We start from the raw sequence: 72,089 nt of genomic DNA, 5'->3' as shown, positions 1-72,089 counted from the left end.
AAAAACATATACTTGGAAAAGATTTATTATAGGAAAAATTGAAATACATTTAAAAACTTTCTGCATTGAGTTAGTAAAAACTTTTTAAAGAATTAGACTTTATGAAAAGAGTGAGGAAGTATCCATTTAATATAAAAGGTGGAAGTTAAAAAGCAAGCTGGGGAGATGAGAAAACTTTGCAGTTTTTAGTAGGAAATTAAAAATAGAATTAAAATATGCATTAAACACTAAAGAAGAGAATAAATATCATGCAAGATTAAATCAGTTATTAATAAACTTGGTAGATGTCCTGAAAATAGCATGTGATAGAAGAAGGATAATGATAGGGAGATTATTCTGGATAGATAAGACTTAATTTAGTATTGTATTTCTGAATGAGAAAACAAAACAAGTGCGCAGAATAAAAATGCACAATATGATAAGAGGAATACATTCTGAAATAAGGAATACCTGAATGTGATTTAAAATTTTTCCTTATTTACCAGGATAACTTAATGAAAAAATACCTTAGGCATATTATGGTTAAATTTTTATTTCAAAAATATTGAATAATTAGTCATGCACCCAAAAAATTTAGATGGAAGAATTTAGCTTTGTGTGTCTTTGTATCTCCAGTTCCTCTTATTGAACCTGCCCTGTTATCCCCATTTATAGATGGAGACACCACCACCATTGGAAAGATTATTTTCTTAAAGTCTTGCAACATCTGCTCCACAAATATTACCTTGGTAAAGCTGGAAGGATTTATAATGCTAAACAAATTATAGGCAAGGTTCTTGAAGATTCTGAGCATATTAATTCCTCCAACATTAGAGCTAGATTCCCGAAATATATGAAGGAAAGTCATCATAAAGACAAATAAATGGGTCTCTGAGTTCCACTGAAATGCCAGCCTGCTCCACCAAAGAGAGTGACTTTAAGAATCAATGGCAAGAAGGCTGAACTGCTGGAAACTATTCCTGATGAATTCGTGGCATACTTGGGGTAAAGACATAAGAACGTGGATTGTGAAATAGTGTGTTGAGTAGTACTCAAGGATTCACAATAAAAAGCCCTTCCCTTCTCACCTATAATTCTCTTACCCAGAGCAATGTTTTTAAGCATTTTGTTTCAGTTCTTTTGGCACATGCTCTTTTCCTTCTGAAAAATAGGCACATTCAACAATCTTTTTTATTATCTCTATTGGTTAAATTTATGTATATAATTATTTTGAAACCATTAAAATAATATCTTTTTATTCCCTTTTCCCCTCCTATAACAGTTCCATCATCATCAGTCAAGGGGTGGAAGTCAAATGGAATATGGAGAGTATGTTGTAGACGAAAGCATGCCAGACAAGAAGGGGAGTAAATGAAAGCCCTTTGTAGTCAGTGGACTGTGGGAAAGAGAAGAGGGAGAGAGGCAGTAGAAACACCTGTTTACATGAGTTCCCCTAGCTTCTGGCCCTGGGGATGGGGGGTGGAGACCTGTGTGGTTGAGGGAAAGCCAGAGAATGAGGTCTGCAGAAATGTATTTGTTCACAAACCCTGAAGGATACACGTGGAGGCTTTGTGTGGTTACAGAGAGAAAGAATGTAATTTATGGCTTTGTGATATTGAATCGATTCATAAGCTCCTCTAATCTCCTGGGGACAGGGATGTAGCTGAGATGGAAACCAGCTGGCCTGCTTCTGGGGCCACAGCAGGAAGGTTTGAGTGTGAAGAAAGGAAGGTGCTGAAGGGGGTCTTTGCTGAGATGTGAAGGAGGGGGCATCTAGCGAGAGCCAAGGCCCAGTTAGGTCAAAAAGGCAAGCTCATCAGGCCTGACAGAGCCAAGAGAACAAAACACAGTTCTTCGCTGCAGATATTAACAGGGGAAGTCAATGAGTGCTCAGATGAGTAGGGGACAGCACTGGGGAGGCCCAGTGACCTAGGAGCTGACACCACCTTCTCCTACGAGATTCCATATCAAGTTAGGCTTGGAGGGAAGGAAAGTAAATGAGAGGGAAGAAATAAACTGAATTATTTAAAAGAAAGAAGCTTAAATTAGCACTGAGTTTAACAGGAGCTTTGTTAGAAATATTAGATCAATTTTAGAAAAAACTAAAATTTTTATTTTTGATTTTGTACTTTGTACAAATTTTTTTTGATTTTGTACTTTGTATAAAATTTTGATTTTGTACTGCTGAGCAGTAGTGAGTCTATATTTCTACACAAATTATGTATTCTAACTTCTATTCGTTATTCAGTGTCTTTTATTTTCTCAATTTTGACCGTCATTTATTTTTTTGTCTTTCACTTTCCCTTTTCTCCACTTTCCATCTCCTAGCAGCTGTCCCTGTTTCTTTACATACATATTGCCAATTAAGTAAAAATTGCAGTATATTTTGTAACCATAATTGAGTCTTTTTAGCTTTTCCTAAACATTGATTCCAAAGGTAGAAAATGTGGGCGCCATCTTCTTGCTTTGATGTATGTACTGCTTGGACTATGTTGTTATTTTTGTTCAGACACCAAGTCATCTCTGACTCTTTGAAACCCCATGGACTGCGACACGCCAGGTATCCCTGTCCTTCATGATCTCCTGGAGTTTGTGTTTCATGCCCTTAATTGAAGGTCATTGTATTCCTTTATTGGTTTGAGTAGTTTCTTTTTTTTAAAATATAAATTTATTTATTTTAATTGGAGGCTAATTACTTTACACTATTGTATTGGTTTTGCCATACATCAACATGTATCCGCCAGGGGTGTACATGTGTTCCCCATCCTGAACACTCCTCCCACCTCCTTCCCTGTACCATCACTCTGGGTCATCCCAGTGCACCAGCCCCAAGCATCCTGTATCCTGCATCGAACCTGGACTGGCGATTCGTTTCTTACATGATATTATACATGTTTCAATGCCATTCTCCCAAATCATCCCACCCTCGCCCTCTTCCACAGAGTCCACAAGAGTGTTCTATACATCAGTGTCTCTTTTGCTGTCTCGCATACAGGGTTATTGTTACCATCTTTCTAAATTCCATATATATGCATTATTATACTGTATTGGTGCTTTTCTTTCTGGCTTACTTCACTCTGTATAATAGGCTCCAGTTTCATCCACCTCATTAGAACTGATTCAAATGTATTCTTTTTCATGGCTGAGTAATACTCCATTGTGTATATGTACCATAGCTTTCGTATCCATTCATCTGTTGATGGACATCTAGGTTGCTTCCATGTCCTGGCTATTCTAAACAGTAATGTGATGAACATTGGGGTACACGTGTCTCTTTCAATTCTGGTTTCCTTGGTATGTATGCCCAGCAGTGGGATTGCTGAGTCATAAGGCAGTTCTATTTCCAGTTTTTTAAGGAATCTCCACACTGTGCTCCATAGTGGCTGTACTAGTTTGCATTCCCACCAACAGTGTAAGAGGGTTCCCTTTTCTCCACACCCTCTCCAGCATTTATTGCTTGTAGAATTTTGGATCACAGCCATTCTGACTGGTGTGAGATGGTACTTCATTGTGGTTTTGATTTGCATTTCTCTGATAATGAGTGATGCTGAGCATCTTTTCTTGTGTTTGTTAGCCATCTGTATGTCTTCTTTGGAGAAATGACTGTTTAGTTCTTTGGCCCATTTTTTGATTGGGTCATTTATTTTTCTGGAGTTTATCTGCAGGAGTTGCTTGTATATTTTTGAGATTAGTTGTTTGTCAGTTGCTTCATTTGCTATTATTTTCTCCCATTCTGAAGTCTGCCTTTCACCTTGCTTATAGTTTCCTTTGTTATGCAGAAGCTTTTAATTTTAATTAGGTCCCATTTGTTTATTTTTGCTTTTATTTCCAATATTCTGGGAGGTGGGTCATAGAGGATCCTGATGTGATTTGTGTCAGAGAATATTTTGCCTATGTTCTCCTCTAGGAGTTTTATAGTTTCTGGTCTTACATTTAGATCTTTAATCCATTTTGAGTTTATTTTTGTGTATGATGTTAGAAAGTGTTCTAGTTTCATTCTTTTACAAGTGGTTGACCAGTTTTCCCAGCACCACTTGTTAAAGAGATCGTCTTTTCTTGCCTCCTTTGTCAAAGATAAGGTGTCCATAGGTGTGTGGATTTATCTCTGAGCTTTCTATTTTGTTCCATTGATCTATATTTCTGTCTTTGTGCCAGTACCATACTGTCTTGATGACTGTGGCTTTGTAGTAGAGCCTGAAGTCAGGCAGGTTGGTTCCTCCAGTTCCATTCTTCTTTCTCAATATTGCTTTGGTTATTCGAGGTTTTTTGTATTTCCATACAAATTGTGAAATCATTTGTTCTAGCTCTGTGAAAAATACCGTTGATAGCTTGATAGGGATTGCATTGAATCTATAGATTGCTTTGGGTAGTATACTCATTTTCATTATATTGATTCTTCCGATCCTTGAATATGGTATATTTCTCCATCTATTAGTGTCCTCTTTGATTTCTTTCATCAGTGTTTTATAGTTTTCTATATATAGGTCTTTAGTTTCTTTAGGTAGATATATTCCTAAGTATTTTATTCTTTTTGTTGCAATGGTGAATGGAATTGTTTCTTAATTTCTCTTTCTATTTTCTCATTATTAGTGTATAGGAATGCAAGGGATTTCTGAGTGTTGATTTTATATCCTGAAACTTTACTATATTCATTGATTAGCTCTAGTAATTTTCTGGTGGAGTCTTTAAGGTTTTCTATGTAGAGGATCGTGTCATCTGCAAACAGTGAGAGTTTTACTTCTTCTTTTCTGGTTTGGATTCCTTTTATTTCTTTCCTGCTCTGATTGCTATTGCCAAAACTTCCAGAACTATGTTGAATAGTAGCGGTGAAAGTGGGCACCCTTGTCTTGTTCCTGACTCTAGGGGAAATGCTTTCAATTTTTCATCATTGAGGATAATGTTTGCTGTGGGTTTGTCATATATAGCTTTTATTATGTTGAGGTATGTTCCTTCTTGGTGGCTCAGAGGTGAAAGCATCTGCCTCCAATGCAGGAGACCTGGGTTCAGTCCCTGGGTTGGGAACATCCCCTGGAGAAGGAAATGGCAACCCACTCCAGTACTCTTGCCTGGAGAATCCCATGGACAGAGGAGCCTGGTAGGCTACAGTCCACAGAGTCACAAAGAGTCAGACACGACTGAGCGACTTCACCTTACCTTACCTTACCTTACCTTATGTTCCTTCTATTCCTGCTTTTTGGAGGTTTTTTTTTTTTATCATAAATGGATATTGGATTTTGTCAAAGGCTTTGTCTGCATCTATTGAGATGATCATATGGCTTTTATTTTTCAATTTGTTAATGTGGTGTATTACATTGATTGATTTGTGGATATTGAAGAATCCTTGTATCCCTGGGATAAAGCCCACTTGGTCATTTTGTATGATCTTTTTAATGTGTTGTTGGATTCTGATTGCTAGAATTTTGTTAAGGATTTTTCATCTATGTTCATCCGTGATATTGGCCTGTAGTTTTCTTTTTTTGTGGCATCTTTTTCAGGTTTTGGTATTAGGGTGATGGTGGCCTCATAGAATGAGTTTGGAAGTTTACCTTCCTCTGCAATTTTCTGGAAGAGTTTGAGTAGAATAGGTGTTAGCTCTTCTCTAAATTTTTGGTAGAATTCAGATGTGAAGCCATCTGGTCCTTTTATTTGCTGGAAGATTTCTGATTACAGTTTCAATTTCTGTGCTTGTGATGGGTGTGTTAAGATTTTCTATTTCTTCCTGGTTCAGTTTTGGAAAGTTGTACTTTTCTAATTTGTCCATTTCTTCCAAGTTGTCCATTTTGTTGGCATATAATTGCTGATAGTGGTCTCTTATGAGCCTTTGTATTTCTGCGTTGTCTGTTGTGATCTCACCAATTTCATTTCTAATTTTATTGATTCGATTTTTCTCCCGTTGTTTCTTGATGAGTCTGGCTAATGGTTTATCAATTTTATTTATCCTTTCAGAGAACCAGCTTTTGGCTTTGTTGATTTTTTTCTATGGCCTCTTTTGTTTCTTTTCCATTTGTTTCTGCCCTAATTTTTAAGATTTCTTTCCTTCTACTAACCCTGGGGTTCTTCATTTCTTCCTTTTCTAGTTGCTTTAGGTGTAGAGTTAGGTTATTTATTTGACTTTTTTCTTGTTTCTTGAGGTAAGCCTGTATTGCTATGAACCTTCCCCTTAGCACTGCTTTTACAGTGTCCCACAGGTTTTGGGTTGTTGTATTTTCATTTTCGTTTGTTTCTATGCATATTTTTATTTCTTCTGTGATTTGTTGGCTATTCAACAGTGTGTTGTTCAGCCTCCATATGTTGGAATTTTTAATAGTTTTTCTCCTGTAATTGAGATCTAATCTTACTGCATTGTGGTCAGAAAAGATGCTTGGAATGATTTCTTTTTTTTTTTTTTGAATTTACCAAGGCTAGATTTATGGCCCAGGATGTCATCTGTCCTGGAGAAGGTTCCATGTGTGCTTGAGAAAAAGGTGAAATTCATTGTTTTGGGGTGAAATGTCCTATAGATATCAATTAGGTGTAACCGGTCTATTGTACCATTTAAAGTTTGTGTTTCCTTGTTAATTTTCTGTTTAGTTGAGCTATCCATAGGTGTGAGTGGGGTATTAAAGTCTCCCACAATTATTGTGTTATTGTTAATTTCCCCTTTCATACTAGTTAGCATTTGTCTTACCTATTGCAGTGCTCCTATGTTGGATGCATATATATTTATAATTGTTATATCTTCTCCTTGGATTGATCCCTTGATCATTGTGTAGTGTCCTTGTCTCTTTTCACAGCCTTTGTTTTAAAGTCTATTTTATCTGATATGAGTATTACTACTCCTGCTTTCTTTTGGTCTCTATTTGCATGGAATATTTTTTTCCAGCCCTTCACTTTCAGTCTGTATGTGTTCCCTGTTTTGAGGTGGGTCTGTTGTAGACAACATATATAGGGGTCTTGTTTTTGTATCCATTCAGCCAGTCTTTGTCTTTTGGTTGAGGGCATTCAACCCATTTACATTTAAGGTAATTATTGATAAGTATGATCCCATTCCCATTTACTTTATTATTTTGGGTTTGAGTTTATACACCCTTTTTGTGTTTCCTGTCTAGAGAAGATCCTTTAGCATTTGTTGGAGAGCTGGTGTGGTGGTGCTGAATTCTCTCAGCTTTTGCTTGTCTGTAAAACTTTTGATTTCTCCTTCATATTTAAATGAGATCCTTGCTGGGTACAGTAATCTGGGCTGTAGGATATTTTCTTTCATCACTTTAGATATGTCTTGCCATTCCCTCCGGGCCTGAAGAGTTTTTACTGAAAGATCAGCTGTTATCCTTATGGGAATCCCCTTGTGTGCTATTTGTTGTTTTTCCCTTGATGCTTTTAATATTTGTTGTTTGTGTTTGATCTTTGTTAATTTGATTAATATGTGTCTGGGGTGTTTCACCTTGGGATTATCCTATTTGGGACTCTCTGGGTTTCTTGGATTTGGGTGATTATTTCCTTCCCCATTTTAGGGAAGTTTTCAACTATTATCTCCTCAAGTATTTTCTCATGGTCTTCTTTTTGTTTTCTTTTTCTGGGACTCCTATGATTCGAGTGTTGGGACATTTAACATTGTCCCAGAGGTCTCTGAGATTGTCCTCATTTGTTTTAATTCATTTTTCTTTTTTTCCTCTCTGATTCATTTACGTCTACCATTCTATATTCTACGTCACTAATCTGATCTTCTGCCTCCATTATTCTACTATTTGTTCCCTCCAGAGTGTTTTTTATCTCATTTATTGCATTATTCATTATATATTAACTCTTTTTTATTTCTTCTAGGTCCTTGTTAAACCTTTCTTGCATCTTCTCAATCCTTGTCTCCAGGCTATTTATCTGTGATTCCATTTTGTTTTCAAGATTTTGGGTCATTTTCACTATCATTATTCGGAATTTTTTATCAGGTAGATTCCCTGTCTTGCCGGGGTCCAGCCCCCACAGGATCCAGGGGAACCTTCAGGAGAAATGGCGTCGGCGAGGAAAATGATTTAGAGAGAGAGAGATAAAGAAAAAATGTTGCAGATAAGAAAATAGAGGAGAAGAAGAAAGAAAGAGAGAAAGAAAGAAAGAAAGAAAGAAAGACACTGGGAGACCAAGCTCCTTCAGTGAGCGAGGCTTGTAACTTTATTTTCAAAAGGGACTTTTATACCTTGACTTTTACATAGAGGGAAATGAAGGATGCAAGGTCATGTAGAATCAGCCCAAACACAGCAGTTTTGCCCTTATTGAAACCAGGATTTTTTCTGCATACCTTTCCCACAAATGATGTGTACATTATCTTCTGGCCTTGGAGGCCTGTAGACATTTTATGAGCCTCTTTTGATAAAGGCTGCTCAACCAGAAAACTTATTTTCCCTCGAAGTGTTTTTTCTTTATATTTCCAATCTATGTCAGCCTCAGAAAATGCTAAACAGAGTTACATTTCTCATGGAGCAAAGGTGCAGTGAGTTACAAGAAAGAACCAATTAGCTCAAAGGTCTGATGTGGTTAATTTCAAGGCTACACTTGTTTTTCTTACATTCCAACTATGTTAACTAATGCACTCCCAGGTGCACAGTGGATAAGAGATATGGGAACTTAGCAGTAAGCATTGGCCCAATAATGAAATCCTACACCAGCACTAGTCTAATAACTTTTAACTCTTTGAAAGGCTCTATGTTTTAGGCTTCCCGTGCCTCTCACAGTTGGGAGGCTGTGAACAATCATATGCGTAGCTGCAAGAGTCTGGATAAACCTGCCAAGCAAGCTAGAATGCCAACAGAAGGGGTTTGAATTGAAATATTCCTTTCATGTCCAAGAGACTTATTAGCTAGAGCCGTAAGTTTGATTTTCTCCAGAGAAAGGTGGTCGGGGATAGCCCCCTGTTAATGTCAGAAGAGTTGGTGAAAGGCATAAAATAGTAAAACAGACAGATTCTGGTTTTGGGGTAGATGCTTGATCTGGTCCAGGGAGTCCCTTGAATTCTGATCCGCCTTTGCCCATCAGATCTTCTCCATATGACCTTTGTCATGGGTGGGATCTCCCGTGGTGGCTCCTGGCACTATCTCTTCCTCTTTTGTTTGGTTCGATGGGCATTTATCCTGTTCCTTTACCTGCTGGGTATTCTTCTGTCTCTGCATCTTGTTTATATTGCTGTGTTTTGGGTGGCCTTTCTATATTCTGGCAGTTTGTGGAGTTCTCTTTATTGTGGAGTTTCCTCACTGTGGGTGGGGTTGTACGGGTGGCTTGTGAAGGTTTCCTGGTTAGGGAAGCTTGTGTCAATGTTCTGGCCAGTGGAGCTGGATTCTTTTCTCTGGAGTGAAATGAAGTGTCCAGTAATGAGTTATGAGATGTCAGTGGGTTTGGAGTGACTTTGGCCTATATAGTTAAACTCAGGGCTGTGTTCCTGTGTTGCTGGAGAATTTGTGTATTATGTCTTGCTCTGGAACTTGTTGGCCTTGGGTTGGTGCTTGGTTTCAGTGTAGGTATGGAGGCATTTGATGAGCTCCTGTTGATTAATGTTCCCTGGAGTCAGGAGTTCTCTGCTGTTCTCAGGATTTGGATTTAAGCCTCCTGTTTTTGGTTTTCAGTCTTATTTTTGCAGTAGCCTCAAGACTTCTCCATCTATACAGCACCATTGATAAAACATCTAGGTTAAAGATGAAAAGTTTCTCCACAGTGAGGGACAGCCAGAGAGGTCAGAGAAGAGGGAGGAGGGAGTTAGAGGTGACCCGAATGAGATGAGGTGGAATCAAAAGAGGAGAGAGCAAGCTAGCCAGTAATCACTTCCTTATGTGCGCTCCACAGTCTGGACCACTCAGAGATGTTCACGGAGTTACACAGAGAAGAGAAGAGAGAGGAAGGAAACAGGTGGCCAGGAGGATAAAGGGGGGAATCAAAAGGAGAGAGACAGATCCAGCCCGTAATCAGTTCCCTAAGTGTTCTTCACTGTCTGGAACACACAAAGAGATTCAGAGTTGGGTTGAGAAGAGAAGGGGGAGGGAGGAGACAGAGGCCACCTGGTGGAGAAAAAGGAGAGTCCAAAGGGGGAGAGAGCAGTCAAGCCAGTAATCTCGCTCCCAAGTAAAAATGGGTACTGAAGATTGGGTTCTTAAAGGTACAAAATTGATAACAAATACCAAAAAGCAAAGATTAAAAATCTAGAGTAGAGGTTGGATTTTCAAAAATACAATATTAAAGAAAAGAAAGGAAAAAAATGTCACAAAATAGTCACAAAATAATAATAAAAAATATATATATGAAGTTTGCTTTAAAACTAGGGTCTTTTTTTGCAAAGTAATAGTAGGTTATAAAAATGAAAATTAAAGGAGTAATAGAGGACTTAAAATTTTTAAAAAGTTTTAAAAAAAGAGAATGATAGTAAAAATAGTAAAAATATATCTAGGACTTTCTCTGGTGTTGTTGTGGGCAATGTGGGGTCAGTTCATTTTTGGATAGTTCCTTGGTCTGGCTTATAATTCTCAAGATCTGTAGCCTGCTTCCTATGTAGTCGGTACTAACTACAGGGTTTTAATCTTTTGCACCTGTCACTTCCAAGGTGGTTCCCTCTGTTTTAGCTTCTTCTGTTTGCTGGTCTCTTCAGTGTCTGATTTCCGCCCTGACACAAGGGGGGCGGTGGTGGACACTTTTTTAGGCTCACTTGTTCAGTCGCATTGTGGGGAGGGAGGGATGCTCCTTTCGAAGACAATGGGCTGCTTTTCCGGGTACCTGATGTCCTCTGCCGGCATTCAGAAGTTGTTTTGTGGAATTTGCTCAGCGTTTAAATGTTCGTTTGATGAATTTATGGGGGAGTAAGTGGTCTCCTCGCCCTATTCCTTGGCCATCTTAGGACCACCTCCTGAGTAGTTTCTTTATCTCTGGACTCTGATTATCTTGTATTGCTTTTTGCTTTCCTGAAGTCTTACCTAGTTGCTCTTTAGACCTACTGAACACTTGAATGCTGAGACTTCCCTTTATTGAGTTCTTTGATTAGATACTTTGTATCTTATTATATGTTTATACTTCCACTTTTTTTCCCCTAGAGTAAATCCTTCAGTAAATTATGGAGAGAATATATGTTGGGGATAAATATTCTAATGCTTTGAATGTCTAATGATATCTCTATTTTACCAACAGATTTAATAATGATGTAGATAGATAAAATTGTGGACTAATGTGGTTTTTTTCTACATTTTTGAAGGCATTGGTTCATTATACTCTACCTATAGTATGTCAGTTGTAAACAGAGATACCAATAGGATTCTAATTAATTTGAACATAAAGCTTTTTTTCCCTCTCTTTCTGGGTGATTTTATTCTTTTTAAAGGTTGAGATGTAATTTATGTACAGCATTATATTATTTTCAGGTTATAACATGATTTGATATATTTACTGTAAAATGATCACCATGATAAATTTAGTTAACATCTATCACTACACATAGTTAAAACTTTTTTCTTGTGGTAAGGACTTTCAAGATCTACTCTCAGAAATTTTCAAATATACAATACAATATTATTAATTATAGTCACTATGCTATATGCTTTGAGGAGGGCATGGCAGCCCACCCCAGTATTCTTGCCTGGAGAATCCCCATGGACAGAAGAGCCTGGAGGGATATAGTCCATGCCATTGTAAAGAGTCAGACATGACTGAGTGATTAAGCACAGCATACACACAGCACATACAATGTGTTATATCCCCATAATTATTTGTTTTATAATTGGAAGTTTGTACATTCTGATCCCCTTACCCATTTCTTCTATCCACCTACTCCAAGGGATAATATTATTCTTGATGTACTTAAGTTTCATGTTTCTCTGTCTACCTTTGGGTCATCTTTCATTTGTCTTTCTTTTGAGAGCTAATCCCTTTTGATCTGAAAGCTTATTTCTTCTTGAACTGGGAAAGGTTTGCTTATTTTATTTTAAAAATAGCTTAATCTATCTTAATTTTCTGTTTTCTGTTTGTTGTATTTCCCAGATTTATCTTCCAAATTTCTTATTTTTGTCACATTTTTCATCACTTGATTTTGTTTTCACTTTCCTGAAGCTTTCCTAAAGCTTATATTTCAACTATTTATTTTTCATTGACCATGATTTATTTAACATATAATGCTAGAAGTATTCCCAAATTGAAAATGACTCACATGCTATCACCAGTGGGGTTAGTGCCATACAGTGCAATATAGTGGAATTCAAGACTTCTGGGAGAGACATCAGTAACCTCAGATACGCAGATGACACCACTCTTATGGCAGAGAGAAGAATGAAAGAGCCTCCTGATGAATGTGAAGGAGGAGAGTGAAAAAGCTGGTTTGAAACTCAACATTCAAAAAATGAAGATCATGGCATCCGGTCCCATCACTTCATGGCAAATAGATGGGGAAACAAAGCACACAGTGACAGACTTTATATCCTTGGGCTCCAAAATCACTGCAGATGGTGGCTGCAGCCATGAAATTAAAAGACACTTACTTGTTGGAAAAAAAGTTATGACCAACCTAGACAGCATATTAAAAAGCAGAGACATTACTTTGCTGACAAATGTCCATCTAGTCAAAGCTATGGCTTTTCCAGTAGTCATGTATGGATGTGAGAGTTGGACTGTAAAGAAAGCTGAGAGCCAAAGAATTGATGCTTTTGAACTTTAGCATTGAAGAAAACTCTTGAGAGTCCCTTGCACTGCAAGGAGATCCAACCAGTCCATTCTAAAGGAAATCAGTCCTAAATATTCATTGGAAGGACTGATGCTGAAGCTGAAACTCCAATACTTTGGCCACCTGGTTCGAAGAACTGACTCATTGGAAAAGACCCTGATGCTGGGAAAGATTGAAGGCAGGAGGAGAAGGGGAGGACAGAGGACGAGATTGTTGGGTGGCATCACCGACTTGACAGATTGAGTTTGAGCAAGCTCCAGGAGTTGGTTATGGACAGGGAAGCCTAGTGTGCTACAGTCCATGGGGTCACAAAGAGTCAGACACGACTGAGCCACTAACACAGCTTGCCATCTGCCTCTCTAAGGATTAAGTTATTTGCTGCAGATACTGATTTTCAACATCACCTGAGAAGAGTTCAGGGCAGAGAGCAGAGATGAAGCACTGTGCTCAGGAAAAACTGGCAAGACAATAATAATTCAGATAATTAGATATTAATATTTTCAGGAGTTGATTTTATGAGCCATATTCTTGTGTGTGCTGTGCTAAGTTGCTTCAGTCTTGTCCAACTCTTTGCGACCCTATGGACTATAGCCCACCAGGCTCCTCTGTCCACGGGATTCTCTTGGCAAGAATACTGGAATGGGTTGCCATGCCCTTCTCCAATTCTTGTACCTCCCCATATCTAGAAATGCACTAATATCCTTCATGGCAACGACTGTTCTTGTGACAAGCAAAAGCTTCATGAGACTAGTAGATGCTTTTGGAAAAATACGTGCTTGATTGCATGTATTCCCCCTCCACCAAAACCTCATATGTATTGACCTTCTCCACCTGCCACTTTGGAGCAGTTTCTCGGAGCTACCTGAGGTGTTGTTTCCCAGGCTGTGGTCTTCATTTTCCCCCAAATAACACTCAACTCTCAACTCTGACGTTGTTCCTTTTTTTTAAGTCAACAGGAGGAAAAGAAGACTAGGGGAAGCAAAAAGGTCTCTCGGTGCCCCAGTGCTTTCTTTCCATATGTGGCTGCTAATTACACAAATGTGTACAGTTTGTAAAAATTCATCAAGCTGCGTGCACTTTTCTTCACCTATGCTATACTTGAATGGAAAGTTTAAAAGGATAGTGATAAATTGGTAAAAATAATATTGGCAATGTATTTTACACAAAATGTTAATTCTTTACTATTTAAAGGAAGCTGTTCAAAATGAAAAAGAAGTGCCTATTTAAAATATAAAAAGAGCAAGAATTTTTTTTAAAAAATCACAAATGAATATATGCAAGCAACTAATAAATATGTTGAAAAGGTTAAAATTCATTGGTAAGTAAATGCAAAGTAAGATGGCTATGACTTGTACCTTAAATTGGTAAGAATAAACAGAAAAATGCTCCATGTTGGTGAAGGTTTGGGGACACGATCCTTCTGAAGTATTGCAGAGGGTATGAATACTGGTAGAGAACTGTCATGAGCTGGCCTTGACAACAAAAACTCGATTAAAGAGAATACTCCATAGCCTGATATTAAGGTCTAGGAGTTTATCCTTAAGAATTAATTATGAGTGTTTATAAATATTCCATATATCGGTTATTTATCAGAGCTTGATTTATCAGAGTTAAATTTTTTTTAACAACTAAGCCTATTAGAAAGGGGCTAGTCAATTTGTGTTAAAGTTTTTACAATAGAATTTTGTGCAGCCTTTAAACATGATGCTGTGGATGATTTAATTGCATTCAAAGATGTTAAGGATACATTATTAAGAAAAAAGTTCAAAAACTATATAAATTTGTTCTTGTATGCTTTTTCTTCCCTAAAGGGGAATGGAATGAAACTCATCAAAATACTGGGTTGTGTCTCTCATAGGTGAATTTAAAATCATTTTAGTTTTCTTAATTTGTTATATTTTCCTGATATTCAAATGTTTCTATTATCAACCAAAAAGCACTTGTCATTTTTATAAGATAAAAGATCTTCTAAAACTTCTTTACATGATAAATTATTTACATTTATAGAACTCTCATATTTGCTTTTCTATGACAGAGTGCCTTGATTATTTTCATTCATATAGTTTCTGGTGCTACTAAGCACATCATTTAAATTTTCATGTGCCACAGGGTTATTTTATTTGATTCAAATTAAAATAATTATAATTTTAGAAGGAATAAAAAATCAAGAAAAATCTGTCTCATGTGCAGGGAGGAAGCCAAATTATATAGTTCTAGCACAGTAGCAGTGAACAGACATTAATTTTGGGTGTCTGTGCCATTTAAGCAGGAACTATAAATACTCCTTTCAGTTCCTGCGTTAGGTACAGAGGCCAGATATAACACCGCAGGCTACAGAAAGACTTGACGAGGCTTTGGGCTCTGCATCTTTCTTTGGATAATTTAGGACTTAATCAATGGCATACATCAGGGCCTAAGAGGAATGGTATTCCTAACGAAAAGCTGAAGATTTAGTTATACAATCTTGGTAACAGTAGAAAGTGTGATTTTGAAAGTTAAATTTATAATTGCAAGTATGAGTTTCTTTAGACTTTATACAGCATCTACATTTCACCTAATTTTTTATTCATATGCAATAAAACCACTGATGTAAAACAGTCGTGCTATTGCATGAATGATGTTAAAAGTGTATTCTACAGGTGCATAAAAAACAGGACAGTCTCTTGTAAGGGTAAGAGAGAAAGTGCAAGAAGTAACACTGATATGAGCATTTCTTATAAGTGACCATATATTCCAAAATAGCAATTGCTAATGCTAAATTAAGTCAGCAAACTATGATATTTCCTCTAAGTTGTCATTTTTTCCTTCTAAATCTGATAAATACAGTAATTACATAAATATAGTCTACCCTAAAGTTAACCTGACTTTAAATTCAATCTACATTTTGTTGCCAGTATGAATTTTAGGCTGTGTAATGTTTTCTTTATTTGTATTACTTAAATAAGTTTTAATTTTCATTTCCCATTTTACCAGTTGATAGGAATTTAATCTTAGTTCAATGTTCACACACTCCCTGGCCTGGCTTCCAATTAAATTCCAGAGAACTCACAGAGTGCCAGGTCATAGGAGGGGAAGGACATCTGTTACTCAGTGTTCCCTGTACCTGACAGCAGCTGCTGGAGCATCGTCATTGCCATCTGGTCTTTAGTCACTGGTCTCTATAGCTAGCTGTGAAGTCATCCTTTGTCCTATGCACTGTGCCTTGCCAGTTTTCCAGTTACTTCCCAAACCTTTCTAAATTCCATTGCACTTTAGGAATCTGGGTCTCTCTAAGTTTCATCACTACTCTAGGATGTGTAGAATCATTCTGCTCCTGAGGTTTGGAAAACCTGTCTCCTATATCTCCACATCTTTGTTTGCAGTTACCACTAACAGGTTTCATAAGTACTCATGAAGATTTTAAATAATCTTCTAAATTTCTCTAATTAACCTTCTAAAAAAACCTAGTACAGTATTTCTAAAAACAGATTGTTTTTCCTTTTTGCCTTCTCTGAAAGTAAACATTTGGATCCTTTGATGTGTGAGGTATTTTGGTAGGTATTATATGATATAAAATCAGTATGGCATTTCTGAGCATGTAGATTGTTGGATATAAAGTTAGGGAAAGAATAACTGAATGTCTATAGTATTTTAGACATAGTTCATTGTATGTATTTTTTCCACCAAACTCATATAATAGATGTTATTATTTTTATTCTAAAGAAAATTCATGCCCTGAGAGGAGTCTTACAGCTGAAAGACACTGAGCCATAATTTCACACAAATGTATCTGATTCCAAAGTCAATGCTATTTCAAGTTAACAGCACATACATTAGTGTATATGACACCATTAAGAAGCAGATTCTTCCATCCTATCCCTAGAGATAGAGATGTAGACAGTCAAAGGGGGCCCTAGAATAACAAACAATCAACTAATTTGATGACCCAGTCTGTAGATCACAGTCTGAGCAATTGTATTAAAAGATATGTGCTCAGAAAGTAACAGTCTCACATGGGATCATCAGCCCATGCACAATTCTAATAAAGGTCAACTAAGCTAACTGTATAGTGCACTTTCAAAGGAAAAGTTCCCTTGACAAAGGAAAAGTTTGGTTGAAGTGTAAATCTGGAAGGTGTGTAAACTGGGTATTAAAAGTTGGCTTCGAGTTGACAGGAGGATGTGATTATTAAAGGATCATGAACATATGTACAGAGACAATAGCACATAAATGAAGTTCACATGGCTAGAGATTATAGCGCAGGGTAAGAAGCATAGGAGATGGTAACTTTTGCAGTTAGGCTCTGATTAGGTCACTCAGCCAAGATAGATCTGCGAAAAAATTGCACTGTTTTCAGTAATGTGAAACTTTTTTTAAAGGACAGTAGTGATGTCAATCAGATCTTGTTTTGCTGCTGCTGCAGCTGCTGCTGCTAAGTCGCTTCAGTCGTGTCTGACTGTGCGACCCCATAGATGGCAGCCCCATCCCTGGGATTCTCTAGGCAAGAATACTGGAGTGGGTTGCCATTTCCTTCTCCAATGCATGAAAGTGAAAAGTCAAAGTGAAGTCGCTCAGTCGTGTCTGACTCTTCGCAACCCCATGGATTGCAGCCAACCAGGCTCCTCCGTCCATGGGATTTTCCAGGCAAGAGTACTGGAGTGGGGTGCCATTGCCTTCTCCAGATCTTGTTTTAGATGATGATAATTAAGGAGTGAGAATAAATGAGGCTGGGGTTATAATTCACCTTAGGAAAAACTTGGTTTTAGACCAGTAAATATAGAAAAAGTGTCTGGGAGAGTGAATAATAGTGAGAGAAATGAAAGGAACAAATCTCAGAATGTTTTATGTTAAAATTGGCTGGATGTGTTAAATAACTGTAGTAGCTAAAGGAAATGTTAAGTATTTCTTTAACACTAAATCAAGGTGTCTGGAAGTGTGGCAGTGCCATGAACTCTGAAACATACCTGAAAGAAGGAACAGTTTTGAATGAAGCATGTGAGTCTGGGCTTTGATTTAATGTGTTTGAGATTCTAACAGAGTATCACTGTGGGGCTAGCATTGGAAGTTAGAAATACAGACTTGGAACACAGTGAGGAGATCAAAACTGATACTTGGAAGTATACTTCATGGTGAGTTTGTAAAACTGTGACTGTGGTTAATATTAAATTTGGTATATCAACTAATTTTTTTTGTCTCCTGAATTTGGGGAAATATGCTTTAATGAGATAACTAAAGAAAAATTAGCCAGTAAAGAGTGTAGAATTAGAGTCCCTCAGAAAGGCATGAGAAAAAATATGAAAAGAATACAGGATCACAAAATTACAAGAGAGGAGATATTAAAATGAGCAGAATGTTGCAGCATGGTCAGGATTTATGGGGTCATCTGATTTGACAAATAATCATTAAGCAGCCTTATGAAGGTTTAAAACTCAACATTCAAACAACTAAGATCATGGCACCTGGTCCCATCACTTCATGGCAAATAGATGGGAAAAGAGGAAACAGTAACAGACTTATTTTTGGGGGTCCAAAATCACTGCAGATGGTGATTGCAGCCATGAAATTAAAAGACGCTTGCTCCTTGGAAGAAAAGCTACGACAAACCCAGGGAGTATATTAAAAAGCAGAGACCTTACTATATGGCAAAGGTCCATATAGTCAAAGTGATGGTTCTTTCAGTAGTTACATATGGATGTGAGAGTTAGACCATAAAGGATGCTGAATGCTGAAGAATTGATGCTTTCAAACTATGGTGTTGGAGAAGACTTTTGAGAGTTCCTTGGACTGCAAGGAGATCCAACCAGTCAATCCTAAAGGGAATCAGTCCAGAATATTCATTGGAATCACTGATGATAAAGCTGAAGCTCCAATACTTTGGCTACCTGATGCGAAGAGCCAACTCATTGGAAAAGACCCTGATGCTGGAAAAGATTGAAGACAGGAGGATAAGGGGAAGACAGAGGGTGAGATGGTTGGATGGCATCACCGACTCAATAGACATGAGTTTGAGCAGGCTCCAGGAGATGGTGAAGGGCAGGGAGGCCTGGCGTGCTGCAGTCCATAGAGTTGCAAAAAGTTAGACACCACAGAGTGACTGAACGACTATGAAGCAGCTTTAATAATGAAAAATTTCAGCAAAGTGGACAAAAAATCCTGGTGTCAGTGGGTTGGTGAGTCTAGGTTAAGAAAGGAAATGTAGTCTGCAAATCAAGAAGACATCTTAAGGGAAGCAGGGCTGTGAGTCAGAGATAAGGAATAATAGTTTGAGGAAAACACAGAGTAAGGACAGGACGTGATTTATTTTAAGAACTGAATAAATTTATTATGTTTATAAACTGAGATGAAGATAATTAGTCAAGAAACATTGAATTAAAGGGATAAGAGAGGAAGCAGATGACTGGACAAATGAAGAAAGAATGAAATTAAGAGATTAAGTGAAGGGGAAAGGATAGAAGTTTTTGAATACAGATAATCACCTATGGGGTTTCCCTAGTGGCTCAGATGGTAAAGAATCCTCCTGCAATGCGGGAGACTGAGGTTTGATTCCTGGGTTGGGAAGATCACCGGAGCAGAGAATGGCTACCCACTCCAGTATTCTTGCCTGGAGAATTCCACAGACAGAGGAACCTGGCGGGCTACAGTTCATGGGTTGCAGAGTCCGACAGGACTGAGTGATTAACACTATACTATACCAATTAGCTGTAGAGTGCTCTGTATCAGGTCTTTTAATATCTCTTTAAAATTTTTGCAATAACTTTAAGATGTATATTTAAGATGTATAAAACCTATTTCACAGATGAAGAAACTGAGGTGACAGACAATTGGCTTAAGGATACCCAGTAAGCAAATAGCAAATCATTATTATTATTTTGCTTTTTTTGTTGTCTCTTTTGTGTCAGAAGATAAATAGCAAAGAATGGGGAATTAAACATTTGAGAAAAAAAGAAACTTGAAGGAATTAATTGCATACTTTTTAAATAAACAAGAAGGTGAAGTTATTTGATAATGTATTTGGCTGTATCTAAAGATGGGCAAAGGCTGAAACTAGTGGAAGGGGTTATTGAAGAGATAATATATTTGAGATAAGTAAAATAATAATTAACAATATTTATTATTCAGTGCAACTAGATTTCATGGTTTATAGTGCCTTCAGCTGGCACAATAATGTGAATTTCCTCCTGTTCTGCTTAATTATTTGAAATAGATATGGAGAAATAGCAGTACTAACACAGATTTGGGAACTGCTGAGGTATGTAAAGCAGAGATCAATTCTTGATGGCAAGGTTGACCATGGTCAGGAAGAAATGGTAAGAAATTGAGTGAGGTCAGGAGAGGAACTGGGAGATAGGACTAGACGAGAGGGACTGGACACACAGGAAAGGTCAAGCTTTGAAGGATACACACCTTGGAAGGTTTAATGTGGGCAGCTGAAATGGAGATCGTGGTCCTTAGGGTCAAGATGTTTTGAAACTTAGCGGCTCTGATGTCACAAATGTTATCAATGTGAGCATTCATATAAATTGTAGTAGAGTGAAGAGTGGACATTAATTATGAAATCCAGTTGCCAAAACTGAAGATTGTAGAGTACTGGATTGGTAAATAGATCTGTAGGTGATGGTCAGAGGAAGTATTGTGACCATATCTTGTAGATTATGAAACAGAGGAAATGGAAAGAGAATAGAGAATAAAAGGATGTCAGCTTGCTATTCTTACGAGAAGAAAATTTATATGACATATTAAGCAATTTAAGCAACTGGTAAATTAATTTATTCTTAAAATAATTGTGAAGGCAGCAATTTCTGATGAATTAAAGAACAGTTTATTTATAGAGTTACTTACGGCTAGATCCTAATATGTGAATCCAGGAGAATTAGATTAATATTGAGGCATTTAAATTACTTCCATTAATATAGATCATTGCAAAAATAACCTAGTGGAAATTTTGTGGACTTCAACTTATAAGTAAATTTAGTAAGAGTGGTGAAACTGAATAGACAGTAATGGTAAACAGTGTGAGTTAAATATTGGCTCTGTTACCTTGGATCCTACTGAATGACTTAAATTATCTAAGAGCTTTGATACTGAGTATGTTTAGGGTAAAAAGTGTGACAAAGAACTAAGCTTTTTCTACTATAAAAAAGGAAAGCAAATTGCAGTTTATTTGGAGTTCAGATCACTTCTCAAGTCTATAAGGTTACTCATTGAAGTCTTATAGTTCAGTTCTGCCCACCTCCCCCAAATAATATTTAAAGTCTGGAGTAATTTGAGTTAAAATGTTTTTCAGTTTCAAATTTTCAGTTGCAAGACTTTCTGTGGTATCTTTTTTTTTTTAAAGGAGGAAATCTCCACTTTTGATTTGTATACAATAGGTTCCATTAAAGTTTGAACAAGAAGTTTTAGAGAGAACTTATTGACAGTGTGCCTGCAATAAAAATAATTGCAAGTTTTAGGTATTGTATCTTCTATCAAAATGAGATCTATCTGGAAAGAGCTTAATGAACACCTCATCATGTAAGCTTCTTGCTTGAGCTGTGTAGCTTGCTTTGATGATACAGACTGATTACAATAAGAAAAACCATACCTTATTTAAGTGTCTTTTCCATCACACTGCAGTATTTTGGGTTTGTAGTTCAGTCATAACAAATATATGGCTGAATAAAAATTGAGATATAGCAGGCCTCAATCTAGGAGAATGCAGGGGAGAAAGTTTCACTTGTTTGTTCCTTGTTACTCTAGAAGGAATAATAGACAAGATATATTGTTGTTGAATTAGCAATTTGCTTTGGATTAAATATTCTACAATATAATACAGTATCCTTTTTTTCCTTTTTCTTTTGAAACAATTTCAGACTTATAGAAAGCTATGAATATTTTATGGAGTTTATATATGCCCTTCCCCCTGAGCTTCTTCTTGTTGTTTGGTCATTAAGTTGTGTCTGACTCTTTTGTGACACTATGGACCCAACCAGGCTTCTCTGTCCGTGGGATTTCCCAGGCAAGAAGAGTGGAGTGAGTTGCCATTTCCTTCTCCAGGAGATCTTCCCTCCCCAGGGAACAAACCTGGTTCTCCTGCATTGGCAGGCAGATTCTTTACCACTGAGCCAGCAGGGAAGCCTGAGCTTCCTCTAGTGTTAACCGTTTATACAACCGTAGAACGGTTATTGTTAAAATTAACATAATGCTATTATCTAAATTATAGACTTTATTCAAATTTAGTCTAAACTATAGATCTTATTCCAATTCACTATTTTTTTCTGCTAATATATTTGTTTCTGTACCAGAATCTGACCTAGAGTTTTACATTGCATTTAGCTTTTGTTTCCATATTCCTCTTCAGTATGTGACAGTTCCTCAATTTTTTCTTGTGTTTCACTCTTTGACTGTTCTGATGAGTACCTATCAGTTGTTTTGTAGAATGTCTCTGCATTTGACTTTTCTGATGTTTTCTTGTGTTAGGTAGTTAGCATAGGAAAAAGGAGTCCAGAATGGCAGTGAAAACAGAACAAAGGAAGTTCCAAGGACCGGAGTGAGGACCTCAGGTACTCTTGCCTAGCCCGATTTACATAGGGCAGGCCCAGGGGGAGGAAAAAATCCTATAAAAAGAGGAGCCAAAGAGTCGGGGGTCTCCCGATCTCTCTCCCTTGTGCACATGCACTTTCTCTCACTCTCTCCCGCCCTCTTCTCTGCGTGTCTTTTGGGTCGGCATGCCCTCATGCCTCGAGGATATATTTTCCTTTATTCTCTAAATAAAACTGAGCTGTAACACGGAGTTGTAACACTGGTCCGTCTGAGAGCTGTGACACTGGCCTGTCCGAGGGCTGTTATGCTGGTCCGTTGCTTCAAATTTTTGTTGTGATGAAACAGAGCCGAGGACAATGCACAACCCCCTACATCTACGGAGCCGTGACTCTGATCTAACCCGGCTGAAACAACCTCAGCGTGGCCCCAGCAAGGAGGAGGACAAGCACAGTAGGAGCCCAACTAAGTGAAAGCTCCCGTGGTGGAAGGTGAACGGGAAGAAAACCCAGCACAGGGTAAGTGACAGGAAGCCAGGTGTACTGGAAACCTGGACAGTGAAAAACGAACTCAGCAGAAAGCTCATGAGGCTCAGTCTCAGATTCCAGAAGACTTCTGGTTAAGGTAGGAGGCCCTCGCTCCTATGGCTGGAAGGACATATGCCTAGGAAAATGTTAATTCCTTTACAATCTCTCGTTTCTTGTCTCCTTGAACTCCCCTGCAAACAGGCAAGTGGCAGTGGGTGCAGTTGAGGGACTCTGGAGAGGCTACTCCTCAGTGTGTCCTGAAGACTGCACTATCTGCTGAGCCCCAGTAGCTGCTACCAAGGCTGGTGAGGGTTCTTCTGTCCTTAATCTTCTTTGTGCCAAGGATCAGGCCAATGAAAACCGTAAGCACAGATCAGGTATTTAGCAGATTTTCCAGCAGGTTATGAAGGGGATTCCTTGGCATGTTTTTCCCACTGCATTTTCCTCCCATCCTTCAGCTCATCTCTCCCAGGACTTGAGCCTGGCCAAAACCCATGCTGCCTGGCTTCAGGACCTAATGAAGCTCAGGTTCTTGATATCTCATTGCAAAAATTCAGTTGGAGACACAGTGATAGGTAAGAGGTGGATTTGTTCAGATTCGGAGAGAAGCACAGTCTGCAGGGTGTGGGTCATTGCAGAGGCCAAGTGCTTCGGCCGTGGAATATGGTGTGGCTAGTTTTTGTGATCTGGGTGAATTCATATGCTAATGAGTGGGAGGATCATCTCAACCATTGGGAAACCTCCCACTCCTCTGTCTCTTGACAGTGACTTGAAACTGTCCTGCCACCTCTGGGTGTGTCATTTAGCTTACAGATTGGGGGGGGGGGGTCAAGGTTTAGTTGAATCTGACCTTGGACCTATTTGATTTTAATCAGTTTATGTTATGCCCTTGGGCTCTGTCATTATTTCAAAAGTTGTGCCATGCCCCCTTCCCTCCTCCTTCATGCTCTTTTCCTGAGCCACATCTGGGCCACAATGTTGCCACTACAATCCTGGATGGTCAATCAGAAAATAGCTGGCCCTTGGCAGGGAAATGCTGTATAATATCCAATCCCTCCAGATATTCAGGCCTTCATCTTCCATGTTTCCTACAACATGTGCAACAGCAGCATCTCTCAGTGAACCTGCCAGGGCGGGCAACAGGCTCACAATGTCTGCTAGAAGTCCATCTGTTGGTGGCATCATTTCAAGGGCAGTTGGGCTTCCAGGGATAATGCTTGTCATTTTGGGAGTTAGCCCTGCAGGGTGTTTGGGCCCAAACCCTTAACACCCTTCTCCTAAAGTTACAAACATCAGTTCAGGTCAGTTGTGTCCAACTCTTTGTGACCCCATGAATTGCAGCACGCCAAGCCTCCCTGTCCATCACCAACTCCCAGAGTTCACTCAGACCCACGTCCATCGAGTCAGTGATGCCATCCAGCCATCTCATCCTCTGTCGTCCCCTTCTCCTCCTGCCCCCAATCCCTCCCAGTGTCAGAGTCTTTTCCAATGAGTCAACTCTTTGCATGAGGTGGCCAAAGTACTGGAGTTTCAGCTTTAGCATCATTCCTTCCAAAGAAATCCCAGGGCTGATCTCCTTCAGAATGGACTGGTTGGATCTCCTTGCAGTCCAAGGGACTCTCAAGAGTCTTTTCCAACACCACAGTTCAAAAGCATCAATTCTTCGGCACTCAGCCTTCTTCATAGTCCAACTCTCACATCCATACATGACTATTGGAAAAACCATAGCCTTGAGTAGACGGACCTTAGTCGGCAAAGTAATGTCTCTGCTTTTGAATATGCTACCTAGGTTGGTCATAACTTTTCTTCCAAGTAGTAAGCGTCTTTTAATTTCATAGCTGCAGTCATACCCCCAGACCAAATCTCCACTCCACTTTTAGGGGACATCTGGTCTGTTGCCTCTTATTAATTTATTGTTAAGCCACTTACTAACTCCTACAACCAGGACCCTGCCCTCTTATAGGCAACATTGCTCCACCCTGCATATTATTAAAATACTCTTAATGTCCCTAACAGGACCAGATAACCTGCTCCTTTGTCACTACTTCTGCTATTACCTAAATATGACAATGAAATGTTTACTATTGGAAATATCCTAAACTGCTCTTATGAAGGACTAAGAGAGGAAATTACTGATTTACATTCCCTCAGAGCAATAAGAGGACATGCCTCGATCTGCCCAGGGACCCAATTTTGGGGAGGCTGACCTGCCTCAGCCTGCCCAGGGATTTAATCTCCAGGAAGCTGTCATCCCTCAGCCTGCCTCAGGATCTGCACCCTGACTCGGGAATGCCCGGCTCTCAGGTTGCAACATTACTGGGTAGGATAAGCTTCACAAAGACTCACCCCTAAGGAAGTCCACCCATAAAATAGAAGGAGGCCTATCAGTGTGTGTGTGTGTGTTTCTTTTCCTCCCTGTCGTTACTGTCTTTCAGATGGGAAATAACCAATCCACTTCCTGACTGATGCCTTTGAGATGCATCCTTGGTAACTGGAAGATGTCTGATCCTCTAAGGAGAAGTCACTTGAAATTCTTTGGTGCCACTGCATGGCCACAGTATCCTCTGGGGGATGAGGAACACTGGCCTGAGGATGGGCGTTTAAATTACAATACCCTCCTGCAACTAGAATCATTCTGCAAAAAACAAGGGAAATGGACAGAGATCCCCTATGTCCAAATTTTCTTCTGACTAAGAGATAAGAAGAAACTCTGTCTTAAGTATGGGATTGTTGTATGCCTTAAAAGTGAGCCTACTAGGCAAGTGGTGTTAGGCACAGATAACCAAGAGAAGAAAGGTCCCCATGAAGGCCCACCTCCTGTAACTCCCGAGTTGCCTGGTGCCCCTTCCTTGTATCCAAACATGCCCCCATATCTGGCAGCACCCCCTCCACAAAAGCCAACTCGAGTATGTCCCTTAGTTGAAACTGGAGAAAAATTCGGACAAACCTGGGTCCATAAGCCCTTCTCCCACTTAGAACCAAGACAGATCAAATAAGACCTGGGAAGCTATATAGATAACCCAGGCAAATATATAGATACCGTCCGACACATTACGTTGGTCTTTGACTTGATATGGAAGGACGTCACGGTCATATTTAGTCAAACTTTACCTGACCCTGAGCATGCTGCGGTCTTAAAGGAAGCCTGAAGGTATGCTACGGGGCTTACCATATCAAATGATGAAATACCCAGTAGGGGAACCTGCTATCCCCTCTTCAGATCCTAATTGGAATTATAATGACCCTGAGCACATCTGGGAAATGGATCATTTTCTGATCTGTGTAAAGGCAGAACTAAAAGCAGCCCAGCAAAAAGTAACCAGGTCCCAGCAATAACTCAGGAACCCAGAGAAAACCCCATTACCTTTCTGGAAGGGCTAAAAGAGGCCCTCCAAAAGTTTACCAGTCTGCACTTAGACTGTGGTGAGGAAAAGGTGGTTTTAAAGGACAAATTCCTATCCCAGTGTGCATCAGACATCAGGATAAAGTTACGACATCTACAGCAGCAAGACCCTGCTGCCTCTTTAGATGAGATGGTCCAGACAGCCATGAATACCTTTTATAAAAGAGAACAGGAGAAGGAGGCCAAGGGCCAAGAAAGGGAGAAAGGGAAAGAGACAAGGCATCCCAGATGCTGGCCGCCCTCCAGGGAAGCCCTATGGCAAACCCTGAGTCCTTGAAGGATTAGGCAGGAGGCAAATGCCTAACCTGTGGACAGGCAGGGCATTGGGCCAGTGTCCAAACCATGACAAGTCTCCTGAAATGGCTTGCTACAAATGCCATCAGTGGGGACAATGGGCGGCACTCTGCCCTTGGGACTCAAGAACCTCAAGGTCAAGTGTCAAGCCTTCCCTCATGATGGTTCAGCAGGACTGAAGCTGCCTGCTCCAGCCAGCCTGCCTGTCACAGATAACCATCATGGGGCTGGAGCCAAGGGAGTAACTGGATGTGGCAGGTAAGTCCTAGAATTTCTTGGTTAACACAGGGGCTATCTACTCTGTCCTGACCTCCTACCCTGGAGACTTCTCCTCCCAAACCTGTACCATTTTAGCTGCTACAGGAAAAAATTACCAAAAGATTCACCCGAGCACTTCTTGTTGCTGGGGTGGACAAATACTTTCCCACCAGTTTCTTCTTGTCTCTGAGTGTCCTACTCCCTTATTGGGAAGAGATATACTCACTAAACTGGGGATCACCCTTGTGACGGAAAGCTTTTCAGCCCCTAGAGCCCTACAGCTTCTGGTTACTACTGAGGAACCCATTACATCCTCTCCAATAGGGAGGGATCAGAAACTATGGGAGGAGAAATTTACCCCCAGTGAAGAGGAACTAAAAAGCTTCATGATGAAAGTGAAAGAGGAGAGTGAAAAAGTTGGCTTAAAGCTCAACATTCAGAAAACAAAGATCATGGTATCCAGTCCCATCACTTTATGGGAAATAGATGGGGAAACAGTGGAAACAGTGTCAGACTTTATTTGGGGGGGGGGGGCGGGGGCTCCAAAATCACTGTAGATGGTGACTGCAGCCATGAAATTAAAAGACGCTTACTCCTTGGAAGGAAAGTTATGACCAACCTAGATAGCATATTCAAAAGCAGAGACATTACTTTGCCAACAAAGGTCCGTCTAGTCAAGGCTATGGTTTTTCCAGTAGTCATGTATGGATGTGAGAGTTGGACTGTGAAGAAGGCAGAGCGCCAAAGAATTGATGCTTTTGAACTGTGGTGTTGGAGAAGACTCTTGAGAGTCCCTTGGACTGCAAGGAGATCCAACCAGTCCATTCTGAAGGAGATCAGCCCTGGGATTTCTTTGGAAGGAATGATGCTAAAGCTGAAACTCCAGTACTTTGGCCACCTCATGAGAAGAGTTGACTCATTGGAAAAGACTTTGATGCTGGGAGGGATTGGGGGCAGGAGGAGAAGGGGACAACCAAGGATGAGATGGCTGGATGGCATCACGGACTCGATGGACGTGGGTCAGAGTGAACTCCGGGAGTTGGTGATGGACAGGGAGGCCTGGCGTGCTGTGATTCATGGGGTCGCAAAGAGTCAGACATAACTGAGTGACTGAACTGAACTGAACTGATGGGACCAGGGGACTCCTGGATGAGCCCACCAAGGTGAACTGGTTGTCATTGTTCTCTGAGATCCCACTCAGTTTCCAAACCAGAAACAACACCCGCTCAGGAAGGACTGCAGCCTCTAATAAATTAAACCTTTCCTGTGGGTTATATGTCCCCACCAATTCACTGTGGAACACCCCAATTCTCCTTGTGAAGAGAAAGGATGAACCTGGTGAATGGTTCAAGATCTCTGGATCATAAATGAAGCTGTAGTCCCCCTCCACCCCACAGTACCCAATCCCTATGTAATCTTGGGAGAAATCCTGCCCAGTGCCAAGTGGTTTACAGTCCTGGATCTCAAAGATACATTCCTTTGCGTACCACTGGCTAAAGAATCCCAATAGCTTTTTGCCTTTGAGTGGGAGGCTCCAGGAAAAAAACACCAATAGATGATTTGGACAGTATTACCTCAGGGGTTCAGAGATAGCCCCCATCTGTTTGGACAGGCTCTCAGCTGTGATCTTCTAGATCTGGACCTGGGATCTAATGGGAAAATATTACAATACATAGATGACCTACTAGTCTGCTCTCCAGATGAGGAAAATGCCAAACAACATGCAATTCAGGTTCTAAACTTTTTGGCAGAAAGGGGATATAAAGTCTCTTATGCTAAAGCACAGATGGTTGAGACAAAGGTCACTTACCTGGGAGTTCAGGTTACACACGGATCCAGGAGGCTGTGCTCTGATCAAGTACAAGGAATCCTCCAGTTGCCCTCCCCCACAACTCGAAAACAATTGCGTGTTTTCCTGGTGCTAACTAGGTATCGCAGAATCTGGATACCCAACTATGGTCTAATTGCCGAGCCCTTATATGAGAGCTTGAAGGGATGGGATGACTCAGTCCCACTGATGTGGGGAACTCCTCAAAAGAAGGCAGAGGCTATACTAAAACAAGCCTTAACTCAAGCACCTGCCTTGATATCAGACCCAGAAAAAGCATCCCAACTTTTGCCACGAAAAGAAAGGAATAGCCTTGGGAGTGCTCACTCAAAGGTTGGGATCTGAGACCCAACCTGTAGCTTACTTATCCAAGAGACTCAATCCAACTGCCCAAGGCTGGCCTCCTTGCCTTTGATATCTTGCAATCCTAATAGAAGATGCTTATATCTCTCTCTTGGAAGCAAACTATTTTTAGCAGCCACCAAGTGAAACAACTCCTGAATTGGAGAGGCCATTTATGGATATCTGACCAAAGGATCAGATATCAGATGTCTGATCCTCAGATATGAAGTTAGTGCTAATGGAAAATCCAGGCCTCACTACATCCCCTTGTGAGGTTCTTAACCCAGCCACCCTCCTGCCTATCCCCGAGGGCTCTCTCCCCTTTCACTCTTGCCTAGAAACCTTGGACCACTGGACAAAACCCCAGGAGGTACTGTCAGAAGATCCTCTGACCAATCCTGAGGAAATCTAGTATACTGATTGAAGCATCTTTACCTTGGATGGAAAAAGAAGAGCCAGATATGCATTAGTCTCCAATTTTGAGACCATAGGGGCTAAACCTTTGCCACCAGATACATCAGCCCAATTAGCTGAGCTCATAGCCCTGACTCAAGCTTTAGAACCTGGGAAAAGGAAAAAGAGTAGCCATTGACACTGATTCCAAGTATGCCTTTCTGGTGTTACATGCACATGCTGCTATTTGGAAAGAAAGAGGCTACCTGAAGGTCCCCAATCAAATATGGTGATCAAATCCTTAGACTCCCGGAGGCAGTCCATCTGTCCGCTGAGGTTTCAGTCTCCCACTGTAAAGGGCACCAAAAAGGGAGTGTTCCAAGGCAAACTGGTGGGGACCAATAGCCCACAGGCAAGGAATTTATTTATTAGGGGCTGTAGTCCCTCTATAGCCTCTTTTCTGAGGGGATATTGTTTCCAATTAGGAAACAGAGTTGAATCTTGGAGGACAATGATGACTGCTTCAGCTTAGTGGGCTTGTCCAGGAGTCCCCTGGTCCCACACCTGGCGGTTAACTTTGTCCTCCCATAGTTTTTGGTCCTTCTCTATTGACGAGGGTGTAGTGGGTTCCTTAGTAGTAACCAAAAGCTGTAGGGCTCTAGGGGTTGAAAAGCTTCCCATCACAAGGGTGGACCCAAGTTTAGTGGGTATATCTCTTCCCAAAAGGAAGAGGTCCACAAGAAACCGGTGGGAAAATATTTGTCCATCCCAACAACAAAAAAGTGCCTGGGTGAATCTTTTAGTAATTGTTTTTCCTGTAGCAGCCAAAATGGTACAGGTTTGGGAGGAGAAGGCTACAGGGTAGGAGGTCAGGACAGAGTAGGTAGTCCCTGTGTCAACCAAGAAATTCTCAGACCTACCTGCCGCATCCAATTACTCCCTTGGCTCCAGCCCCGTGATGGTTATCTGTGACAGGTGGGCTGGCTGGAGCGGGCCACTTCAGTCCTGTTGAACTATCATGAAATAAGTCTTGGCGCTTGACTCTGAGGCTCTTGGGTCCCCAGGGCAGAGTGCCGCCCAATGTCTCCATTGATGGCATTTGTAGCAAGCTGTTTCAGGAGACTTGTCATGGTTTGGACACTCTTTGGCCCAATGCTCTGCCTGTCCACAGATTAGGCATCTGGCTCGTGCTTTGTCATTTAAGGACTCAGGGTTTGCGATTGGGTTTCCCTGGAGGGCAGCCAGCATCTGGGATGCCTTGTCTCTTTCCTTTTCTTCCTTTCCTGTTGCAACCTGAGAGCCGGGCATCCCTGACTCAGGGTGCAGATCCCCAGGAAAGCTGAAGTGTGACATCCTCCTGGAGATCGAATCCCTGGGCAGGTTGAGGCAGGTCAGCCTCCCGAGAATTGGGTCCCTGGGCAGGTCGAGGCATGACGACCTCCTCAGACTCCTGGACTGGCGGATCCCTGAGGAGGTTGAGGCATGACAACTTTTCAAGGACCAGATCCCTAGGTAGGTCGACCTCCTGGGACCCCTGGACAGGAGTTGGGCAACCGCAAGGTCTCTAGTGTGACCAGTGCTGGGTAGGATTAAGGGGTTGTAATTTTAACTCATTGCCAGTTTGTTCACTGCAGATGGAAATAGATATCATGATGTAAAGCAATCCAAGCCTGTGCCCTGAGACTGGGAACCTGGTGAAATAGCCATAAGCCTTATCCTCTTACTGCTCTAAGGGAATGTAAGTCACTAATTTTCTCCCCTAGTCCTCCATAAGAACAGCTTAGGGTTTTCCAATGGTAAACATTTCATCGTCATAGACCCACTTTAGGTAATAACAGAAGTAATGACAAACGAATGGGTTATCTGGCCCTGTCAGGGACATTAAGAGTATTTTAATAGTAAGTGGGGTGGAGCAATGTTGTCTTCAAGGGGGCAGGGTCCTGGTTGTAGGAGTTAGTAAGTGGCTTAAGAACAAATTGATAAGAGGCAACAGACCAGATGTCCCATGGGGATATGTTTGTAACTTTAGGAGAAGGGTGTTAAGGGTTTGGGCCCAAACAGCCTGCAGAGCTAACTCCCAAATTGGCAAACATTATCCTTGGAAGCCCAGGTGCCTTTGAAGGGATGTCAACTGATGGAATTGGAAGGGATGTCACACTACCAGGCATTGTGAGCTTGTTGCCCGCCCTAGCAGGTTCATTGAGAGATGCTGTTGTTGCCCATGTTGTAGGAAACATGGAAGATGAAAGCCTGAATCTCTAGAGGGATTGAATGTTATACAGAATATCCCTCCCAAGGGCTAGCTATTTTCTGGTTGACCATCCAGAAGATTGTAGAGGCAACACTGTGGGCCCAGATGCGGCTCAGGAAAAGAGCGTGAAGGAGGAGGGAAGGGGGCATAGCACAACTTTTGAAATAATGATAGAGCCCAAGGGCATAACATAAACCAATTAAAATCAAATGGATCCAAGTTCAGTTCAGTTCAGTTGCTCAGTCGTGTCCACCTCTTTGCGACCCCATGAATCACCACATGCCTCCCTGTCCATCACCATCTCCCGGAGTTCACTGAGACTCACGTCCATCGAGTCTGTAATGCCATCCAGCCATCTCATCCTCTGTCGTCCCCTTCTCCTCCTGCCCCCAATTCTTCCCAGCATCAGAGTCTTTTCCAATGAGTCAACTCTTCTCATGAGGTGGCCAAAGTACTGGAGATTCAGCTTTAGCATCATTCCTTCCAAAGAAATCCCAGGGCTGATCTCCTTTAGAATGGACTGGTTGGATCTCCTTGCAGTCCAAGGGACTCTCAAGAGTCTTCTCCAACACCACACTTCAAAAGCATCAATTCTTTGGTGCTCTGCCTTCTTCACAGTCCAACTCTCACATCCATACATGACCACTGGAAAAACCATAGCCTTGACTAGACGGACCTTAGTCGGCAAAGTAATGTCTCTGCTTTTGAATATGCTATCTAGGTTGGTCATAACTTTTCTTCCAAGGAGTAAGCGTCTTTTAATTTCATGGCTGCAGTCACCATCTGCAGTGATTTTGGAGCCCCCCAAAATAAAGTCTGACACTGTTTCCACTGTTTCCCCATCTATTTCCCATGAAGTGATGGGACCAGATGCCATGATCTTCGTTTTCTGAATGTTGAGCTTTAAGCCAACTTTTTCACTCTCCTCTTTCACTTTCATCAAGAGGCTTTTTAGCTCCTCTTCACTTTCTGCCATAAGGGTGTTGTCATCTGCATATCTGAGGTTATTGATGTTTCTCCCGGCAATCTTGATTCCAGCTTGTGTTTCTTCCAGTCCAGCGTTTCTCATGATGTACTCTGCATAGAAGTTAAATAAGCAGGGTGACAATACACAGCCTTGACATACTCCTTCTCCTATTTGGAGCCAGTCTGTTGTTCCATGTCCAGTTCTAACTGCTGCTTCCTGACCTGCATATAGGTTTCTCAAGAGGCAGGTCAGGTGGTCTGATATTCCCATCTCTTTCAGAATTTTCCACAGTTGATTGTGATCCACACAGTCAAAGGCTTTGGCATAGTCAGTAAAGCAGAAATAGATGTTTTTCTGGAACTCTCTTGCTTTTTCCATGATCCAGCTGATGTTGGCCATTTGATCTCTGGTTCCTCTGCCTTTTCTAAAACCAAGTTAAACATCAGGGAGTTCACGGTTCACATATTGCTGAAGCCTGTCTTGGAGAATTTTGAGCATTACTTTACTAGCATGTGAGATGAGTGCAATTGTGCGGATCCAAGAGGACAAATCAAATTCAAGTAAACCTTGATCCTCAATCTTCAAGCTAAATGACACACCCAGAGGTGACAGGACAGGTCCAAGTCACTGTCAAAAGACAGAGGAGTGGATGGTTCCCTGATTGTTGGAATGATCCTCACACTCATTAGCATATGAAATCACCCAACTAGCAAAAACTAACCACACCACATCCTATGGCTGTTGTACTCCCTTCTGTTGAGTGTGCCTTTCTTCGAATCTGAACAAATCCACCTCTTACCTACCTCTGTGTCTCTCAGTGAAGTTTTGCAATGAGACATCAAGAGCCTGAGCTTCATTAGTTCCTGAAGCCAGGCAGCATGGGTTTTGGCCAGGCTCAAGCCCCAGGAGAGAGGACTGAAGGCTGGGAGGAAAAAGCAGTTGGAAAAACATGTTGAGGAATCCCCTTCATAACCTGCTGGAAAATCTGCTAAATACCTGACCTGTGCTTACAGTTTTCATTGGCCTGATCCTTGGCACAAAGAAAATTAAGGACAGAAGAACCCCCACCCACTTGGGCAACAGCTACTAAGCAGCCCCTGCCACTTAGTGAGAAGTTCCTCAGTTGCACCCGCTGCTACTAGCCTGTTTGTCGTGGGTTGGAGGAAACAAGAAACAAGAGATTGTAAAGAAATTAAGATTTTTTTAGCCATATGTCCCTCCAGCCATAGGAGTGAGGACCTCCTTCCTTAACCAGAGGTCTTCTGGAATCTGAGACTGAGCCACGTGAGCTTTCTGCCAAGTCTGTTTTTGCTATCCCAGTTCCCACCATGCTGGGCTTCTTGTCTCTTCCACTGCACTGGGTTTTCTTTGTGTTCATCTTCCACTGTGGGAGCTTTCACCGAGTGGGCTTCTTCTGTGCTTGGCCTCCTGCTGTGCTTGGCCTCGGCCTTGCAAAGGCCTAGCCAAAGTTGTTTCAGCTAGGTTAAAGCTGAGAAACAGCCCCACATACACCAGGGAAGTTTGTAATTTCCTCGGTTCTGTCTCGCTGCAGCAAAAATTTGAAGTGATGGGTGGACCATTGTTACAGCTCAGTTTTATTTGGCAAGCAAAGGAAAATACATCCTCTAGGGTTGAGGGCAGGCTGAAACAAAAGATGTGAATAGAAGAGAGAGAAAGCTCAGTTTTGGCTCCTCTTTTTATGTGTTTTTTCCTCCTCTTCCTGAGCCTGCTCTGTGTAAACTGGGCTAGCCGGGAGGGCTGTTCACTTCACCTGAGGTTCTCACTCTGGTACTCTGACCTTCCTTTGTTCTATTTTCATGGGCTTTTCCCTTCTTTGTCTTTTAGCCACTACCATTCTGGACTCCTTTTTCCTATTCTAACTACTTAACAACAGGAATTTAGGCCAATGCCTCATTACTGGAACCTCTAAAACTACTTAATACTATTTCAGCATGGATTTCAAGAGTTGAAATAATAATTTAGTCTAGCCCTTTTATGATAAGTCTTGGCTCATTTCCTAGAAATCTAACTGAATGATTATTAGAAACTAAAAAGACTCAGATTGGCTATTTGAAAATTTAAAATATATATTTCATTAAATCTCTTGCCCACATGCCCATTTGCTTCATAAGTGCAAAATGCAGATATAAAGTGTCTGGTAATGTTATTGTTCAAAGATGGTCTCTTCAAAACAACTTTTCAAAACATAAGTTTAATAAAATAGTATTGAATGAGTTTGAATAATAGTATTAATAAAATCTAAAGATTTTTTTTTCTTTTCTACATTAACTCCAAACATTAGATGGTTTTAATTGACAAGCAGCTGTACACATATCAAATGCAATTCTCAATGCATGAAAATAAATATTATTTAATCCTATGCCAGTATCTCCACATGATACCTAGTTTGAGATTCTAAAAATTTTAAAGTGGGTATTTAAATACTTCCTGGGCATGGAGCTTTGTCATTCTGGATAGCTTTATATCTCTTTTCCTGGCATTAATATCTTCAAATTCAGTGTCCCTAAATAAAAAATTTTAGCAAAACCTCAGTACTTGCTTAATTATAAAACACATACTCTTTAAATTTATCTTAAAATATAGATTTTTATATTATGGTTATGTTTCATAGTTGTGTAACATGGAGGCAATCTTCTGTTTATTTTATTTTGGATGAAAATATCAAATATAGCAAATATAAATAGACATTTGCACCTATTTACATGCTTTATTTTTTTTTACTTTTTTGATGCCTCTGTAAACACTGCATAGTACAAAAGAAATCACAAAATAGAGATATACCAGAAAGTTACCAGATTTAATGTTGTTGTTCTAATAACCAAAGCAATCTATTTAAAGATATTACAATTGATATGTATAGTTGCTAAGCGACAGAATAGAAAAACCTAGAGCAAGTTTAACTCGGAATGTGTGGCTTGGTCTTCATTAGCCTCTGGCGAGGTTATACTTTGGATGGCAATATCAAATTTTCAGGAATATATTTTGCATCATTAAAATATTGACATCCAGTTCTGGAATAAGATGCCATAGATTCATTCCCCACTGTTTCTCCCCTGTAAATATGACTAAATACCCAGAAGATCATTCAATAGACAGTAATAAAATGATTCTGGAAACTTGAAAGAAGAACATGAACTGCTTAGGAAACTTAGGACTTGAAAATAGGAAAATGATAGAGGAATTCAATAAAATTAAAGGCCAGTTCTTTAAAATAAAAGTCAATACAATTGACAAAACTCTACTAAGATTGGCAAAGATAAATGTTGAATTTTTAATATTCATCTTCATTCATTTTATCCTATGCACATTAGGAGTTTTGGATTATAAACAGATTTCTCATTAAATACCTTATAGCAAATAAATGCATCCTATTTACCCCCTTCCAACATTTCCCCTCATCCATATCCTTAGGGAAATGTGATAAATCAGGTGAATTGTCTTACATGAATAGATAGATACCCTGCAGGTGGGAGAAAAGGCAGAATGATTTTTCAGTGCTTAATAAAAGGAAAGGAGGCAGGTGCTCCCCTTAGTTTAGAGAATATCTTCTTACTGCGACTGTTTGGTATGTAAATAATGTCTTTCTAGAAGCCAGATAGCCCTATTTGTCTCATACCTATAGATGTCTCCAAGTTGCTAGCCTCATTTCTTATTGAAATATAAATATCTAAGGAAATAATGTTATAGAATTCCTGGACTTTTGGAGCTTAACCTCAGAACCTAGTTCAGGGCAATAGCCACCAGCTCTATCTAGAAAATAAAAGAAATTTTTATTCTTCTCCCTGATCACTGTAATTAGCAAGGGCCAAAGGATATAGATATCATTGTTGTGATAGGCAAAATATTTCAGGAGGCTCAGGTTTTATGCAGGAAGTCTTATTTCACTATGTAAGATAAGAGGAGACACAAATAACCAATGTGAGGAATGAAACAGGGACTAACAGAAGAACCCTGCAGCCATTAAAAGGACTGTTACAAATACCTTTATGCTCATGAATTTGACAATTTAGAAGGAATAGACGAATTCCTCAAAACAGACAAACTACCACAACTCAGCCAAAATTGAACTGATATCTTGAATAGTTCTGTATTTACTAAGGACATTGAATTTTAAATCTACTGTAAAGACATATCTGGGCACAGGTGGTTTTAATGAAGAATCTTACCAAACATTTGATGAAAATTAAAAATATTATGCAATGTCTTCCAGTAAATATACATGTAGGGGATACTTCCTAACTTATTATAAGGCAAGTATTACTCTGACAACAAAAGGCAGCATACACAAACAGAAAAAGAAAACCACAAAGCAATATCTCTCATGAAAATAGATGCAAAAATTCTCAATAAAATCTAACAACCAGAGGTGATAAAAATAAAAATCTAGCAACCTCTCCCTGGTAAAAAAAATCTCTCCCTGCAAAAAGTAGTGGAGTATAAAAATTATCTCCCCAATAAAAGTGATAAGGACATTGGCAAAGCCCATCAAAACCAACTTTTCAGAAATTTAAAAATTAACTGGAGTTACCTGGTGGCTCAGTGTTAAAGAATCTGCCTGCCTATGCAGGAGACATGAGTTCGATCCCTGGGTCAAGAAGTTCCCCTGGAGAAAGAAATGGCAACCCACTCTAGAATTCTTGCTTGGGGAATACCCATGGATGGAGGAGCCAGGTAGGCTACAGTCTGTAGGGTCACATAAGAGTCAGGCAAGACTTAACAACTGAACAAGAAAAATTAACTAGGCTTGCAACTATCTGTGGGCAATCTATTCAAGAAAAAATATAACCAAATCTTGTGAAATTTATGGCATTTTATTTTCCCTTATTTTGATCCTTCCTTCTCCTCTCCAGTTCTGTGATAGCCTTGAAAGCTAATAGCCCAGAATCACAGTGAAAACTGTTAGCCTGATACACAATGGAGCACTCAAAAGAGCAGTTTCATCTCTTTCAAGAATAATTTTCAAGAAATTGTCATCGTTTCTTTTTTTTTTTTTTTTAACCTGTCTGACAGTATTCAGGAATCTCCATTTCTAAGGATTTTATTTATTTTACTTGACTCAGAAATCACTCCAGCACTCTTGCCTGGAAAATCCCATGGATGGAGGACCCTGGTGGGCTGCAGTCCATGGGGTTGCTAAGAGTCAGACACAACTGAGCGACTTCACTTTCACTTTTCACTTTAATGCATTGGAGAAGGAAATGGCAACCCACTCCCGTGTTCTTGCCTGGAGGATCCCAGGGATGGGGGAGCCTGGTGGGCTGCCGTCTATGGGGTCGCACAGAGTTGGACACGACTGAAGCGACTTAGCAGCAGCAGCAGCAGAAATCACTTAGTGTGAACAGCCTTTTCCCCCAGGGGCGTTTGTTGAAAACAATCAGTGGCAATTATTTAACTTCACACCTTACTGCAGTGGTATTAAAAGTTGGGGCAAACAATTAGCTAAAAAACAAAAGGAAAAACTGAGTAGTGAAATTTCCAGAGGAGGCTTTGAAAAGTGTTGACATATTCTTGGATATCTAAAAGGCCACACATAAATTGGATTCTGCACATGCTCAGAGAAGACCCAATGAGACCCTATGCTCTCTCATCTTTGACTGATCTTGAGACACCATAGAAAATGAAGATTAAGTCAGAGGAGTGACCTGCCTAGCAAAAGTGTTGAGGGTTTGCTCTTATCACATGAACAGAACCCCTTAATAAAGACTGGGAGACTTTTTAGCCCTTTACATTTAAGGAAATCTTTGTCAAATATAAGTAGCTGGCCACTAAGCTAACCAAACACTGACTTCAATGACTTTACACAACAGAGACTGGACTTTACAAAGTTAGTTCAGAAAGTGATTAAACAAACAGATGACAACAACAAGTCTTGGGGAGAGGAAAGAAAAAATTCCAGATTTGTCTCATATTTAAAATGTCTAGCTTTCCACAACAACAAAAAATATAAGACAGGCAAAGAAACAAGCATGTATGACCTAACAGAGGAAAAAAAAGGGAACTATCCCTGGGGAAGTCTAAATATTCAACTTACTAGACAAATACTTTAACTATCAAAAAACTAAAGAAAAGTATGAGAACACATTTCCTTAAAAAGAGAATGTCAATTAAGAGGTAGAGCCATATTTAAAAACAATAGATTTTGTGGAGTTGAAAAGTATGTTAACTGGAATGAAAAATTCAGCAGGGGTCACAACAGCAGATATAAGCAGCCAGAAGGAGGAATTTGCAAACTGGAAGATAAGGCAAGGCATCTGAGATTATCTTCTGGGAACAGAAAGATAAAGAATAAGGAAAAAAAATAAACAGAGACTTAGAGACCTGCGGAATGCCATCAGACACACCAACATAAATACAACAAGAGCCCCAAAAGGAGAGGAAAAACAGAGGCAAAAGTAATATTTCAATATTATTTGAAAACTTCTCAAATTTGGTAAGCAAAATTAATCTGCACATATAAGAAGCCCCATGATCTCCAAGTAGAATAACCTCAAAATGACCACCACCTACATATCATAATTAAAATGTTGAAAGCCCCAAACAAAAACAATCTTGAAAGAAGCCAGAGAAGTGACTCATCACATACAAACAACTCGATAAGATCAATAGCTGTTTTACAGTTAGAAACGATGGAAGCCACAAGTCAGTGGAATGACATAATAAGTGCTAAAATTTGTGATGGTTATATGAAGCTATATAACTGATAGAATTCCAGGGTGCTATCTACATAAATATACACACACATAAGTGCATGTACAGCTGGTGAAATATGAATAAGCTTCATGGTTTATACAAATGTCAAATTCCTGTTTTGGCACTGTGCTGTAGTTATACAAGATGTTGACACTGGGAAAGTCTAATGAAAAATGTAAGGACCTATTTATAAGTTTCTTTGTAATGTTCTATGAATCTATGCTTATTCCAAAGTGTATTTAAAATATGTACCAAACTTTAATTTTATGAGTACTCCATAAAATATTACTGTTGGAGAATTCTCAAAGTTCCTGAAATAATACTCAAATACAAAGCTGAGGCCAGTTGCTTTAATTTTACTTTCGTTTCTGTTATCTGAAACTTTTAGGATGAGACAGTAAGTATACTGTCAACCCAATGCCAAGATGCTACTGTTATATTCCTGAAGCTGTCCTTGAATTGTAGTGTGACCTTAAGCTAATCATTGAATTTATGTATCCCTAAGAATATTCAGCTGCTTCCTAACAAATGATTCTACGCATGATATTAGGCAACATGTATTTTAGTTTTTTGAAAAGAAATAGCATTTTATAAGAAGATTGATAATCAAAAAGATTTTTTGAATAAAATTGTTTGTACTTACAGTAGAAAATTATCCAACAATATGCATAGAAAGTAAAGGCTTTCATGAACAAATGCTGTGTCTCAGTGATACTGACCTATTTCATTTTATAAATTGCATGATATTCAAATCTGTGACTCACAGTAATCTTAGTTATCTCTCTTTTGTTAATATTTTTCATAAGATCATGGAATCCACAGGCTTCTCTTTATCTTTAAAAATTATTTTCTGCTTAAAAAAATTCTATGGTGTTTAATTTTGGACTATTCTGATGCAGCCTTCTCACTTTAGTACAAGTTAAGTATCACATTAAATTAAAATGCTTTTGATTTCATTAACTGAGCTCTTACCCATCAACAGCAAGGCCAGTCATAACAAAAACCACAGTTTTTGCCTCAAATCTTAGCAGTTCACTTACAGTGTTTTGGGAAAAGTTTTATTTATATAGTGACATGAAAAATTTTTGATTTCTTTTGGAGATTTTCAGAATTCTTTGACTGACTGTCATGATCGAACTAAGAATATCATGGAATATTCTTGCTTACATGATTTTCTCTTTACCCAATAAAATAAAATATTCTCCAAGTTCTAGACTAAAAAACTGCACCTATGACACTACTCAAATCATATTGAATGTGAAATGAAACAGATTATCTTCAATAATGTTCAATTCATGAAACATTAAAAAAAATCTTAATAGTGCCTTCTCCCTTGTGATGTCAGAAATTCTTTTCCTTCCTTATGTAAATCTGAGCTTTATACTTTAAAAGTTTCAGGGTCAGAAAAAGAAAGTATAAAAATCTAATGCGGTCACCTTTGGAATTTGAAGAAAATCCAAAATATGCTAATATATTGGTCTTTATAGAATAAATGTTTCTTTAGAACAAATGTTTTATTTCACATTCTAGAATTTTTCTCTGCTTCTGATTTAATTTGTCCTCTGACCACTTCAGGATAATTAGCACAATAATATAGTCATTTTTGGTGAATATGTAACTCAGAATTAGTACAAGATCCAGGAACGTTAATAGATGGTTCTTACAGGAAGTCAATTCTGGAGAAATTTATGGTTGGAATCTAGTTTCAGTGAACACAAGAGTTTGTTTCAGGCTTAAAACAAAGATGTGCTTCTATGCACAGGAAAATCTTGAGAACTAAGGAGACTGAATTTTCTAAAAGATGTTTGTAAAATATGACCCATAGGAAAGAAAATAAAAAGACTGGTAATGTACTTTTCTCAACCAGGGTGACATTGTGTTACTGCTTGAGAATGTATGAGTTGCATTTACTGAAATTGCAAACACCAAAATATCTTTTAAGTGCCACTGTGAGTGCTAAGTGCTAGGTTTTTTACAAAGTTTTAAACAGTGCAGAGGTTGTTTTTCATTAGAAGGTATCCAGTCACATCCAGTAGTGTAATCAACCCATTCTTTTCCTTTGTGGTTGATTGAATTCAGTAAAGACCTGACCTAGTAGAAAATTTAGATGTATTATTATTTATATCATATCCAGTGTTCATCCTGCTATATTAAAGGTGTGGTATGAATAGACTTTGCAACTATAATCCAATTTTCATGATTAAGAAGTTCCTTGTATTTACTTTTGTTTCTATTATCTGTTTTGTTCATTCCCTTTGAAAAAGTGGAGTGAAAAGTGCATTTGACCCATTCTCCCTCTCCTAAAAAAAAATGCATACATCAGGTATTCAGAATTAGTTTAATAATAAGCCTTGATTCAGGACACGCTGTCAGTGAGCCCTGCATGGCCACATGAAAAATTTTATTTTTGTAGGACACAAATGAACCTATCTATGCAACGGAAATAGACTCACAGACATAGAGAAGTGACTTGTGGTTGCCAAGGGGGAGAGGGTGGTTGAAGGAAGAATTAGGAGTGTGGTATTAGCAGATGCAAAATAATATATATAGTATCGATAAGCAGCCAGGTCCTACTGTACAGGACAGGGAACTATGTTCAATATCCTATGATAAACTGTATGAAAAAGAATATATATATATGTATAACTGAGTCACTTTGCTCTATAGCAGAAATTAAACACATTGTAAGTCAACTTTAATAAAATTAAACATTTTAATAATATAATTTAAAATTTTAATAATATAATATAAATATATATTATATAATTATAATAAAATTAGTGAATATACTACCAAATTGAAGATCTATAGGACTGACAATAACTTACATTTATTGAGACGTTCCTTCTGCTGAGTGAAGTTTATTTAAGAAGTTTTTTTTGTTTTTGTTGTTATTGGTTGGTTCAACTTTTTATTGAAGTATAATTTATTTACAATATTACATTAATTTCAGATAACACAATAATGATTTGATATTTTTATACATTACAAGATGATCACCACAAAAGTCCACATAGTTATTACAATGCCTCTGACCATATTTCCTGTGCTGTGCATTACATACCTGTGACTTACCTGACTGGAAGCTGGTACCTCTTAATTTCCCTCAGATATTTCACTCATCTTCCACCCTATTCCCCTCGAGAAACATCAGTTTATTCTCTGTATCTGTAGTCTGTTTCCGTTTTCTTATGTTTGTCAGTTTGTTTTGTTTTCAGATTTTGTGTATAAGTGAAATTATACAGTATAGTCTTTAACTGTCTGATTTATTTCACTTAGCGTAATATGTTCTAGGTCCATTCCATGTTGTTGTAAATGGTAAGATTTCATTAAAAAATTTTAAATTCCATATATATATATGGAATCTTACTCAGCCTTAGGAAGTATATATATTTATATATGTAAATAAATATATATATGTGCGTGTGTTTGTGTGTGTGTATACACCACATCTTCTTTTCATTCATCTATCAATGGACACATAGATTGTTGCCATACAATGGCTATTGTAAATAGTGCTGCTGTTGGACACTGGGGTATGTGGATCTTTCTAATTTATTTTTAGTTGAGGTATAATTGATTTAGAGTGTTGTGTTATTTCCTGGTGTATAGCAAACTGATTCAGTTATACATATATATACATATTCTTTTCCACTATGGTTTTAATAGAATATTGAATACAGGGCCTTATACTCTGAAGTAGGGCCTTATTGTTTATCCATTTTACATATGTATCTTTTAATTTGTATTTATTTTTAAATGTTGATTATTTATTTATTTTTGGGTGCTCTGGGACTTTGTTGCTGTGTGTGGCTTTCTCTGTTTGCAGCTAGTAGGACTGCGCTCTAGTTGCTGAGCTTGGGCTTCACACTGTGTTGGCTTCCGCTGTTGCAGAGCATGCGCTCTGTGACACGTGGGATTCAGTGGTTGTGGCTCATGGGCTTAGTCGCTCTGTGGCATGTGAAATCTTCCCAGACCTGGGATCAAAACTGTGTCCTCTGCATTGGCAGGTAGATTCTTAACCACTGGACCACCAGGGAAGTCCCACATGGGTCTTTTCAAACTAGTATTTTTTTTTTGTTTTCTTTGGCAAATACCCAGAAGTGGAGTTGCTGGATCATATGTGGTAGTTCTGTTTTTAATTTTTTGAGGAACTTCCATTCTATTTTATCATGGTGCCTGCACCAATTTACATTCCCACAGTGCATGAGGGTTCTATTTTCTCCATATCCTCAAAAACACATATTGTCTTTTTGATAATAGCCATTCTGACAAGTGTGAGGTGATAGGTTGTTATGATTTTGATTTGCGTTTCACTGATGATTAACCATGCCAAATATCTTTTTACATGTCCGTTGGCCATCTGCATTTCTATTTAGGTTCTCTGCCCATTTTCAGATTGGGTTGTTTGTATTTTTGATGTGGATTTGTATGAGTGCTTTACATATTTGGGATATTAAGCCTTTATCAGATGGAGCACTTGTATATGCTCTCTCATTCAGTAGGCTGCCTTTCCATTTGGTAATAACTTCTTTCACGGTCCTGTTTTGTGTCTTTATGATCGTTACCTTGAACTTTTTAAAAAAAATAATTTGCATGCAACTTGTAATGGTTGCTTTCTGGATCCTTCATCTGTAATATATTCCTCATTCTTCCTAGTTCTCTGTGTTTATTTCTGTGTGTTAGGTATGTTGTTTGCCTTTTCTGATTTTGTTGTGGTGCCTTTATATAGGAGAAATCTTTATGGGGACTGACAGCACCTTTCCCTGTGGCCGCCAGAGTTATGTACTCCAGGGGTGCCCCCTGTGTGGGCTGGGTGAGCCCTTTTGTTCATGATGAGGCCAGATGCTGTGGGCATGCCAGTAGGTGGAGCTGGTCTCTGGACCAGTTTGCTGCTAGGCCTTCCTCATGCAGTGGATGCTGGCCCACTGGTGGCAGGGGGGCTGGGTCTCTTGCCTTGGGGGTCTTAGGACTGGTGCTGACCTGCTGTTGAGCTGGTAAGCCCTTGACACTAATAGGCCAGAGAGAAGACTCCAAAACGGCCCTTGCCAAACGGTGTCCTCATGTTAGAATGAGCTCCTAAAAATGGCTGCTGCCAATGTCTGTTTTCTCGGAGAAAGTCCTCTGCTCCCTCTCTTGAGGGGGCCCTCCAGGACTAGCAGTGGGTCTGACTGAGGCTCCTTTCAAATTATTGCCTCTGTGCTGGGACTAAGAGCATGTGAGATTTTTGCATGCACCTATTAAGAGATCTTGCATTATACAGTCTCATTGTCCTGGTTTCCAAACACAATTTTTGTTATAAAGAAGAAAGATTCCTTTAGAATCCTTTTTTTAAAAAAATATCTGAGTGCTACAGAACACCACTTTGTTTCCAAGACAGTTTACTTTGTGTTAATACATGTTTCTCTTGTACAAGTACACATAAAGGAGCACACATGAATGTATAAATCCACATCTGTATATATCTGACTTAAAAACAGACTTTCATAATGCTATTTGCCCACAAGTTAAAAGCAAAGTGTGTTTCTCCTTATGTGTTTGTTGTTGCTTTTGCATCATCACCATTTCTTATTGATTGCCAATTTGTTTTCCTCTGCTTTTTCAGGCCTAAAGATTGATGCTGTTTTGGGGTCTAATTATCCAAGCTGTTCCCAATTACCTTTTCAATGTGTTTTTTCTAAAATGCCTGCAGCTTATGGCACTGCCCCAAATTGCCTGTTTAGCTGAGGTGCTTGCTCAGCATGTCTTCCTTCCACAAGCGTGTCACCTTCAATGAAGTCTCACTTCCCTACAGAACACTTTTTATTTGCATTTACATATGTCAGCCAAATCCTGTCCTTCTTTTGCACTTTGCATTTTAATTAGGCTTTTTCACCATGAAATAACCATAATTTACAGGGAATTGGTCAGAAAATGCAAAGAAGCAATTAATGGGAAGAAATATTTTAATGAACCAATATTTTTCCCTTTTTTTTATTAAAACGTATAAGTAATGTTTTTCAATCTAAAAGTGTTATGTTATTTCATAGTAATTGCATTTTCCTAGAGAGTGTTTCTTAATTAAATTATACATTTAAAATTTATTTTCTTAAGGAATGTCTGTAGCAATAGAATAGCTGAATTTGCATCTCCTCAAAGGGACAGTCATGTCCGACTCTTTGTGACCCCATGGGCTATACAGTTCATGGAATTCTCCAGGCCAGAATACTGGAGTGTTACCTGTTTCCTTCTCCAGGGATCTTCCCAAACCAGGGATGAAATTCAGGTCTCCCGCATTGCAGGTGAATTCTTTACTAGTTGAGCCACCAGAAGTCCGAGAATATTGGAGTGGGTAGTTTATCTTTCTCTAGTGAATCTTCTCGAGCCAGGTATCAAACCAGGGTCCTCTGCATTGAAGGCGGATTCTTTACCAGCTGAGCTATCAGAGAAGCCCTTTTCACTTAGTTATATATCATAAACTATATTTAAGAGTATTGAGGAAAAATTACAGAAACAGAAAACACAGCTTTGAGTATCAGTTTAGCTTCTAGATCCTGGAAAGTGATATTTATTCCCTTTGAGTGGTGGTGGGTGGGGATATGTTATGAAAAAGAACTGGAAATTTTAGAGGATTTACTCGAAAATTGTTGTGTCCAACACATAAAATATATGTAAAAGTATAGAAAAATTCAATAGCAATGTTAGTAAGCCTTTTATTAAGTGAATATATATATATATATATATATAGTTTGTATATAGATACACACATATATATGTGTATATATTGGTGTGTGTATATAATATATAGCATTTTTGTTCATTTCATGCACACATAAAATATTTACAATCATTGATAATATGCTTGTCCCTCATAAAAACCCCAACAATTTTGAAAAGATTAATCATACAGGCTAGATTCCCTAATCAGAATGCACTAAGATTAAAAATCAGTAATAAATGGCCAGCTGTAAAATACACTATGTGACTAGAAACATTTTAAAAATACTAAATAACTAGTTGAAGAGGATGTCAATTGTTAGGTTACTAAAATTTTAGAACCGAATGGCAAGGAAAGCATTTTATGTCAAAATATATGAAATATATTTAATTTAGTACTTAGGAAAAGTGATACATTTCTATATATTTTTAGGTACAAAAATAACTGAAAAAAAAAGAGATAAATGCTCATTTCAAGAAGACTGAAAAGGAGTGACCAGAGTAAACTGAAAGAAATAAGAATTTTAAAAAAAAGTTGCAGATATAAATTTCTATTGACTAGATTGACCAAAAAGTTATAAAATTAGTTAATATTAGGTACTGGCAAAAATGTTGGGAAGGGGGACCTTCATTCACTGCTGTTGCAATGACAACAGGTGATAAGATTCTATAAAACAGTTTGGTGGTTACTTAGTAAAGAGATGTCTATATATGTATATATATAAATATTTTGTTATTTAGTTGCTAAGTTGCATGCAACTCTTCAGCAGCCTCGTGGACTATAGCCTACAAGGCTTCTCTTTCCATGGGATTTCCCAGACAAGAATACTGGAGTGTATTGTCATTTTCTTCTCTAGGGTATCATCCCAGGGATTGAACCCGTGTCTTCTGCTTGGCAGGCACATTCTTTAGCATTGAGAAACCTGGGAAGCTCATATATGTATAGATACACACACACACACACACACACACACACACACACACACATCTTACATCTTTAGTGTAAACTGAGAAACTCAAAACTCTTGCTAAGGCACACACTGAAAATGTGCAGGGATGTTCATTGCAGTGCTTTTTAGGGTAAACAGATGGAAATTGAGTGGCATTTAAGAGATAATAATCTTTATGTATTTTTAAAAAAACATGTAAGACTTTTCTTTTTTAGAATACACACATTTATTTTTATTTTTTAAATATAAATTTATTTTAATTGGAGGTTAATTACTTTACAATATTATATTGGTTTTGCCATACATCAACATGAATCCACCATGTTGTTCCCCATCCTGAACACCCCTCCCTCCTTCCTCCACGTATCATCCCTCTGGGTCATCCCAGTGCACCAGCCCCAAGCATCCAGTATCATGCATCGAACCTGGACTGGCAATTCATTTCATATATGATATTATACATGTTTCAATGCCATTCTCCCCAATCATCCCACCCTCGCCCTCTCCCACAAAGTCCAAAAGACTGTTCTATACATTTGTGTTTCTTTTGCTGTCTCGCATACAGAGTTATTGTTACCATCTTTCTAAATTCCATATATATGCATTAGTATACTGTATTGGTGTTTTTCTTTCTGGCTTACTTCACTCCGTATAATAGGCTCTAGTTTCATCCACCTGATTAGAACTGATTCAAATGTATTCTTTTTAATGGCTGAGTAATACTCCATTGTGCATATGTACCACAACTTTCTTATCCATTCGTCTGCTGGTGGACATCTAGGTTGCTTCCATGTCCTGGCTATTATACACAGTGCTGTGATGAACATTGGGGTACACGTGTCTCTTTCAATTCTGGTTTCCTTGGTGTGTATGCCCAGAAGTGGGATTGCTGGGTCATAAGGCAGTTCTATTTCCAGTTTTTTAAGGAATCTCCACACTGTTCTCCATAGTGGGCTGTACTAGTTTGCATTCCCACCAACAGTGTAAGAGGGTTCCCTTTTCTCCACACCTTCTCCAGCATTTATTGCTTGTAGACTTTTGGATAGCAGCCATTCTGACTGGCATGAAATGGTACCTCATTGTGGTTTTGATTTGCATTTCTCTGATAATGAGTGATGTTGAGCATCTTTTCATGTGTTTGTTAGCCATCTGTATGTCTTCTTTGGAGAAATGTTTATTTAGTTCTTTGGCCCATTTTTTGATTGGGTCATTTATTTTTCTGGAGTTTATCTGCAGGAGTTGCTTGTATATTTTTGAGATTAGTTCTTTGTTAGTTGCTTCATTTGCTTTTATTTTTTCCCATTCTGAAGGCTGTCTTTTCACCTTGCTTATAGTTTCTTTTGTTGTGCAGAAGCTTTTAAGTTTACTTATGTCCCATTTGTTTATTTTTGCTTTTATTCCCAATATTCGGGGGGGTAGGTCATAGAGGATCCTGCTATGATGTATGTCGGAGAGTGTTTTGCCTACGTTCTCCTCTAGGAGTTTTATAGTTTCTGATCGTACATTTAGATCTTTAATCCATTTTGAGTTTATTTTTGTGTATGGTGTTAGAAAGTGTTCTAGTTTCATTCTTTTACAAGTGGTTGACCAGTTTTTCCAGCACCACTTGTTAAAGAGATTGTCTTTTCTCCTTGTATATTCTTGCCTCCTTTGTCAAAGATAAGGTGTTCATAGGTGTGTGGACTTATCTCTGGGCTTTCTATTTTGTTCCATTGATCTGTATTTCTGTCTTTGTGCCAGTAACATACTGTCTTGATGACTGTGGCTTTGTAGTAGAGCCTGAAGTCAGGCAGGTTGGTTCCTCCAGTTCCATTCTTCTTTCTCAAAATTGCTTTGGCTATTCAGGGGTTTTTGTATTTCCATACAAATTGTGAAATTATTTGTTCTAGCTCTGTGAAAAATGCCGTTGGTAGCTTGATAGGGATTGCATTGAATCTATAAATTGCTTTGGGTAGTATACTCATTTTCACTATATTGATTCTTCCGATCCATGAACATGGTATATTTCTCCATCTACTAATGTCCTCTTTGATTTCTTTCACCAGTGTTTTATAGTTTTCCATATATAGGTCTTTAATTTCTTTAGGTAGATATATTCCTAAGTATTTATTCTTTTCGTTGCAGTGGTGAATGGAATTGTTTCCTTAATTTCTCTTTCTATTTTCTCATTATTAGTGTATAGGAATGCAAGGGATTTCTGAGTGTTGATTTTATATCCTGCAACTTTACTATATTCATTGATTAGCTCTAGTAATTTTCTGGTGGAGTCTTTAGGGTTTTCTGTGTAGAAGATCATGTCATCTGCAAACAGTGAGAGTTTTACTTCTTCTTTTCCAATTTGGATTCCTTTTATTTCTTTTTCTGCTCTGATTGCTGTGGCCAAAACTTCCAGAACTACGTTGAATAGTAGTGGTGAAAGTGGGCACCCTTGTCTTGTTCCTGACTTTAGGGGAAATGCTTTCAATTTTTCACCATTGAGGATAATGTTTGCTGTGGGTTTGTCATATGTAGCTTTTATTATATTGAGGTATGTTCCTTCTATTCCTGCTTTCTGAAGAGTTTTTATCATAAATGGATGTTGAATTTTGTCAAAGGCTTTCTCTAGATATAGACAGTGTTTAGAAATTGTATTAGTGAAGGGACAGGATAGACTGCTACTAAAAAGGGACTGGAATGTACAGAGACACAAATTAAATCAAAGTTTATTTTTGTCCTCAGTAGAAATCCAGAGATAAGTTGTCACATACTGGTGGGGTGGCTCTGCTATTGATACCTGGCTCCCAAGTTTCCACTAGCACCATCATCCTCCCAGAGGTAAGAATGTATACTTTTACAAATGTAAGGCAACTAACTAAGCTTCTTCCTCTTCCAGCAGACCCTTAAGCATGTTTATTTTTATTAAACTGCTATAAGTCTGAGTGCCTATAATATGTTCTAGTAATTAAATGACTATCAATAACAACCAATCAACTATAACTCAGTTCTTCTAAATTTTCTTTCCTTTGAAAACCAACATTAATAAAACACAAACATGTTTAATCTGCAAAGCTTTGGCATTTATGATATATTTGTGTACATTAACTTATTTCACTTATTTGAGAACATGAATAAAAAGCATTCATAATGCAGACATTTGCAGAAATCTGCTTTGAATGTCTACAGTTTAGTATATTTCTTATTTGAAGAGCATCTTGGAATGCTACTTATGCTTGGTCAATCAGTATGCTTCACCCTCCAGCTAAGATGGGTCCCCTTGCTGACTCTGACGTTTTGTTTTTATAGGGCAGAACACAATTTACATAAAATTAAAAATCTACCTGGCTATCATAGACATGTCAGAGAGAAGTAAGCATGGAAATCTTCCTTCTAATAGTGTCAAACTTCTGTCTAGCTGGTAACAAGTCCCTATTGTGTCACGGCATAAGCAGTTCACTGGTTGGTATCAAGTCCACACTGACTGCCGAGTCATTAGTAAATCAGTCAGTTGAGTGATAACTGTCACCCAGTAAAGGACAAATTAGTTTGGTGTTTTATGTTCTGCCTCTGTCTCATGTTTAAGCATCCTGTTACTATGTCATAGGACATAAGGAAGCAGGTTAGAAAAAAAAATACAGAAAATTAATACACTTGAGAAGCAGCTCAAGAAGTGCTTACCGATATTTAAAATTTACTTATAAGACATGTAAAATATTTGCCTACATCACTTATGTTTAATATGATCAGTTTAGTCTGTTTATTTTACTTGACTTTTCCCTCCGAGGACAATATAAGAATAACAGGTGTTGGCCCTGATTTTATTTATATTTGTGCCATGATTAATAGCACTAATAGTTCAGTTTATTTTCTTTGTCAGAGTAGCTTTGATAAATGGGTTGCCCTGATTGTATGATACGGCCCTTGCTTCTCACTTTTCTCAGTCACAAGGCTACCTCTGAACAAAACAGATTTATTGGTGACTCTTCAATTAGGCGACTAGATCAATAAAATGAAGATGACTGATAGAGACCAAAAACCTTATAAGCTTTCCTTTGGTGCACTTCTTTCCAAATATGGGGGACATTTTCTGATATTCTGTTTATTCTTGGCTTTATAATGAATTTTACTCTTAGTATAAGACTTTATCATAAAACATGTTTGAATTATTTTTCTTATGTAAGGACTGATGTGTGCTATTTTGCACGTTAGAATAGAGAGCAATGCAAAAGAACAGAACCACTGGCTTTTACCTCCTGTAGCTTTCTTGACATGGCAAATTTCTCTAATAGAAAGATGCTTGGAATCTGAAGAAGCCTGTTATTTATACAGGGCATGGACCCCTATGGGCAGCCACAGGGGTATAGTTAAGGGGTACAGAGAGGTTTTGTTAAATCCTTTAAAGCTGGGCACATCCTGAGGATATGATTGTGAGTGGCAAGACAGCCTTGTTTGTGAGGCTTCTCTTGTAAAGGCTGTCTTTGCATCCACACTGAAAAGAGAACGTGCTTAATGTGGGAAAGGGTCTAGATTAGTATTTAGCTGTATGATACCTTTCTTTCAGAGAAATGTTGGGTTAGGTGAAAAGACAATGTGGACACTGAGACTTTTTGCTTATGGCAGTATTATTTCTATTTCCGAAAGCAAAAACAACTCTGCCCCCTACTTCTCAGGCAAGAGTAGCATCTCTTGAGCAGCAGATGGGGCTTCAGTGTCTCCACATATTGCACTGCACTTATCTTTAAGGGGCATTTTAAATGCTTATCTTAAAATATATTTGTGTCAAATGGAATAATGAGAAAATGTGTACATTTACTTATACTTGCTGTTGTTGAAAAATGAAGCTTTCTACATGAGTGGTTTTTCCAGATCCCTCGTAATATACTCACTGAAGATTCCCATGTTTCCTCTAGCATTTGCTAATGACAGTTTATGACAATGCTTTCTATCATCCTTCTTTCTAAAACTGTGATGTGAACAGATCTTGAGCTCTTCCCAGTGTCTCAATGTGTTATAATCCTGGCTTGGGTGGTGGCAGGAAGGGACCATCAGGCTTGTGGTCAGACAGAGTCCTGGCAGTAGAATGAGGGTTGCTGTCAGCAAGCAGTGGGTGAAGGTTGGGCAGGAGGAAAGTGGGGATCAGTGATGAGCCTCCAAAAGTAGCTTGCTCACAACAGATAGGAGACATCACACTAGACCTGCCTGACAGGTGGCTGTAGTTTGAAATCCAGGTAGATGTGACTGTGGCTGCAGGGAGTTCTGACCAGGAAGAATAGGGATTGGGCCACAGAGGAGCATCAAGCATCCAGGGAAACAGAAGAATGAGGTAAGGTCTCAGAGATTCTAAAGCCCTGAACACAGGCCAGACCAGCCACTAACGTGGACAATAAGACCAAATCCTCAGTGAAAGGTGAGACAGGAACTAGAATGTTAGTTTGGCTCCTCAAATCCCTATTACACTGGTGGTGATGGTGGAGGTCACTATGTCTTGTCCAACTCTTTGCAACCCCCTGGTCTGTAGCCTGCCAGGCTCCTCTGGCCATGGGACTTCCCAGGCAAGAATACTGAAGTGGGTTGCCATGCCTTCCTCCACGGGATCTTCCTGACCCAGGGATGGAACCCACATCTCCTGCATTGGCAGGCAGATTTTTACCTGAGCCAGCAGGGAAGCCCAAGATTAGGAATCACAAAAATAAAATTTTCCAGTTTAGAATTTGGAAAGTCTTGAAGCTACAGGCAATAGTTTAAAGGGTTGAAGTAACAGAGGGTTAGCATTGATAAGCCGGTCACTCCGTGGATGCTTTATGAACATCAGCTTCCTCATTCTACTGGGACAGAGCTATTTCCAGGGGTTCTAGCTACCTACCCACAGTCTATCAAGTATCACCTCTATCATCTAGCTATCTGTAAAGTACTGTTTCACTTCTCTCAAGGTTCTATACCCCACCTCTATTTTTTTTTTTTTAATTGATCCCATTTTTTAGGTTCAGGTAGAGTCTCTCTTACTGCTGATATTGGAATAGTAGAGTAGGTAGCCATGTAGCCATTTTCTTCTCCAGGGGATCTTCCTGACCCAAGGATCAAACCCACGTCTCCTGCATTGCAGGCCCTGACGTAATCTAGAACTGGCACAAGGAGAAAGAGGCAGTTACTCTAATCTAAATATTTTTTCAACAAAATTTCTTCTAGGCTAGTACTATTAGCCTATTCATTCATTATATCATTTAGTTATCTTCAGAAGTTTTGTTTGACAGATAATAGTGAATCTGCAATGGATGCTATTTTGAATTTTGGAACAATAACACAAACTTATCTAAGAGGTATACTTGCTTATTCACATCCTGCAAGTCTTTATATTTCAGCCTAAAAGAAACAGACAAAAATAACACCAAAAATGATGATTAGCAGGAGTAGAAATGTCAGCACAGGGAAGTATGGAATCAAGCAGTTAAAACTGTATAATTAACAGGTTTAGATCTTTCCCTTCATTTTATTTACTTTCCCATACTTTCTAGTTTTTCTCCTGTATTCACTCTGCTCTTCATTTTTTGTTCCTCGTTATATTATCTTCTTTATTTTCACATTTCTCTTTCTTCTTTCTTTTAAGAAATGCATTCCCTTTAAACATGCTTTTTCATTATTTTCTCTTATCCTATTCTACTTCTTTTATATGACCTTTTAGTTGCTTTTTGATTCTATCTTTTCAAAAGCTGCATCAAGGATCAAATAAAATAAAACTCAGCAATAGTTCAAAGCTGAAGACATTATTAAAACTGCTAGCCTCAAGGAGATATTTTACATAAACATGTCTTGCAACCTGACCTCAAAGTCGGCCAACTGGGCATTTTGCCTGGCTGAGGGAGGCAGAAACTTGAAGGATGGGAAAATTTTGTGGGTTTTTTTTCATCTGCAGGCATATGCTTCTTTTAGCCCCGAGGTAGCAATGGGAAAGGGTAGATATGAGACTATTAAGAGTGGATTGGTGAAATCGTTGGAAGTTTAAATATATATTTATCTGCAGCCATCAGTTCGGTTATCAGTGTGCCTAAATCCCCAGCATATCAATCTTGGTTGTAGTTATATAAGTACCTTTAAGTCAAACTCAGGACTTCTTCAGTGGGTCAGAAATGATCTTTAATACAAAATATTTTGAAACCACTAAGGAAATTTGGATTGGAAAAAAGTCGTGGGAGAGTATTTCAGATGACTAAAATTTGTGGCTAAGATCATTTCCTTCATGTCCTCAGTTGGTGGGGTTACTGCCTTGTCTGTCCAAAATAACCCTTTAAAAAACAGCAGACATGCTGCTGAGGAAGCTGTAGCAACAGTGGCCTCAACTCTCTCCTCTCATTCGCATTCTCATTCTGGATGTTACCTTGTTTTCCTATTTTCTTAGCAACTAACACCCCACACAAATGAAGCAAAAGGTGTTGCACGTGATGAAGGTATGATGCACACATGAATAAGGCAGTGATAATGGTGTTTCCCTCATCCCTGAGTTTAGAACACTGGCATAGTTTTCTTTCCCACGTTGGCATTAAAGTGTGAATGGCAATGGATTGTGTACTGGCTCTAGCACTGAGTAGCTGTGTGAACCTCAGCAAAAATCTTTCTGTTATTAAAGGAGTAATTTCCTCATATATAAAATGAGATGGTTGTAGCAGATGATTGCAAAAGTTCCTTCTAAATGTAACATAATGTGGTTCAGATGCGATACAGGTAGAATGGACAAATTAAAGATAAATTATTTTTAAATTATTAAAAAATTTTTGAATCCTTTTAAAGAGTAAATTAGTACAGTGTCACTTTCTGGATGGTGGCATTAAGAGCCTTATGGATCTGTCTGCAGGAAGGCAACAATAATTGGTAGAAAATCTTAAAAACAGCACATTTTAAAATTGTTGGAAATTGTCCTGCACACACACAACAAATGAAGAAACATTTATTTGAAGAAAAAAACCAAAAACACATCTGTTTGACCAAATATTCTGAAGAAGAGTGAATGTCTGTGGCACCTGAGTCATAACCCTCTCCACTCCCCCCAGGTATGTGCGGCCAAAGAGAGGACACGATAGGTGTTCTCGGCTCTCTATCAAGGGATACGGTATCTCACCTGAGAGGCAGGTCACTGGCATTTCTCATTCTCTCCAATTCCAAATTTAAGAGACAGAATTATGAAAAAATGAGGCTAAGAGGTTGTGGGATTCTTTGTCTCATTCCCTGTCCAAGCATAGATTGGAGGCTCTACTCCAAGTGAGGCAAGCTGAGAATACGCGAACTCAGATTGCCCCAGCCCAGGGCAGCCATAGAGTGGACATTCCATGCTGGAAAAAGGGAGTTTAGAAGGCCATATTCAAAGGAAACTATCAAGAAAGGGGAAAGACAACCCATAGAATGGGAGAAAATACTTTCACACCATATCTCTGTTTCATGAAATGGCAACCCACTCCAATATTCTTGCCTGGGAAATCCTGTGGACAGAGGAACCTGGCAGGCTACCGTTCATGGGGTTGCAAAGAATTGAAATGACTGAGCACAACTTAATAAATAAAAAGACAATTCAAATTAAAAATGGGTGAAAATCTGGATATGTCTCCAAAGAAAATGTACAGATGATAAATAAGCACGTTTTCAGCATCATTAGCCTTTAGAGAAATGCACATCAAAATCTTCACATAACACTTTACAAAGATTATAGCAAATGTTTTCAAGTATATAGAGAAAGTGGAGCCCCCCTGCACTTCTAATGTTCTGTAAAATGATGTAGTCACTTCAGAAAACAGTGTGATGGTTTCTCAAAAGTTCAAAAATAAAACTACATATGATCCAGATATATATATATCTGTATCTGTATATATATATATATGTTTCTAGATATATATCCAAGATGAATGAAAACATACATCTACACAAAACATTGTACAGAAATGTTTTTAAACTGCATTATTCATAATAGCCCCAAAGTGGAAACAACTCAAATGTCCATCAACAGATGAATGGATAAAATGTGGTATATTCATACAATGAAATATTATCAATCAAAAGTTTTTCAATTAAAAAAATGAATCTTTGATTGCATGCTATGCCACAGCATGGATGAACCTGGAAGATGTTATGCTAAGTGAAAGAAATCAGTCACAAAAGCCTGTAATATACCATATTTATGGAATACTCACAATAGGCAAATCTATAGAGACGGAAAGAGGAGCTTCCTAGATGACTCAGTGGTAAAGAATCTACTTGCCAATGGAGGAGCCACCGGAGATTCAGATTTGCTCTCTGAGTCGGGAAGATCCCCGGAGGAGGAAATGGCAACCCACTCCAGCATTCCTGCTGGGATAATCTCATGGACAGAGGAGCCTGGCAGGCTACAGTGGGGTTGCAAAGAGTCGGACTTGGCTTAGCGCTCACACACACAGAGACAGAAGGTTGCCTGGGGTTAAGGGGCCTGGTTGGAATGAAACGAAGAGTAACTGCACGTGGATGCAGGGTTCCTTTTGGGGTGATGAAAATATTCCAATACTGATTATTGTGATGGTACAATCCTATGACTACACTAAAAACCATTGAATTGTGCACTTTAAGTGGATAGTATGGCCCGTGAATTACACTTTAATAAAACTCTTATAAAAAATGTAAATTAGTGCCAAGACCAATGTGTTGTAATTATATACCTTTTTGTTTTACTATTTGTTTTTGTGCTTAGTTTAATATGATTGCCATGCAAAATTCTGATTTAGTTGAAATTATAAATGTTTCTTCATGGTTTTTATATGTTGTGTCTTACTTTAAAAAGGAGTTACCTAAAGCAAGATCGGAGTAAAGTTTCCATTTTTTGTTCTAGTACTGTGACTGGTTGTGCTTTTTTTTTTAATTTAAACTTTTTATCTATCTGGAATTAGTTCTTAAAAATTCTTTTCTTTCTGATTGAACCACCTTTGCCACCATATACCACTTTTATCATAAACTCCCTGCTGACACTTATTTAGGATGACATATTTCTGAAACTCTCCACCTAATCATGAAACTACAGCACATTTTTTAAATGACTATAGCTCTCAAATGAATTTTGAGTAACCATTATCATAAATTACATGATCTCTAACATTTCAGAATTTTTATAGCTTTTCTTGCATGCTTGTTTTCACTGTAACTTTGTAATCAGTTAATCTACTTTTTAAAAAGTAGATATTAAATATTCTCTTGGTATTTTTGTTGGAGTCACATGAACTATGTAGATTCATAGTTTAGACGTCTTTAAAATACTGAGTGTTCATATGCAATAAGAAATTGCCTTTCTGTTTATCCAAGCCTTGTTTTATGGCTTTTGGAAATTTAAAGTTATCTTCAGATAGAATTAACACATTGCTTAAGCTTATTTTTAGGTTCTGTTTATTTTCTCTTGGTTTTGGTGGCTTATAAATGGGGTTTCTCCCCACTTATTCTATACAGTTATTTGTAAATAGAGAAGCTTGACTCCTGTATATTAATTTAATAACTAGATAATTATTTTTTCTAAAAATCTTACTTGATCATCTTGGATTTTCTAGTTACAAAACTAATAATTTTTTTTCTTCTGTTCAATTCTTATGGTTCTTTTTCCTTTCACTTCTCTATATTGCCAGTTACATCCAGATAAAATTCAAAAAATACTGGTGAAGATGTAGGCAACCTTGCATTGTACACTAGTGGGGAATGCTTTTAGTGTCCATCTAGTAAGCATGATATCAACTTGTTTAAAAGGTATATATTTTATTTCATTAAGAAAGGATTCACCTATATCACAATTTCATTAAGAAAGTCTAACAGGGATCAAGATAATTGTATTTTATTAAAATCTTTTTAATATCAAGGAAAGTGGCTGTTTTTTCTTTTTGGACCTATTTATCAGTTATAGGCACCAAATATCACCCTAGCTAGTTTAAGCAGAAAATATTTCTGATTCCTTCTTTTCTCACCTAATATTTCATGACTTTCACAATCTTTTTATATAAAGAGCTGGAATAGCTGACTCCAGGTTGGGCTTCCAAGTACAGCCACCACTCCTCAGTATCATACTCCCCGCCCTCAAATGGACAGTGACTGCCGTAATCCTTTAGCTGAAGTTGTTGATTCAAGAAGCTGTCTCCAGGGGTCCACAAAGTACTACCTCGATCCTTGTTACAAAGCAGATTCTCACTCTTTGCCTCTCCTCCTGCTTAACTCAGTTCAAAATTTAAACTTCAAAGTCTGATTTGCATGTCTGATCAGCAGAACCTACATTGTCCCCACCTTGCTAGATTCATGTGCAACTGGAAAATGGAGATTTTAGATTTCCAGCCTCTAAGGACAAGAAAAGTATTCCTGAAGGAGGCTTAAATGGTTATTGAGAAAGACAGTCTACAAAGCTGGCCACACTATTAATATCATGAATTATATAAAGAGAGTTTTATATTAAAAAAATTTGTTTTGTTTTTCATCTTTCAAAATTTTAATAATTTCTGAGGGGTACAGAAAATTATATTGACCAGTGTGAGACAGGACAACTAAGGAACTATCTGGCATCCATCTCTATCTGGAGTAACTTTTTCCACCTTTATTGTGAGGCCTGAAATTCACTAGGCCCAAATACCACTACCTAGAGAAATCCTTCTTTGTTGACTTTTCTTGGCACTCACTTTTCTGTCTGATCCTTCCAGGTAGCAGCTTGGGAACCCCTGGACTCACCGGGTGCCCTGTGCTGTGCAGCTCAGGGGCAGGAGCCAGCCTCCTACCCTGAGCCAGTCCTCCTGTGTTGAGAGGACCACGATGTCCTCTCTCGTCTTTTTGAGAATAGCCATTCTAACAGATGAGAGGTGAAATCTCTCTGTGCTTTTGATTTGCATTTCCCTAGTAATTAATGATGCTGAACGTCTTTTCAGGTGCCTGTTGACCATATCTTTGTCCTTTTAGAAAAAATACCTGTTCAGATCTTCTGCCCATTTTAAAATCAGGTTTGTTTTTTGCTGTTGAGTTGTTTGAGTTCTTTTGTATATTTTGTATGTTAACCCCTCATTGGATATATGATTTGCAAATATCTTCTTTCGTTCAGTAGTTTGCCTTTTCATCTTGATGATGGTTTCTATTGCTCTTCAGAAGCTTTTGAGTTTGACATAGTCCCATTTGTTTATAAGTCTGTGGGTTTATTTGGGGGCTCTTGAATTGTATACCTGTCTTTGTGCCACTTCCATACTGTTTTGATTATTGTAGCTTTCTCTGTACAGTTTGAAATTGGGGAGTGTGATTCTTCCAGCTCTGTTTTTCTTCTCATGATTGTTTTGGCTATTCAAGGTCTTTTGTGGTTCTACATAAATTTTTAAATTACTTGCTCTAATTCTGTGAAAAATACCATTGGAATTTTGATAGAGAATGCATTGAATCTCTAGATTGCTTTCACTAGTATGGACATTTTGATAATATGTATTAATCCAGTCCATGAACACAGAATATCCTCTTGTTTGCTGTGTCTTCTTCACTTTCTTTATTGATGTAGTTTTCAGTCTACAGGTTTTTCACCTTCTTGGTTATGTTTATTTCTTGGTATTTTTTGATGCAAGTGTAAATGGAGTTTTTCCTTAATTTCTTTAATACTTTATTATTAGTGTATAGAAACACCACAGATTTCTCTATACTGAATTTCATATTCTATGACTTTTATATATTAGCATTTCATCTGCAAATAATGACAATTTTACTTCTTCCTTTCTTATCTGAATGCCTTTTATTTCTTTTTCTTGCCTAATTGCCATAGCTGGAACTTCCAATACTATGTTGAATGACAATGATGAGAGTACATAGCTTTATCTTTTTCCTCATCTTAGGTAACTTTCAGCTTTTCTCCACTGAGTATGATGTTGGCTGTGCCTTTGTCGTACATGGCCTTTATTATGTTGGGGTATATTCCCCCTATTCCCACTTTGGTAAGAGTTTGTTTTTCATAGGTGGATGTTGTATCTCATCAAAAGCTTTTACTGCATCTGATGAGATTGTCATGTGATTTAATCTTTCATTTTGTTAATGTGATGTGTCATCAGCCTGATGACATTTGCAGATTTTGAACCATCTTTGCATCCCTGGAATAAATCTCACTTGATTTTAGTATATGATCCTTTTTGTCTATAATTGAATTCAGTTCTCTAATATTTATTGAGAATTTTTGCATCTATATTTGTCAGGAATGTTAGCCTTTAATTTACTGTGGTTTTTTTTTTTTTTACTAACAGTATATAAAGAAGGTTGTTTTCATGGGGTCTAATCAACAGTGAATATTTTCAGTATTTTAAATTATACTTTATTACTTTGATAGGTGTAAAATGATATTTTGTTTTTATCTTTCGATTGTGTGTATATGTTTGTGTAGTAATTGTGTCAGTTTTTATTTTCCTGTGAATTTTTCTTTCCTTTATTAATATGTAGAAATATTTCACATATTCTGGCCATTCCTTCTATGCTGTATAATTTTAATTGGATATTATCAAGCTTTTTGTTGTTGTTGTTTGTGATTTTCTTGATAACATGATTATTGTCAAGAGCTACCAGATATCCAGTTGGTCAACTAGAATAATGAGCCAAACTGAAACTAGTAATTAAACCTTTATTCACTTACTAAAAGTGCTGGCTCCCTCAGTATCCCATTTTTTTCCTCCATTGGTTGGCTCCAGGTGAGAGCCAGTCAGATGAGTTGCAGTGCAGGTGGAGGAAATTGTGTCTTTACGGAGGGAGCCCTGTACTAAAGTCTCCTGCTATTTTATGAACCTGGGTCTTAAAGGAGGGGCCAGGAGTGGAAATATTGAGTCATAATGCAAAAAAGTGTTTCAGGGACATTTCCCACCCCTTGAATGGGAAGTCTCAGTGGAGTCACCTAAAAAATGTCTGACCAGAGACACTCGCCCTCTCTCACTCTTCAGTAAGGCTAGGAATGCAGATCTGTGCGTGAGCACGTCTTAGAGGGTGATCCAGGGGCTAGGAGACCGAGTTTTTGACTCCTCGCTCTGAGAGGGAGTCTTCAAACTCCCTCTGAATGCACTGCTCTGCACCAAATTTGAACTAGGGAGGACAGTTTTCCACTCATAAGAATCGCTAGGTAAAGGTCTTAATTACTGATGCTTGGGCTTGAAAGAACACATAGGATTTTGGCTTGAAGCCAAATTATAAATAAAAATTACTAATCTTTTGTTTTAGCTAGTGTGTGTGTGTGTAAACATTTAGTTCTTCACATTTTCTGGATTGAATCTTCCCATGTTGCAGTAAGTAGGGATCTACTTTATATTGTTAAGTCTAACACTCTAAGATTATTTTAATGTACATATCTGTAAGAAAGAAAAAATACTTCCAATTAACCTATGACCCTTCATTAACTGTAAGATGCAGACTGATTTCAGAAATAATAAAATATAAAAAGGTGTGAGTCTTAGAATCAGTGAAATGTAGTAACTTATTTTTTTTACTGGGCTTCCCTGGTGGCTCAGACGGTAAAGTGTCTGCTTGCAATGCGGGAGATCTGGGTTCGATTCCTGGGTTGGAAAGATTCCCTGGAGAAGGATATGGCAATCCACTCCAGCACTCTTGCCTGGAAAATCCCATGGACGGAGGAGCCTGATAGGCTACAGTTCATGGGGTCGCAAAGAGTCGGACTTTTTTTTACTAGTCTATTATCAGTGGTCTCTCTAAATACCAATTGTTAAATACGTGCTTTTATCACTAATGTGAAATATTTAACAATAAATATGTCCACATAAACATAGATTATTCTGAACTCTCCTATCTGTTCTCTTACTCTTCCATTTATTACTATGTTAACCAATTAAATTTAAATTTTGTATTTAATTTGTTTTAAATGCTGGATAGTATCTTTTCTCATTATTGTTTCCTCTAATTCTACTAAATTTCTTGCATTTTTTTGCATAATTTTCTGTTACATATAAAGGTCAAAGTTTTATAAAAATAATTTATTCAAGCTTTATAAAAAGAATTGTTAACTATGATTATTATTTCTCCGGATTAACACATAATTTTGGATAGAATTGACATCACCAAGCTTTCCAATAGATATTTAAATTGTTCCATTTTTTGAACTTATACTGCATATTTACATTTGTGTAAGCTAAAATTTTGTATTTATGGTAAAGTTCTGAAAGTGAAATTGTTGAGTCAAAGAATATGTAATATTTTTCTTTTTCATTTAAATATTTTTATAATGTAAAATTTTTATATATATTGCTAAATTTTTACTCTCCATCAGTAGTGTACAGAGGTATTTGTTTTCCCACACCCTCATTAACACTGAATATAATAAAATTTAGAAACACTTTATATATATCTAATAGTTTTAAAATAATATCTTATTGTAGTTTTATTTGGATTTCCCAAATAATGCATGGAACTGAGAAGCTTTTCATATTCATATTCTTACAGTAAAATATCTACTTTACCAGTTGGAGTACTTATTACTAATTCTGTTTGTTCCCCAGCTGATCAAAATGTTATTAATAAGCAACTTTATTTTCACTTAGTAGGAAAACCCTTACTGTCTCCTTCATTATTCTACATATCAAATTTGTTACTCTACCCTCATTTTCATATTCTGGTAGCTGGTATCTTTTTCCCTTTGAAAGTTTTAATCTCATTATCACAGATGGAAAAATAAAACTTTTTGAAATCAATGATTAAACCATTCCTTTGGGCCAAGTTTGCCTCAATCATGACTGCTCAGTATTCCTGAGGCAGTTGCTGAATTCCTAGTTTATAAATATACACTTGGCTGGTCACCTAATAGTATAGCAGGTCCATCTGGAAATGATTTTCTCTTTTTATATATTCCACCAAAGTTTTCCAAAGCACAACTTGTTAGCATGCATACCAGTCCACTACACTTCCCATTACAGCATTTGACCTTGAATTCACATATCTTGGATTTTGTTTGTTCATGTTGTTGGAATCCATCCTAATCACTTTCAATGTATCAGTCTTTCCCCCACTACAACAAGGTTTATTTAAGGCCTTTTTCAGAATAGTCACTAAGATAGCCTTCAGACTGTTTATGCCCCAGGGGCTGAACTCCTGGAAAACCCCTGAGAAAAGGAGGTATTAATCCATGCCACAGCCATCTCACGTTGCTCTATGTCAGTTGGTGCTCACTAACCCAAGTCTTACCCACATTCAACTGGAAGTCTGTGGTGATAGAAGGGGACATAGTCGCTTTGGTGGTGTCGGACTCTTTGTGAAACCCTATGGACTGTAGACTGCCAGGCTCCTCTGTCCATGGGATTCTCCAGTCAAGAGTACTGGAGTGGGTTGCCATTTCTTCCTCCAGGGGATCTTCCAAACCCAGGGATCAAACCCAGGTCTCCTGTGTCTCCAGGACTGCAGGCGGATTCTTTACCCACTGAGCTACCTGGAGCAGATAAAAATGGAAAAGAAAATGACTTAATGAAGTCATGGAGACATTATTATCATAACAAAGGTATAATCCTGGAGTGCAACAAGATCATGTAGGAGTTTTGCTTGAAGAGCCAGCCTTTACCTGCCCCGAGGGCATTGCTGTAGCGTTTCAAGTAGCTCATCACCTTGCACCTACCTCACAGCAGTCACTGATGGACAAGACAAAATTACCATGGTAGAGTAAAGGCACTAAAATTCATCTCCAATTTCTTAGAGAATATCAAGTTCTTAAAATCTCTCAACACAACAGGACTTCAATCCAGAGGAGCTGAGCAGTCCTCTAATAACGTTCTGGTGCCGTGGATTATGGTCACACACTGCATGTTATATCCCTCCTTACCCAAGAGTGCATGGACCTTGACAGATTACACTATTCTGTTGAGTTTTACTTAAGTCTGTGGAAATACTCAAACAGATGAAGAATGTTAAGAAAGATTTTTCTTTTAATTCAGGATATCTGCCCACCATAGGGTCTAAGATAAAGCCTATACTTAATGCTGTATTAAACTTTTGGTTTCTAGTAGGTATTCATTCTCTGCAATCTGAACAGAAAACAGAACCCTTGAGATTGTTTTAATGTACATTAAAAATACCAACTAGAAGTAGAAAATTAGAATGCTTTAGTGAATACTTCAGAAAGGAGATATCTTGGGGCAATGAATAGAATGATACCAGCAAGGAATACCATCTGCTTTTTCACATCATTCCAGCAGCCTGCCAATATTTTGGAAGAGTTGTAAACCATGATAGAAGGATCCTACTGTTTCAACAATTATCTGCTGTTCCAGGCTTCCTCAGAGGCTCAGTGCTAAAGAATCTGCCTGCCAATGCAGGTGATGATTTTGCCTGATTAAATTTATAAGTACCATTGATGATTCTGCAATCAAATGCTTGAACAGCCGCACTTAGTGTTCTTTTTAGGACATATCTTCTAATGTTTTTGTGACATAGGTCAGTTGAGAATTTACCAAACCTCAAGTTCTGGTTCCTTTTTGCTTAACTATTCCTTCTTCAATTCATTTCTCTACACCTTTTACAATCAGAAAGGATCAAGGCACTTCTCCAACACTTTGCTTAGAAATTTCCTCAGTTAAAAATCCAGGTTTATCACTTGCAAGTTTTGCTTTCCACAAAACACTAGAACACAGTTCAGCCAGGTTGTTTGCCACTTTATAACAAGGATCATGTTTCCTCCAGTTTCCAATAACGTGTTCCTCCTTTATGCCTGAAAGCTCACCAGAATCATCCTTAATATACATCCTTCGAGCATGCACTCAACACTCTTCCAGCCTCTACCGATTACCCATTTCCAAAACCATGTCTACATTTTTTCTGTATTTCCTGCAGCAGCACCCTATTCTCAGTACCAAGAGCTGTCTTAGTCTGCCATAACAAAATACCACCAATTCAGTGGCTTAAACAGCAAAGATTAATTTTCTGACAGTTTTTGAGGCTGGAAGGCCTAGATCAGTGTTAAAGTTTCCAGAGTGGTTGGTTTCTGGTGCTAGAACTCTTTTCCTGGCTTGTGGGTGGTTACTTCTTGCTCCCTCCTTGCCAGGTGAGAACACAGGGAAAATGCAGCAATCGCCAAGCTGGGGAGAAAGCCATCACAAGGAAGAATCATGTTGCCACCCTGATCTCAGATGTCCAACCTCCTGAACTGTGAGAAGATAGACTGCTTTTTAAGTCCTTGGTCTGTGGTGTTTTGTTTTGGCGGCCCAAGCAGTTTAAGAGACTCCGATTGATGTTTGGTTTGCCTTAATTTTCATTCTGTTGAACTTCCTCAACTACTTAAAATTATAAAAGTGGTGAATTTTAGCTTCCTTGCATGTCCCTACATGTGTGTCTTTTGTCTTGTATAGGAATGAAAAGTTGTGATGAAATATTCTGGACTGTAGTTCTTTCCTCTAGAAATCTATTTTCTTAGCTTCCATGAGAAACTTGTTGCTGTTTTGATTTTGTTTCTTCTGTAAGTAATCTATTATTTCCATCTGTAGGCTTATAAAATTTTCTCTTTATCTCTTTCAGAAAATTCTTTACCTACCTCCTTTGAAATTAATCTTGTTTTAAACTCAGTTAGCCTTGATATTGAAAATTTAAACTTTCTATTACTCAGGGAAATTTTCTTCCATTATCTATTTGATTATTTCTTCTTGCCCAGTTATCCCTTTCTCTTTTTAGAAAGCCCTGAATCCGTTCCATATCTATCTTTTGACTTGTGATTTATGTTATTTTTGTTTTGTTTCCTATGACTTCCCACAAAATAATACAATTTCCAGCATTTTTAAGCTTCATTATTGAAACTAAAAATTTTGAAACCATACTTCTCTTTCCTTAAACTATTTATTTTGTAGTCTTCTGATTATTCCACTGTGCTATGTTGTAAAACTTTAAGGATTTACATTATAGCTCATTCAAGATTGTCTTTTATTTTTCCAGCTAAATATATCATCAGTGGTAACCACTGCTCTGAACACTTGGCTGGATCTAACTCCTTAAAATTAGTGTGTTCTTATGATATATAATCTTTCTCTGTCTACTCATGTGTTTGGGTGAGGGTTTCCTCAAACAAACTCTTAGTAATCATTTCCGGTTCTCCAGGAAACTCATTTGAAATGATTAGGGATACAGAATGTGCTTCTTTGCTATTAGACAAGCAAAAACTCTAATGGCTCCTAGCTACACTGAAGGAGAACAGTTGATTCCAACAGTCACTTTCCACTAAAATATGCTTAACTACATCTCCTTGGACTGCAAGGAGATCCAACCAGTCCATTCTGAAGGAGATCAACCCTGGGATTTCTTTGGAAGGAATGATGCTAAAGCTGAAACTCCAGTACTTTGGCCACCTCAAGCGAAGAGTTGACTCATTGGAAAAGACTCTGATGCTGGGAGGGATTGGGGGCAGGAGGAGAAGGGTACGACCGAGGATGAGATGGCTGGATGGCATCACGGACTCAGTGGATGTGAGTCTGAGTAAACTCTGGGAGATGCTGATGGACAGGGAGGCCTGGAGTGCTGCGATTCATGGGGTCGCAGAGTCGGACATGACTGAGCAACTGAACTGAACTGAACATCCCGATTATTGAAGTTCTATCACGACTATACATAGAGTGCATGACAAAATCCTTTAGAGGACCTACTCCCTGAAAAGAAAACAGCATATCCCTTCTCCTCCCCTCCACTGTATGTAACCCACAACAGAAATAATGTGTAAGAAAATCCAACCATGTTGTGATCCTCATGTGACACTTTAAAATCAATCAGCGAATACTATGAATGTTTAAATTTTCACGTAATCCCTGATTTACTATTTCACTATTTTACTATTTTACTATTTTACTATTGATCAAGAAATTAACCCAACAGCATACATATTGTGAGCAGGCTGGTGGTTCATCTATGTCTATTGAGGGAATCCATCCAGTTTTCTGAGCTGGAATGCACTAGCAGCTGTGAGGTCAAAGTTGTGTTCAGATCCTAGCAGGAAGGAAGATCTCCCAGGCCTCAAGACATGAGTCCTCCTGTGGGGCTGTAGGCTGGGGCATTCTAATGCTAACTTCTCCCTGCATTGATTGCCCTGTTCTCTCTGGAGGAGAAGCTTCAGATGTGTTTGAGAGCCCTGTTACTTTCCAGGAATAAGTTTCACTTGAAATACAAGCTGAGCTGTCTCTAACAGAATAGGAAAAGAAAGGGAGTCATAGATGTCATAGATATGTGCTTAGGCAGCTATTTTTTAAGGATTTCTGAAAACATGCTTTCAATGTAATTTTTAGGAGAGAACATCATTCAATTTCCATAAAATGAAATGAACAAGGCTCATTTCTAGTTCGACAATTTTCTGTCCACAGAATATTTCAACATTACTTGAATTCTTTCCTTTATTGAAAAAAATTTATCTTAAGAACTAGAGCTGGAATCATGCATAAAATGATGTAGCCTCAAGTGCTTTTTATACGAGTAAGTGTTCCTCCAGGACTAGATTCAATTAACTACATTAGTTTAAAGAGAAGTCCAATTTCCTATCTACCATCTTTGATGTTCAGAATTATACTAAAGTTATCTGTATGAAAACTGGTGATTAGTACAGGAAATTGACTTTACAGTTGTTCAACATTTTGAAATTCTAAATTGCGAGTTTCCTTGGAGATATGTGTTGATTGCATCTTTGGTATTTTGGAATGATAATTACCTTTTCATCAAAACTATCAAAATGGACATATACTTGAGCCTCTATTCATTCCACCTATGCCTGTTTCTCTCTGACTTACTCAGATTCCTATTGGAGAAGAAAGTATAGTCAGCGATATTGGCTTCTTCCCAGGTTGATTTAAGGATGTAATTTATCCACATCTGACTCTTCCCAGAGTCAGAGAATTCTGAGTCATTTTTCTGCACCCCCTTTCCCCTCACTTTTCAGTTACACTCAAAACGGTGAAAAATAACTTCTCCTCATAAAAAGAATGTGGGCAACTGATAACATCAGGATAGGACTGTTGGATAGCTTTTTGCTAAAATTTCATTCTCTATGTAGAGAATTAGTCACATGTTTGTTTAGTACAATTGAGTAATGCAAATGGTTGAACAATGGTCACAGAAAAGGCAGTAGAAATGATTCTCTTATTACAGAGAGGTTTTACTCATACTGACTTAGAATAAAGATGTCAATTCTTTTATAATATCTGAATAAGATATATAATATAAAATAATATTAAAATAGAAGGAAGACAGTTTTTATTCATTCCCCACCTGCAGAGGGAAAGTAAATCACATTCAATTAATCAGTTAAGGAGGCACTTCTGATTCCTTTCTTATCTCTGTTTTTGTCTTGTCCCAGTGGGAGGAGAGATATCTTTTTGTACTTGATGAGACTGGAGAAAAAGACATTCTTCCATTGTGTCTCTGTTATATCAGAATACAAGTAAAACATACGCTTTCTCTGCTCTTGTTCCTGCTCGTGCTCCAGAATGAAACAAGATTGAGTGGTTGAGTGGGAGGGTCAGGAGTTGTGATGCTGCTCTGTGCTCCTTTGGAGTAGGCTGTGATTCCCCAGCTATAGGTAAAGACATTCAGTTCAGGAAGATAGAGGTCAAAAACCAGATATGTGTCAACTTAGAGCCTTTGCATTCATTGTCTCCTCTACCTGGAATGCTATTCTCTCAAATATGTTGGCATTGTTCTTGTCTTTGCTTAAATGCTCCTTTTTTAGTGAGGTCTTTCCAGATCTCCCTACTTAAAATAGTAATCCTTACCACTCCTTAATACCCTATTCCTTGATATGGCACCTGTGTGCTTAGTCGCTCAGTTGTGTCCAACTCTTGTAACCCCATAGACTGTAGCCCGCCAGGCTTCTCTGTCCATGGGATTCTCCAGGCAAGAATACTGGAGTGGGTTGCCATTTCCTTTTCCAGGGGATATTCCTGACCCAGGAGTCAAAGCCAGGTCTCCTGCATCGCAGATGGACTCTTTACCGACTGAGCTACGAGGGAAGTCCTGATATGTCGTATAACTTGTTATTTCATCGTTGCATTTCCATAGAATGTAAACTCCATAAGAATGTAAGTTAACTGCTCGGTTCCCAGTGCTTAGTTTTCTTAGTTCCTGGCATACCTCCTTTTAAAGAAAATTTATTTTATTGACCTATAGTTGAATGTTGTGTTGCTTTAATTTCTACTTTACAGCAAAGTGATTCAGTTTTATGTGTATATATATATATATATATATATATATATATATATATATACACCCATTCTTTTTCATGTTCTTTTCATTGTGGTTTATCACAGGATATTGAATATATTTTCCTGTGCTATACAGTAGGCCCTTGTTCTTTGTGTGTTCTCTATATAATAGTTTGAATTTGTTAATCCTAAACTCCCAATCCACTCCTCCCTGTCCCTTAAATGCTTTTTGAATAAATAAATCAAAGTGTTCTATTTTGGCCTTTCAGTCAAGATGTGTTCTTAAAGTTAGTTTTACCACAAAAACTTGAACTTTGGAAAATAAAGTTAGTACTACATTCTAGTTTCTATGTATGTTTCTCAAATTCGTTAGCCCCTTTGGTGAAAAGGATTGTGATTGATGAATATCCCTAGACCCCAAGAATAATATGTGAACATTGTAGACTGTATCAGCCAAAGTTGGCAAGTTTTATTGGGAAGAGACTGGGTAGAAGACTGTATATAGGGATTTGGTAGATTCACTTTCATATTTTGGATTTGATAATTATATATATATAATTATGTACAATTATGTACATGGCATAATTATATATATGGCAGCTATCTCAGAGTTAAAGGATTATGAGTTTCCATTGTCATTGTATTCTTGAGTAGTTTACTTCAAATTTTCTAAATGAATATACAGGGTCTATGGATTTCACAGGAAATGATAAGCTCTAAAGAATAATTCTAAAACAAAGGGGAGGAGCTTCCTTTGGTAGTAATGTATTCACTTGGCATGTTGAAAAGAACTTTCTGTCTTCTGTTTGCTTGCTAGCAGCCCTTCCTGCTGGAATGCTGATACATGCAGAACAGCTGAACTTCTAGACTTGAAACTAGGCCCAACCGTTCCCATGTTCACACAGTACATTTTCTCAGAATAATGCTTCCTTCATAGCATTAATTTACTATTTTCCAGTGTAGGGTAGCCTTCTAATGGGAGTAGTTTGTCATCTAATTAAGGTGACTGGCAGGTTGCAGACACATAGTCCATTTTAAAAAGGATTTGATTTGAATTTAAACTCTAACCATACTCTGCAAAAGATTTCAGTAGCTCAATATTATGCAGTGCCAAGATGTTTGTACTTGCTCGCAAGAAAATAGATTTATTAATTCATTAAAAAATGTACTTATTACCTGCTATGTTTCAGACACTAGCTTAAGCACCAGCAACATGGTGTTGACTTCAGACATGGTCCCTGACAGATTTTACTGTTCTCAAGGGAGCCTGCTTAGTTCTCAGGTAGCCCTCTCTTCCACTCATATAGTTTCAATAGCATTTCTTTAGTCTCAGAAGCCCCTTTAGAATTCCAATAACTTTTCATATTTCTCATGTATTTTTTTTTGTTCTACAAATTTTGTTTCAGAGCCAGATATGGCAATGTTAGCTGATTTCTATGATTTTTTAAACAGTGTTCTTTATAATATGAAGAATACACGTGTTCCTTGAATTATGTAAGAAAAAGCCAGTTACTCTTCTGCTGTTATTTTATGCTGGAGCTGTGTGCCAGCGTAGTTAAAACACAGGCACACATACATATAGCACTTTCAGACTGAGGTCTTATATTAAACATTTACTCATGTATCTATGCTTTACTCTCTATCTGAAATTTCCTCCTCCTCATTCCATTTGCTTTTCCTCAATCTTCTCTCAGGTATGCCCTGTTCAGTCCATTTCAAGCAGGTTTGTCTCCCTTCTGAGGCCCTAAAGCACTTATGTTGTGCACCATATGGTCATTTGGAACTCGCAGTGGGAAGAAACCATTGTCTATCACTGTTATTCACAGTTGCCTTCTGTTTGGTGTGTAGCTATGCAAGCTATTTTTAATATGTTCAGCAAGAAAAGTCTCTGGTGTTTTTAAAAGTAGAAACCAACTTACATGAATCTATACAATTTGGTACAGAAGTTAAATATGTTTAATTTTTAAATCCTTGAAATGTGAACAGTCTGTTGCTGATTAGAAAAAGATAGTCATGGAGAAATATGCCAAGCATAGCCATCATTTTTTGCTGTTCCTTTTTGTCCCCAATTATAAGAGTGGGTGGTTGCAAATGGTGTTTCTTCCTTTTGCAGAACTATAGCTAAAGCATTTGTAAAAGCAAAACTTGGTATAAATGCTCAAATCAGAGCTGTAAGAAACCTGTTTCAGGGGAATAGGCTTAGGTGGCCCTGTCAGTTGAGGCTGTTCCAAAGGAAGCTTTAGGCACCAGATGAGTTTTCTGTGTTTTCTCTCAATGTGGTTAAAATAACCTATTGAGAATGGTTAAGTGTTGATGATGGTAAATTTAATGTGATGATGCCTCACCATACATAGTATAATAAAGAGTGACTCTGCTTTTTTGATGTGTGATGGTTGACATTTTCTAAGCCCACCTTTCTCTTTCTCTTTGCTCAGCTCTGGACAAGCTGACAAGAAAGCCTAAGTGCTGCCTCCTTTGGTCCTGTTGATTCAAACCATGGAAACTCCTGCCTATGCATAGGAACCTTCTCTCAGCTCTACCCACTAACTACATTAAAAACCCCAGTCCTCTTCCTTTCCTTGATGTCTGAAACCATTTCAGACTTTCTTGGGAGGCCTCCCTGCTCTGCTTAGAAAAGCTTCAATTATGTAAGTAATAAACCATTTTCACCCTCCTGGTGTGTGTAATGTCATTGACCTTGACATGAACCAAATGGAGGGGTGATGACATCTGCTTTTAGCAAGGTACCCACATGGCTAGTGTTTGAACTATAAAATTTTGCCATAGATTGCATTTGTTTAAGACAATTGACTTTAATGTGTTTCTTTTTTTTAATAGTAAAAACATAGATTATTAGTTTACAATGGCTCTTATGTATCTAAACATACGAGGAGAATGAGATGCATGGGTCATAAAACACAGTATAAAGCCATAAGAGTGCTCACCTGGTAACTGATTCTCAAATTACAATTCTGAGTCTTAAAGAAAACAGATCTATTCATCCATGTCATCTTAGACACTTAAACCAAAATAGGGCTTAATGCGCTATTCTTAGAAACCTGTAAATATTATGATGGGAATGTAGAGGACCTGCCATAGGGCTTGTTAATGGCTTTGTTAAGTTTACAGATAGCCTAATCAACCAAGTGACTCTTGAAGTCAGGGAATCCTGCCAATATAATTTCCAAACAACCTAGTAATAGTAATTCTGCTCCTCTACTAGATAAC

Source organism: Ovis canadensis, chromosome 6 (genome assembly GCF_042477335.2).
Source record: "Ovis canadensis isolate MfBH-ARS-UI-01 breed Bighorn chromosome 6, ARS-UI_OviCan_v2, whole genome shotgun sequence".
Lineage (NCBI taxonomy): Eukaryota > Metazoa > Chordata > Mammalia > Artiodactyla > Bovidae > Ovis > Ovis canadensis.
Note: the sequence above shows the minus strand (reverse complement) of the source record.